Here is a 72,089-nt window from a genome sequence, read left to right on the forward strand (position 1 = left end):
AATGAATTATCAAAAGTATCATATACTTTCTCAAATAGCAAGAGATGTCTTAGCCATGCCAATTTCTACAGTTGCTTCTGAATCGGCATTTAGCACAAGTGGGCGTTTACTTAATCCATTTAGGAGTTCACTATCTCCAAAAATGGTGGAGGCTCTTATATGTGGCCAAGATTGGTTACGGTCCAAACCAATCCCAATTGATGTTCGAGAAACTATAGATGAAGTGGAAAAATATGAAGAAATTGCATTAGGTAATATTTGTTATCTTGTGAATAAACTTTATTTTATGATATTGTTTATAACTTATACAATTTTTTGGGTTACATACTAATATGTGTCTCTTTGTTTTAGAATTGTCAGGAACAACGGAACAAGTGTAATTAAGTGGTGATGATTGGTGTTTTCACTGTTTTGGTAAGACTTAATAATCTTTACAAATGTAATTATTTTTTTTACAATTTACAATTTTATTTTTCAAGTAATGTGGCAATCTAAAACAAACTTTTCTTGTTTGTTTTTTGAGAGTTGAGTCATTAGCATGGCCGCATTTCTTCTTCAAACATGAAGTTCCAAAGCCCATTAGGCCACCTTTTTGAATGGTTGCAAGCAACTTTGGATTAGTGATTAATGAACAACTTTTGTGATTAACTTTTCATTTAAATTTTATCATAGGAGATGGCTGAAATGATGTTCAATTTATGATTGTTTTTATTTCTTACTTGACACTTGTTTTACATGAAGAATTTATTGATTTTATTCTTTACTTGAATTAAATTTAGATTTATCTTGGACTCTTGAATATCAAATTATCAACTAATTCAGATTTTATTCGGCTTTGTGCAGGAGCAAAACCGAAACTGACCCAACCTGACTCAAACTGACCAGGTCGGTTTGGCCTATCAGTGGGTCGATTTCGGTTCCCACCTTAGGTAACCCGACCAGGTCGGGTCGGTTGGGAAAATCCCAATAAACTGACCCAACCCGACCCATGAACACCCCTAGCTGCAAGTTGGCATTCACTTAGACTGTGTTTGGCTTGACAAAAATAAGAGAAACGGACTTTCTATTCTTTAATATTTTTTATCAAACAAAAGATAGTCTTGGCATCCAACTATGTATTTTTGACAAAGCTGAACACTATTCAGATCAAATTTGGGAAAGGTGCCAACTGACCACTTGGTAAGGTCTTTGATGATTGTAGTGGAGACTTGGGATTGAATCCCGCATGCACTAGGGTTCTGGGAAGGGTTGGGTTTGGGGGATGGCTGCCCCTGTTGTGTAGCCCCGGGTGTCAGATTGAATTTGGATAGGGGTATATCTGAATCAAGTCGGATAAGAATTTGAAAGATCATAATTCCACTGGATACAACTTTTTTATATATCTATGTATTTAATTTGAATCCAATTTGACTAAAATATCAACAAATTAAATAAAGTTAAAATATATTTACAAAATTAAATATAAAGAAAATAAATATTATAAATGAAAAATAAATTTATATAAATCCCAATGCAAATTAATTACAAAAAAAAGGTAATGCTAAAAATAACATTTTATACATGTTAATATCTCAATTTGATCCATATCATAATAGATAAAATCTATAATGTCGGGGAAGGTAATAATGGAAGAGCCTTGACCAATCAAAACCTCCCATGAATTTGGATTAACACCACCCTGATTGGTTACCATTTTCATTATATATGTTGTGTTTTTAGACTAATTAATTACTAAATTGGTATCCAACGACAGAAAAGAAACGAATCAATATTCGAATTCAAATCGGACTTTCCTTTTTAACATCGTTTGAGAAGGCTGAAGTGCAGTGGCTTCTAGCCTTCTAAGGTGAGCCATATAAGGATAGCCACTAAGTTATATTTGGTGAAAAATCAATAATCCAAATTGGCTAATGAGCTACTTTAGGCTGTTTATTTCATCCTCTTTTAGATAACTTATGCAGAGTACCTCAAAGCAGCTGAACCAGCTTAACCAAACGTTCAGCTCAGCCATCCCAAATGGCCCCCTAAGTCATATTCCTAAAATTGTCTTTTGACAAAGAATTTTGGATTAAAATATTGATACGATAGGTGGTAGTGGATATAGGAGCATTGTTCCGTGCCAGTTGTGTGTATCACTATTATACGATACCGTATCAGTGCATATCACACCCGATATGGACCGTTACACGATACGCACTGCTACACACAATACACAAATACATGCAATTCGAACTCAAGTCTTTCTTGCAATTTAGGTGTTTAATGAATTAAGCCACTAAGCCACCTTTTACTTTGTAATGATAAATGAAATACAATAACTTTTCGTATCTGTATTGTAAACATACAATCTGAATAAATGTCATATCTTTATATTCAACAGTTCCAACTTAAAATTAAATAGAATAAAATTAAAATTTAATATTTATAAAAATAAATAGTCTACCAATTTTATAAGCTACCAATAATAGAATAAATATTTTAGTACTTAAAATTCATGCATTTATACTTAAATTCGTATATTATATATTTTTATAAATTATTAATTGATATTTTAATTATACTAAATAATATCATATTTATTATTTATAAAAATATTTTTTTTTACAAAATATTCAAGCATATAATATTATATTGAATCTATTAAATACTACACTAGCTTAAATTTATATAAAAATGATTTATTATTTCAGAAAAAAATATTGAAATAAAAGTGCTAATAATGGAATAATCATTTTAGTAATTAAAAATTATGAATTTGCAATATTATGTGCTTTTAAAAATTTTAATATATAGATATGAAATATTTTAAGTCAACATTATATATTTTATAAATTATCAATTGATATTTTGATTTATATTTTATAATAATATATTTATTATTTACAAAAATAAATATATTGTTTATCAAACATTTCAAAATTTAATATTTGGTTGACTTTTTTCTGTTAATGTTGAAAAGTAAAAATATTAAAATAGAAAATAATTGATATTATAATTAAAATATAATAGCATTTGTTTGTGTCTTGGAATTAAATAGAATATAACATAATAATGGTGTTATATATGTGTTAATTTGTAAAGATCTATATAATCTGGATCTTAGACTCGTGATTGATAGATTGTCAATAAAATTGTATGATATATATGAATTCCATAATATTAATTGTAATATATTCCTTTATATATGGTATTAAAATATATATTTCTTATGTATTTATATCTTTTTTAATTTGTGGCTATTTTGACCTTAAAACTAGTGTAATTGATGTATTTACAAAATTTGTATCTATTTTTTTTCATATCTTTCATTTGTATTCATATATTTTCAAAGTGTATACATATCCGTATCTGTATCTAAATTGTTCAATACAATATCTGATACCGATACTTTTAATCTTAGATTATAACAAATTGAAAAAATTAATGGATGACTTATTTATAAAAAATAAAAAATGTAGAATTATCATGGACCCCTCACTTTTTTTGACCGGCTACAGAAAGTCGAAGTTACAGAAGCGTTGAATGGAGTTGACCGGTTGTGGTGCTGCTGTGCCTCAGGCGCTCGTTGTTTTCCTCGTCTGGCTAAACCGGTACTGGCATGTTGCATCGCAAGGGTAAAATTATCATAATGCCCTTCCACACAATTGAATATAAACCCGCTATCCTTTTGATAAATGAAAACTTGAAAACCACTCGCCAAACAAAGAATACGCGGTGAGACTGACGGGCAAGTGGGAACTGGAAACAGAAATGTTAGAAGATACAGAAGACATATAACACCGATGCTTCCGCAATCTCCACCATTGGATTAAATAATAATCAATCATCTGAAACTTCTATTCAGGATCTAATAGATGAAATCGCTATAAACGGTATTGCATTTGTGTTGAGTTGTAAAGGACAGCTGGCTAGTTTGTCAGCGGTTAGTGAATGAATTGGAGCTTTATGAACAAAGCCTTTAAATCAATGTTTTAAAATACGACCCAAAATCGAAATCGCTTTGGCTACTGTTTTTTGGGTCAGTGGTTGATTATTCGATTCGAGCAAATGGTCTATTGTAATTTAAAGATAAAAAGTAAAAATAATTAAAATGAAAAACGACTAAAAACCATTATCAGATTGGTTGAACAGATTAACAGTTCAACCATATAAATCAACAAATCGTTAACTGAATCAACGGTTTTGACAAAAAAAGGGTTAAAGGTGAAATAGAACAAATTGACTTAACGATTTTTAAGCCGAATAGTCTGACCGTCCAGGTCAACAAGGGTTCAAAAAGCATGCTTTAAATTATTTATATAGAAAGCCCAAATTGATTGTCAAGTCAGTTATTATTTCATCATAGAAGCTTTCCAAACATTTAGATGACCTAGAGGTGTAAAATGGGTCATGCCAGCCTCCCCTAAGATAATTTGGGGGGTTGGCCCAGCACAACCCATGGCCCAAACCTGTGTGGGCCCATGCTGTACTGTGCCATGTCGCGGGCCAGGATGGTCTGTGGGCCAAGCCTTAGGCTAGGTTGGGTCGTGGATCGGGTCAAAGCTATTTATTTAAAAGAATTGAAAAAAACTTAAAATTTTAATTTTATATGAATTTTAATATATACAATTACTTATATATACAATAACTAAATAAATTAATATAATAAAATTGAAAACAATTATTTATTTTAATATATTATTATATAATTATAATCTATATAATACACAATATATTATATATAAATATATAAAATATATAGATATTATATATAATATAATATATATAAGTCATATTAAGGCAGCATAACCCACTTGGTCGTGCCATACCAACCCAACTCACAAACCTAAAACCTCATACCCAACATGACCCACACGATCATACCGGACCGTGTTAGGCCAGTACAAATTCGTGCCGGACCACGGCCCGATTTACCGTTAAGCTCAGCAGCCCTCCCAAGTGACTTATGGGTCTTCCAGAGATTCCATCATTCCAAGATTCAACCCTTGGTGTTGGTGGAGACATACGCAAAGTCAATCCACTTGGAAATTTGCAGTGGTTTAATAACTCGATTTGCTTGGGTTTTTTATTATTATTATTCATTATTTTCAAGGGTTATGAGCTTTATATCGGACGGTTCAGATGTTTTTGCTGTCAAGTGGAGAAGATTTCAAGTAAATATCTGAATTACGGTGAGAAGTCACGAACAACTTCCCAAATTCATTGTATCTTTCGAGTCGGGTTCATAAGAATTTTGACAAACCCCATGGTTAACAATCCAGTGCTCTTACTTATTGCCGCTTAACTTGTAAGTTTTTTCTATCCATTTTTTCATCCTTAAAATTTACTCTCCGTAAAAAAGGGCGGCCACCGTAAAATTTTATTAATTTTCAAACAAAAAAGGCTTAGCATCTGTAGGGATGTCCCCGCAAAGAACTTTCAATGTAAGAAAAGATAATTAAAAACCTTCCGTAGGGATTGTTTGTAACCTTGAATCCGAACCATCTTCACAGCAGATTTACAAGAGAAAGTAATTGTGTCGTTGTGTCAGGGGGTTAGTCGTTGGGGCCTATGTGACAGTCGAATGTGATGAGTAAGTTTAAGCAACAAGTAACAATACAAGAAAAAGTAATAAAAATGGCATATGAATTAGATAAAAAGCAAATTGTATTGCATTAATGGATGATAAGCATAAGCATATAGTTCAGTGTCGAGGGAATCTTGTGCTTAACCTTTATATGCTCTTTATTCACTCGACTACCTACCTCCCCTCAAAGAGTATATTAAGTTTTTGGGGGAATGACATAAAGATACATCAAAAGGATGAAAAATCATATTAGGTAATTATAATAATTCCATTGGCAATCCCTCCATACAAAAACACATGCATAGCCCACCAATGACACACACTTGAACACTGGAGTGGCGGCTGTAGGCACGATGGATGGCAATTGATGGCGGGGCGAAGATAACACTTGTGACAGTCTCCCCCACTCAATTCAATCTTCGTACTCGAAGACTGGCTATTGTCACAAGTGTTCTCTTTGCCGCGCCATCAAGTGCCATCCATAATGCCTACAGCCACCACTCTAATGTCCAAGTGTGTGTCATGGGTGGCTATACATGTATTTTTGTATGGAGGGATTGCCAATGGCATTATTGTAGCTACCTAGTATAATTTTTCATCCTTTTAATGTATCTTTATGTCATTCCCCCAAAAGCTTAATGCACTCTTTGAAGGGAGGTAGGTAGTCGAGTGAATCAAGAGCATGTAAAGGTTAAGCATGAGATCCCCTCGACACTAAACTGTGTGCTTATACTTGTCATCCACTAATGCAATACAATTTGCCTTTTGTCTAATTCGTGTGCCATCTTTGTTGCATTTTCTTGTGTTATTGCTTGTTGCTTAGACTTATTCGTCACATTCGAGTGCCGCACGGGGGAGTTTTTTACTTCATCATCAAAAGAAACACCCAACCTAGCCCAATTCCAATCACCAACCTCATCTAGTACCATGTTAATTGTAACGTCATCATCAACATCCCCCATTACAGTGTTTTTTAGGGATAAGTGGACTGCAATCCACCTAAGAAATCTGAAATTGCAGCCCCCTCTTAATCTATTAGTAGCCCCCTATAAACCACATTTTGCTCGTGAATTTGGCTCTTAATCTATTAGTAGCCCCCTCTTAACCTAGAAATTGAGGAAGAAGAAGACATCGAATAATCAACAAGGAACATAGAGAAAGGCTTATTGAGCAGAAGACTTAACTAAGCAAAAATAGATGGACAAGCTATGCCTTGACCTAGACACCAAAGAACACTTGAAGCAAATGATAGAGTCCTAGTCGCTTGGTCTCCTCTTTATGTAGTATCTCCAACGACCTAGATCAAATGAGGATCTACAACCTAGGTCATGTCTCCAACCTTCCAACAACCATGCATAGAAGTGACGCAACCCCTTGACAAGCACATTTAACCAATGCGTCATGAGTTTAGTGAAGGAAGGGGAAATCCATGATATGGATGGCCGAACCATGCTATATGGCTGAGCAAAATTTCAAAAATTTCTTATACCCTTCCGGGAATTGTATTCCCAGTTTTAGAAAAACTGTTTTTTCTAAGATCGTTCTTGCACTGAAATTGGACTAGATTTGAAACCAGCAAAAGGGAAAAGTATACCTGATACAGATTCCACAAATGTAGCTCACAAAGTGGTAGTTAACGCCCAAAGAGAGTACCAAAACCAGCTTCCACTAAAGATGGAGCATCTTGAATTGAAGTCGGTTCAGCAACACAGTTTTCAACAAAATTGTGATTCAACACCTTGGATCGAACAAGGGAGGTGAGCACGAATTTTCTCTGTATTTTTCTCGCAAAAATTAGAAAGGGAACTGATCAATATTAGTCCAAGAAGTGGAGGTCAAATTAGGGTTTCTAGGGTGACAAGAATAGAGAGAGAGAACTAAGAGCAGTATTATGTGGAGTAGTTCATCTTCTTCCTATTTATAAACTTTAAGGATCACCTCTCCTAATTTGATTAAGAGGTTCATAATCCAAATCTTTATTTGGATTTGAACTCTCTAAGTGGATAAGACTTATCCACTTATCCTAATGGGTGCTCCATACCCTTATCCAAACCCATATTCGCCCAAGTCACATGACTACTTAAGTTGTCATGTGACCACTTGATTAATCTAATTAATCATGGGTTTTAGGCCCATTAAGCAAGTGGCTCACGCCCCTAGGTAGTTGTTGGCTCATTTGTTTCACTGTGTATGGCGTGGAACCCCAACAATGACCTTACATAAGCCCATATGGATTCGGTCTAGTCTCTGTGAAAAGGACTGGACGAATTCACTGTCAAGCACAATGAACCCTTGAGTCCATCAGTATGGGCTCTTAATGGGCCCAACATTTGCATTAAATGATCCTTGAGTCCAACCATCCTATGAAGGCCCAAGAATAAATGGACTTAAGTAGGATATAGCCCATCAGGTAAACAGCCCTCTATGGTCTCTTACACTTAACCTCTCAACCCATAATGATCAAACACTGTCTGACAAGGAAGGACCTTTCCCCTGGCTGCAAGGTGCAATGTCGCACTTTCTGCTTGGATGGGTCCCAGGAATTAAAACCTTTTATAAACCTTTTTCTTAAAACATAATATATATATATATGTATATATATATATATATTATCATATAAATATATTTTGCAAAACAAATCTCAAACAAATTTGAAATCGACTGTCAGCAATTTTGGTTTCCATCAGAGAGAGTGCAGTCCTGATCATTCACTTTGTCCAACAAAGGGGCTGATCCTGTCACTATGATCACCCACTCGAATGAATTCTTAGACTGCCCTAACATACCCAGGTTTTGGCTCCCAAAGGATCTCACTGATTGACATATCAAAGACAGCCCAATCTGACACCTAGTGCAGTACCATAATCGAGTCTAGGGGTTCTGTGTAAGTTTCCAATTTTGCCCACCAATCTCCAAAGTTCAAGGCATAACTGGAAATTGGTCCGAGTTCAGTGTTTCGAACAAACACACACTGCATGTGCTTTGGGTCCAATCTTAGCAGTTGAGATAAGCTACCCCAACCTTCATGGCAGTACATCAGTGTCAGTCTTGGCAAGGTAAACTTTCCCAAGTCTATCTAACGGCTGAGAACATTTTAAACTAACATGAGTCTCATAAACTTCTAGTTTAATGGTAATTACACAGAAACACACCAATTATTACATGAAACAATTATGTACTTTTATTCATTTACAATAAATGTATGAGTACATTAATCTGATTGGAGCTAAGGGCATACATTGTCTAATAGCTCCCACTTGCACTTAGCTCCAATCTAGTACAAGCCTCAGTCTGATACTATCCACGTGTTTCTCAAACACTTTCTGTGTCAATGGCTTAGTCAATGGAACTACAACATTCTCCGTTGATGCTACCTTCTAAATCTAGACGTCCTCTCTACCAACTATCTCCCGTAGATCCAGTGTTGTCACACAACAGTGGAATGGGTGATATGGTAGGATTCCAAATTCCAAGATGAACAACTTCATCCATCAGGCAGCCTCACTTACGGCAATGTGCTTGGCCAAGGTTGTGGACTATTTTTTCTTACTACATAGGACCCCATCATAAAGATGTAACCAGATGTAGACTTTCTAACATCTAGGTATGACTGGAAATTGGCATCAATATACCCGATGATTTGTAGTGAACTACCATCAAAGACAAGACAAAACTCTTTTGTCCTCCGATGGTATTTGAGTATGTTTTTCATGGTAGTCCAGTGCTCTTGTCCTATGATTGATTGGTATCTACTTACTATACTCACAGCCTAAGTAATGTCTAGCTGAGTGCACAACATAACATACATGATGCTCCTTACAGTAGAGGCATAGGGAACCTCTCTCATGCCTTCAATTTCCTCAGGAATCTTGGGAGACATACCCTTGGAGAGAGTGACTCTGTGTCTAAAAGGGACAAATCCCTTCTTGGAGTTTTCTATGTTGTACCTGTTGACAATCTTGTCAATGTAAGTAGATTAGGATAATCCTATTATCTTCTTCGATCTATCTCTATAGAGTCGAAGTCCCAAGATGTAAGAGGCTTCTCCAAGATCTTTTATGGAGAATTGCTGCGAAAGTCATACCTTCACCATAGTCAACATTCCTACATCATTCCCAATGAGCAAAATGTCATCTACATACAGAGTAAGGAATGTAACCTTATCTCCTACTAATTTCTTGTAAACATGGGGTTCATCCGGATTCTGCTCAAAGTCAAACTGTTTGACCGTAAAGTCAAATTGGATGTTCCAACTTCTTGAATCTTGCTTTAATCCATAGATGAATATGTTCAATTTACACACCATGTGTTCCTGACCAGTAGCAATAATGCCTTGCAGCTGCTGCATATAGATACCTTTAGCAAAATCTCCATTCAGGAATGCGGTTTTGACATCCATATGCCAAATCTCGTAATCATAGTGTATTGCTACAGCTAGAAGGATCCGTATAAATTTAAGCATGGCCACAAGCGAAAATGTTTCCTTATAACCGACTCCCTCTTTTTGAGTGTACCCTTTCGCTACAAGATGAGCTTTATAGGTCTCAACCTTTCCATTAGGGCCTTTCTTCCTCTTGTAGACCCATTTGCATCCAATTGCTTTCACCCCAGGGGATGGGTCTACGAGAGTCTAGACTCTGTTGGTTTTCATTGAGTCCATCACGACTTTCATGGCATCTACCCATTTCAAGGAATCTATGTCTAATATAGCTTTTGCATAAGTCATGGGATCTTCCTCACTGATTGTGGCTTCTATCAAGTAACTTTCTTGATCAAAGCCGTAACGAACTAGAGTTCTAGAAACCTGGGCATATCTTCTAAGTTGGGCATTATCTAGAACCTGTGGGACATTTCCTACTACTCCTGAACTCTCCTCATCAAGAACAATTTCCTAATGAGGATCGTTCAAGATGTAATCTTCTTCCAAGAAATAGGAATTTCGACTATAAAACACTTTTTGCTCTCTTGGGTCATAAAAAATGTATCCTATAGAGCCCTTGGGATAGCCTACAAATAGGCAACGATTGGTCTTGGATTCCAATTTGTTAGCACTTGTTATTTTAACATGTGCTGGACACCCCCAAATATTCAAGTGTCTTATACTTGGTTTTTTACTGGTCCATAGCTTATAGGGAGTCTTAGGAACAGATTTGGTTGGAATCTAGTTTAGCACGTATATAGCAGTCTCCAATGTGTGTCCCCAAAAGGATATAGGTAGTTTTGAATGGACGAGAAGTGATCGGATCATATCTAATAGGGTCCGGTTTCTCCTCTCCGACACATCGTGTAATTGTAGTGTAACAGGAGAAGACAATTGTTGTACAATCCCATTATTCTTAAGGTAGTCCCTGATTTCGTCGGAGAGATATTCACCTCCTCAATCTGATTAACGAGTTTTGATGCATCTCCCCAACTGTTTCTCGACTTCTTGTCTAAACTCCTTCAACTTTTCAAAGGATTCAAACTTATGTCTCATTAGGTACACGTAACCATACCAAGAATAATCATTAGTGAAAGTTATGAAATAACAGTGCTGGTTGCGTGTCCTAACATTCATGGGACCACATACATCAGTATATATCAGGTCAAGTGTGCCTGTAGATTTTTCAAGCTTACCCGTAAATGAACGTCTAGTCGTCTTACCCTGAAGGCATGGCTCACAAGTTGGAAGATCTTCTACAGTTAGAAAATCCAAAGGGCCTTTACCAATCTTGTGATATGATTTATGTTGATATGACTAAGTCAGTAATGCCATAGGCATGTAGGATTAATCGCATCACGTGTTTTTTTCTTGGGGATAATTTCCAATATAGTTTTAGTTATATTCATTTCTAGAGAAGGATGGAAGACATAGAGATCATTCTCAAGTTCTCTATAAGTAAGGAATTTGTTATTCAATTATAATCTTATCACTAAATAAAACAGAATAACCATCCTTACACAATTTTGAAATTGAAATCAAATTTCTCCTAAGTAACGGTACATAAAGACAATCTTTAAGCATTACAATGCCTTCTCTGAAAATTAAATCTACAGTTCTTATAGCTATAACTGCAACTGTTGCAAAAGTCCCTAAGTAAAGAATCACCTTGTCATCATTCAGCCTTTTACTTTCTCTTAACCCCTGCAATGTATTACATGCATGAGTAGAAGCCCTGAAGTCAATACACCAGGATGCAGAAGTGACCAACAAATTGGTCTCTATGACAAGAGATTCGAAATTACCTTCTTTGTTCTTGGGTTCTAGATATTGAGGACAATTCCTCTTCCAGTGTCCGGTCTGTTTGCAAAAGTGATATTCATCCGATGACTTGTCTTTCTTCTGCCTTTTTGGCTTGCCCGCTTTCTTCTGAGGCCTCTTCTTGCCCTTCCTCTTTCTTTTGCTCGATTTTCCACTTTTAACAAACATGGCTATTGGTTTATCCTTCTTGATTAGTTCTTCAGCCCTTTGCAATATATTGTTGAGTTCCTGAAGGTTAACCTTTAATTTGTTCATGTTGTAATTCATGACAAACTGATTGAAGGAGGGAGGTAGAAAGTTTAGGACGACATTACTTTTGGTGTCATCATTGAGTTGTGATCAAAGAGCCTCCAGTTTGTTAATATACCCCATCATCCGCATGACGTGGTCATGGACTAGCTGGCTCTCAGTCATCCTCGTGGTTATCAACAGTTTGAGGACTTTCTATTGGGTAGAATGATTCTGCTCCTCATGCATAGTCTTTAGACTATCCAGAATGTCTTTGCAAACTTCGATCTTATTGAATTTTCTCTGGATTGTGTTATTTAAAAATGCTACAATGTAACATCGGGCAAGAGATTTAATCTCTTCCCATTCCTGATATTCCCTCCTACGTGCTTTAGAAGCTCTATCACCTGGATGTTCTAGAGTTGGATTCTTGGAAACCTTGTCCAATTTCTCGAACATGAGGACTATATTAAGGTTTCGGTACCAGGCAGCATAGTTAGGTCCCTCAAGTTTGTTGTCATCCAACAATTTGGCGAATTGTCTGTGTACTATTTCTAATAAAAGGCAACAGATATTAGTCCACGACCTAAAATTGTTTTATGTTATCTTACATAGAATGGTCTTTTATCTATGTTACATTTCCATTTATTCATCTCTGAGAATTTCCTCCTATCTTAGTGATGGGGACACAGTACACGTCCTTGGAAATGTGGGAAATCACATAGGTGCATGGAGCCAACTGTTTCACCTGCAAAACCCTACCACTTTCTATGAAGGATCATATCCACCCATCCAATGAACTTTCCCTTTGGCCTCCATCAAACAAGGTTCATTGCCATTTTAGGTTAAACCTTTCTGTCTGGTAAGTGTTGACCCGTTATATCGTGGACCCCAAGGTACTATGAAAGAGTCTTCCATTTTAGGATAGGCCTCTCCCACCTCATTCTATGACGTCCTTATCATCTCATGAAGCAATCCAACCAACTGAACCATCAAAATGGATAGCCCAATTTTATGGTGCATCTTCACCCACCGATTCAGCTCGCCTTCATGCTAATAATGGAAGGCCTTTAGAGATTCCATCATATGATATTCTCTATCTCTTGCACTTATATTAATCCGGGGGAACAAGCAAAAAGGTCCCTAGGTTTGATTTAGGTCATACCAAAGTGGCTTCCACGGACTTTCATAAAGTCAGATTCAAATGGGCCCAAAACGGGCTAGGGTTCCATGAGGTTCCTCTTGGGGAGGAAGCTAATCAAGGGCCCATTGAAAAGGGGAGATCATCCAATGATCTATGGGCACCATGGCAATGATATGCATTCAGCCATGGTATTTGTAGAGAGCCACATACGATCAAGCATGGGCCAAACACTTATGGCCCATGAATGAATCACATTCAGCACATCACAAGCACAAGTACAACCACAAATTGATCCAATCAATTAAAAGCTTGTAAAACCCTAATTAATTTAAGTTAATACACAATCAGCCCATTAAAGGCCCATGAATTATCCAATAATTACTTCTAAGTATATGGGCTAAATTGCAAAAAGCAATTCGACCCACATAACAGTTATGCTAAAATGGGCTGATGTTGCTTTAACTTAACATAAATTGGGTTTTCAAGGGAGGGCCGGATTGGTCCATGTGATGGGCCATCAAACCCTTGGCCCAAATCCGATTTTGAGCCACCTAAAATGTGACCCATGGGGCTGTGATCTGACCCCATCGAACCATTGGTTCAGCCCAAGGGTTTGTTGTCCAAAACATGCAACAATTCACAAGAATTTGATCCAAAATTTTTAATAGCTAAATATTGACAATCAATCATAAAAAAATAAATAAATAATCTAGGGCTGCAATTGTGATGGTTCAAATCTGATCCGGACGAACTGCAAACCTGCAAAAAATTGTTAGTCGCATATTGCAATTTTTCCGCAAAATCTTCCATCTCCTTCTTCGCGCGTTCTAGTAGGTCTTCCAATGTAAAAAAATGGAAAAAACTAATTTTCTATTAATTACATTAGAATAAATCCTAATACATTTTTTCTAAAAAAGAAAAAAAATATTTATAGACCAATGATCAAATAAATAATTCCCGGGTGCACAGATCTTGGCGCCAATAAAGAATTCGATTTCCATCACACAGACAACCCAAGAACCAAAGAAATAATAATAGAACAATTCTAAAATAATATCAAAATATAATAAAAATAATTTCAGATCAAATCACCCAAAATCTGAGAACCAATTTCTCAAAAAACTACTAACTGCACAAATCGGTCAGAACAATTCTGCCAATTCCAGATCTATTTTAGATCTGGTTGATTTCGGTTCAAGATTGAACCTGGCTCTGATACGACTGAAGGAAGAGGAAATCCATCATATGGATGGTTGAACCATACTAGATGGTTGGGCGAAATTTCAAAATTTCTTTTACCCTTTCGGGAATCATATTCCCAGTTTTAGAAAAATTGTTTTTTTCTAGCATCGTTCTTGCACTGAAACCGAACCAGATTTCAAATCAGCGAAAGGGAGAAGTATACATGATATGGATTCAACAAATGTAGCTCTCAAAGTGGTAGTTCATGCCCAAAGGGAGTACCAAAACCAGCTTCCATTGAAGATGGTGCAACTTGAATTGAAGCTAGTTTAGCAACACAGTTTTCAGCAAAACGGTGATCCAACACCTTGGATCAAACAAGGGATGTGAGCACAAATTTTCTATGTATTTTTCTATGTATCAGTCCATGAAGTGGAGGTCGAATTAGGGTTTTTGGGGCGGTAAGAACAGAGAGAGAACTGAGAGCAGTGTTATATGGAGCAATTCGCCTTCTCCCTATTTATAAACCTTAAAGAGCACTACTCCTAATCTGATTAGGAAGTTTCTAATCTAAATCTTTATTTGGATTTAGACTCTCTAAGTGGACAAGACTTATCCTCTTATTCTAATGGGTGCTCCATACCCTTATCCAAACCCATATTCACCCAAGTCACATGACTGCTTAAACTATCATCTGATCATTTGATTAATCTAATTAATCATGGACTTTAGGCCCATTAAGCAAGTAGCTCACGTCCCTTGGTAGTTGCTGGCCCATTTGGTTCACTTTGTATGGTGTGAAACCCTAACAATGGCCCTACATAAGCCCATATGGGTTCGGCCCAACCTCTTTGAAAAGGCCTAGCCGAATTCACTATCAAGTACAATGAACCCCTGAGTCAATTAGTATGGGCTTTTAATGGGTCCAACATTTACATTAAATGATCATTGAGTCCAGCCATCCTATGAAGACCCAAGGACAATGGACTTAAGTAGGATATAGCCCATCAGGTAAAACAACCCTCAATGATCTCTTACACTTAACCTCTCAACCCATAATGATCAAATACTGCCCGACAGGGAAGGACCTCTCCCCTGGCTGCAAGGTGCAATGTCGCATTCTCTGCTCTGATGGGTCATAGGAATTAAAACCTTTTGCAAACATTTTTCTTAATACATTATATATTTATATATATATATATATATATATATTATCATATAAATATATTTTGCAAAACAAATCTCAAACATGTTTGAAATCGACTGCTGACAGTTTTGGTTTCCATCAGAGAGAGTGCAATCCCGATCATTCGCTTTGTCCGACAAAGGGGCTGATCCTATCACTATGATCACCCACTCAAGTGAATTCTCAGACTGACCCAACATACCTAGGTATTGAACCCCAAATGATCTCACTGATTGGCATATCAAAGATAGCCCAATCCGACACCCAGTGCAGTACCATAATTAAGTCTAGGGGTTATGTGTAACTTTTCAGTTTTGCCTACCAGTCTCCAAGGTCTAGGGCATAACTGGAAATTAGTCTAGGTTCAGTGTTTCGAACAAACACACATTGCATGTGCTTTGGGTCCAACCTTGGCAGTTGAGACAGGCTGCCCCAACCTTTTTGGCAGCACATCTGTGTTAGCCTTGGCAGGATAAACTTCCCCAAGTCTATCCAACGGCTGAGAATATTCTAAATTAACATGAGTCTCATAAGTGTTCAGTTTAAGGGTAATTACACAGAAACACACCAATTATTATATGAAACAATTATGTACTTGTATTCATTTACAATAAATGTATTAGTACATCAATCTGATTGGAGCTAAGGACATACACTATCTAACATGAAGATCTCCAAAAACTCTCTCTCTAAAATGGCCATAAAAGATCCAAGGACCCAACTTGTGAAACAAAGTTACTTCTTTCATCGAAACCAACCTCGCACTATCTGACTAGGTATCCGTCACCTTGGACTCAGATGTGGGTAGATAGTGGAGTCCAATCAAAGGTTGCTATGTGGCTCCTAATAGAGGGGCATTTTGGAAAAGTCTCCATCAAACTAGTCCCTGCCAGTTTACATAGAATCAGTGTCCACGCTAGTGGGAAACCTTGCCAGGTCAACTATTGTGTCTATCATAGATTGGAGATCAAATAAAAGCACCCTTATGTGCAGATTTGTAGGGCTAGTTGGGAAATTTGCCTCCCTATGGGAGTTGGGCACCTTGTAAGTCATGACTGCCCCCTCCCCCCCTCTCTCTCTATAAGACATGTATTGTCATGCTTTCTTTGTGTTTTCGTGCTCACACCTTGCATAATGCTACCTCTATCGTTGCCCAAGCCTCCTCAGCTTGGTCCTGCCTTTTCATCATCCAATGATTGACTTGAGCATTGTAGGGTTTTCCCCTAGGGACACGCCTTGGGGACTTTGATGCTGTTTGTGGTTGTAGGCTTGGTTCACTCACAGTTCGGTTCGGTGGTTCTTCGATGCAACTCGGTTCAATGAACTATAAGAAACAAAATAAAAAATCGATGGGTTTATCAAATGGTGCCTAATTGTTTGCTCGATCACTAGTTATATCTTTGTTTCCCTGGGTGCTCAAAATAATTTTGTATAACCATGGTTGCAGCAAATGTAAATTTTAAAACTACTTTTCTAAAAGAGCTTTAGGGTTGAGTCATTTGTTGATAAGTCACATACATCGGGTTGCAAGTCAGTCTAAGTTAGGTTGGGTTGATGCCATCCCTAACCAAACCCGATTTTTTGAAAACTTTGGGTTGGGCTAAGATTGGATTAGGTTGAGGTTGATCTAGGGTTAGTCTCGGGTTAGTCCGATTTCTCTTCCTCCTTTTGCCCAAAGTACTTATTTCCTAGACTCCAAGGGTACATGTTAATTCAGCATTAGAATTAGTATGTATAAAAAAATATAATTATCATGATTTAGAAAAAAAATATCCTTCAAACTTGATATTTTTGACATACAATATACATGTATGAATAGATATATTCATTTATGGATGCAGAGTAGCATGTACATAGATATATACATAAAAGTTGGGTTGTAAATACCTCAAACTTAACCCAATCCAAAGTTTAGTCAGGTTTATACTTTTCAATCCTAACTTTAACCCGAACGTTGACCCTACCCAACCTAAAGTTAAGTCAGTTTGTAACCCTAACCGAAACTTTGACCCAACCCTACTTTTTTAGGGCTGAGTTTGGGGTAAATCGGCCCAGTTGCAGCCTTAAGGACATGGTATGACATGGCCAACTTTGTAGCCTCATAGCAGATTATTTTGATCAATTACCCTCATAACAGATTGGAACTATTTGGTGACTGAATACGCAATTTGCAAAATTTGGGTCCAAGTGGAAGTTTAAATGAAAATAAATAGTTGGGTACACATTGCTAACAGGGTGGGAGGATTACCAATAGGAATGGGTCTGTGGGACTTGATTTTTCGAGCTAGTGACTCCAATTTGCATATGGCCCAAGGTTTAAAATATCGATATATCTGATACGTTGGTAGGGGCGTAGGGTGAATCGATACTGCATTTTTATATGTTTTTTTTATTTTTTTCACAACCAATTCAGGGGGGGGGGGGCAGTTTAGGTCTCCTCCATCTCCTGAACCGGTCAGACTCATCACTTATGGCCTAGGGATGTTAGTGGATCGGGTTAAGTGGTAAACGGTAAATCTACACTCACCCAGCCCCACAGGGTTGGGTCCGTCTTAATTGGGTTTCATGTCAAGTTTGTTTGATATGAAACCCAATCAAAACTTATTGGCATTGCAGCATGAAACTCTGCTATAAACACCCTTCGTGGAGTGTGTGTGTGCTGCACAATGGATCGGGTCGGTTTCATATTCCATTCTTGTTCAGCCAGGTCAGGTCAGGTACTCAGGTTGGGGACATAGTTGCTTAGGGTTGAGCCAAACCTGTACCAAACTCAACCCATTGAAAGGGTAGGGCAGAGCAGGGTGCATGTGAGATCCACTTTCATTGCAGCATGAAACTCCCAGTTGGAAGTGTGCCAAGTGACCATCTTGACTATAAGATCATTGACGGGCAAACTGCTGATCATGATGTGATATCCTGTAAGCTACATTTGGAATATCTCCTTATGAATTTAACATACTTGTACTGGCGAGAGATATTCGTGATGCATGGCTGGATGTCATGTGTGCAGAGTTTTTGCTTGCAGGAGATCTGTGCTCCTGATGATGATGATTCTTTAATGGAATTATAGCCGATAAGAGTAATTTTTACCCGCTAATATCAATAAAAATAACTTTTTTAATAAAATTTTTAAAATATGGTATTTTTTTTAAATATCAAATAAGGACATGAGATATTGTTCATCTCTTGCCTACCTCTACCCACAACACACTACCCCCGTGAATTAGGAACATCTCCCCCTGCATAATACTATGTAGGAGGATGAGATGTTTTTCATGTGTGACTGCAATGTTGTGTGGGTAGTAGAAGTGGGCAGGAGATCCCGACGCCAAACAATGGTGGCAAATCTCCCCCACCTTCGGTCTCTCCCCTCCTTCAAGGAAAAAAAAATGTATTCATCATTGACCATGGCTTTTACAGAGGATAGCTATGCAGTGGTTCATTGCTGCCCGATCACCATTGCTGCCTCTAATGATCGAACAAACGTATGCTATTCAAACAGGGATTGAAGAGCCTATAAAAGAAAATAATCAAATAAACAAAAAAGAGTCATAGAGGAGAATATGATCTACTTGCAGTGGATTTCGGCCTGAATTTGTTCACTGTAACAGGGGATGAGAATATTTGACGTTCTTGGTTTCCTTCTTCAATCGATAATGGTGAGACATTTATAAATAGAAGCTCAGCAAGAAGAAACTACGCCTGGTCAGAGATTTGTCTGAAACCTAAAGAAGACAGCCGCAAGCTTTGGCTGTCACCGTGATTTCTACTTGACCAATGTAAAGGAGTGAGAATAGGGGTCCGTTAAATGTTTAGGAAACATTGTTGCTAAAAGATGTTCATCGCCAAAAGATACAAACAGGATCGAAGACCAGAGATGGAAGAAGAAGCGGAGGAAGGGTCAAAGAGAAAGAGAGAAAATGGAGGTCAGAGACGGAGGGATTGTTTTCGCCGCCCTGCTCTTGTCACGGGTTTGGAGACAATGAACAGTGTTTTTGCCCATTTTTTATATCCTTATTTTATATTTTATCAAAAAAGTTACGTGTTTTTAGAAATTATACTTAAAAGGTTATTTTTATTGATATTAAGGGCAAAAAAACCCTTCTTTAATTTCTTTTATCATTTTAGTTTTCTAATTAGTCAAAAAAAACAAAAAGACCAAATCATAAGAATCTAATTCTTTTCCTTATTTTTCTTTGATTTTTTCTGCGCAACCATCAAGACATAATCCATTTTTAAATCCAACTGAAAACACCCAACCCTTCTCACACTTTAAATGAAATCAAGACATAATCCATTGATTATGATAAATCAAAATGGGCCATTTAGCTCTATTTGTTTGCAGTGTAAATCTAAACTGAATACAAATTTTGCACCTGATTTAGTTTTCATCCTTTTCTTTATAACTAGTAAATGGTCACGCGCATTGCAAGTAAAATTTTCAACTTAACAATAACAATTATTACTGTTGTTGTTGTTGTTGTCACCATCGTTGTTGTCGACTATTATATCAAAAAGATCAAAAAGACATGATACCTGAAAAACTTACAATCAATCAACCAGTAACACAGAAGAGGTCAATCAGGTGTTATCAAAATTCAAGGAGGCGCTTTGATTGGTCAAAGTTCTTTGGATACCATGTCTTTCTCATATCATAGATTTTCCCTTAATTTCACTCATTTTATTTACTATAATGAATAAACTATATATAAGAGAATGGAGATGTGTTCAATATAGTCTTAAATTTTTATCATTTAATTATAATATCATGGGTTGGCTCAATTCACTTGGATGTTTAAACTCATTATACACCACCCCGATAGAAAAGTGGTTTTGTTTCTAGTCGATTTTAAATTTTTTATTCCATTTTCAGCATTAATAAAAAAAAAAGCAAGTTTTGTTTATTATGATAAAAATGATATTAGAGACATGCCCAAATTTTTATAACTTTTGTATTTCTATTCATTTTAATAATATTATTTTACTAGGACATCATGAATTGACTAACCCATTTAACCTCGATGATTGAACCATTGACCTACCTACCTCTTGAACAGGAAAACAATTTTGCTGCCTGACCTAGACAATTGACTAATTGGCTCATACCTAATTTCGCACATTTATATTTACAGTAACTTGTGGCAACAAAGACAAATAATTGAAACATGGTATTAGTGAGTGTATTGCCTTTCAACTTAAAGGCTTAGCCTTAATATTCTTATTTGTATTTTATATCAATGTTTTTTTAACTTGTGAACAAATAGTCGAATTGATTGACCTATCAACCATTCAAATCTAATCAAGAGCTTGTTTCAATCCAACCATTTCAAAAGCCATTTTCTTGGTTAATAATTAAATGACTTTATTGGTTGAACTACCGACCTATTTGACTAGGACAGTAGGATATGGATAAGACATTAATTCTTTTTTTTTTTTTTCTTGTATGTTTATCCATTTTCATCTCTAATAATAACATATCTCATTTTTCACACATATTTTGGTTTAATATGATGAATATATAATATTAAAGGCGTGCTCATTTTTTTATAAATTTTATTTGTTATATATTTATTGTTATTATTTAATTTATAAATCTTACATTAACTTATTACATTAAAATATGGTTTCAATTGATTTTTAGAACATTATTTCACTCATTGGCTGTAAAAGTTTTGTATCTCAAAAACTGATTTAAATTTTGCATAAACTTTTTCCTACCTCAATTCTCTAACCGAGGACCACCTCCTTAACTCACTCCAAAACAAATAACCACCCTCCTACCTCCATTCTATTTCATATAAGGTTGGGTCGGGGTTACATCAATTCTACTTCCTATATTTACTTCTCACAAAAACAAATAAAACAAAGTCAAATCCAAAGCAAACCAACTGAACCTTCAGCTCTGTGTGGAAAGAGTGCAAATACAAATATGCATGGATCATACACATAGCCTTCATTTATATTTGCACTGAACATATTTGCATTTGCACTCTTCCCAAATGGAGCCTGGGACATAAAACATTCTGCATCAAAAATCAGTATGGTTAGTGCACATCTCTTTATAAGATATGGGATTTCTTTTTATATTTAAAATGGATATTTACCTTGGATTCCAAACAAGTCATAAAAGTTACATCCAAATGTACAATATCATATATCGTTAATACTTATACACGTGCATAATACATGCTCCTAATACATTCCCGCCGTGCTGACTCAACCCGATAAAATTTCGGATTGAATTATAATGCAAAATGAGCTAACCAGGTTGATAGGAACACACAATAAAGTGAATCAAACTTGGAACTAGTTCTTAGTATTTTGATAATATTAAGTATTTATTCATCTCTTTAATACATTTAAATTTTGCAATCATTATATAATTTACTGATTCGCTGAATCAATTTGCAAGTATGAGTGGAGATGACTTCTTTGGGTTTTCACACAATGGTAAGGAATAAGGATAGGTGGGTCTGACTTTTCTTTACTCTTTCTTTTTCTTCTGTCAAACTTTAAAATTTAAAAAGGAAACCAAATTACGAATTCAAGCTTAAGGCTTCGTTTGTTGCAATGCAAATCCCAACTGGATACACCTGCTTCAGTTTTGCATCCATTTGTTTGTGACTACGATTTGCAATTTTACCTTATTGAAAATTTGTACTCTTCCATTTGTATCATTATCAGTGCAAATTTTGCATCTAAAAATCTGAAACAGAATTTGCAACAGTTCCTCCTACCTTAATTCTCTCTCATATATAAGTAGGCACTACATCAATTTGCTTCTTAACTCTTTCTCCCAAATAAATAACCTTCCTCCTGTCTCTTAACTCAGTCCATTTACATTCCTAATGTATTTGTTTTTTTTTTTTGATGAATTGCACTCCTATGCTTTTACACCAGCGCAAATAAAATTCATATTGCAACTAAATGGAACCTAAAGTAAACAGTTTATATGGAAGGAAATATGGGTGTCAATTGAACGGGATTTGGTCCAATCCCATCCAGTATGTGAGTCCATTATGAATGGACCAGGTCCTATCCAATGCAATGAATGTTTTGGACCAATTTGGACTGGACCAATTCAATGTCTGGACCATCCAATCTGTTCAAATTCATTTTGATTTAGATTGGTTTCAACCCAAACCCAGTCCATTGACATATATATTTTTATCTTATATTAGTGGACCAGATATTAGCTTAATCTAACCCAATCCAATATAAATTTGTTACGGACAGATCAGGTCCAATCCAATCTAATAAATATTTTGGACTGGATTGGTCCAATCCAATATATCATATTGGTTCATCCAATCCGTTCAAATTGATTTTTGACTGGACGGGATCCAATCCAAAACTGATCCATTGACAATCTTAGAAGGAAAATGACTTCTACCATCTCCTACACCTTTCTTATATAAATATAACCATTTAAGACGATACTGAAACTCCTATATATATAATAGGTTCTCCACAGTATGTAAACCTAAATTGGAATGATTAAATCATTTTGGAGCTGCAACATAAGATACAATTGTGAGGACAAACAATTGCATTATCCTCCCTGTTGATGCTTTCTTTTTGCTTCTATGCAAACAACCATGTAACTATTTTTTGTGATGTAAATGCATGACAATATCACTATTTTCAAGGATGCTGAGCAACTTCTTTATGCAGATGCCCCGATCCAATGCCACCAATACTGACCTGAATTTTCTATTTTCCACAGTCATCTCCAGATTGGCTTTCGCTGCCTGCACATGTCAATACATCAGATGGTGGGAACTATCGACATTTAGGCATGGTTTTTGAACCGCCGTGGACCTGGACGGTTGGATCATTTGGCCCGGAACCGTTTAGGTAATTGATTTCATTTTACCCTAAATTCGGTCTTTGGCTAAAAATCGTTGAATCGGTCAACATTCAACGACCCATTAACCTGGGTGGTTGAACTGTCGACCCATCGACCTATCCAACGGTTTTTTGCCATTTTTATTTTTAATTTTTATTATCAAAATAAATCATCCGTTCAAACCAAATGATCGACCCGTCAACATAAAAACCAGTGGTCATTCTGAATCGTTTTTTAAAACCATGCATTTAGGTAAGAATCTGATTGAATCCATTAATAATTTCAGGTTATAGTCATTGACCTCACCCATCAGTAGTTAAGTTTTCACTGTTTGGGTTGAAGTAAAAATCATGTAAACCACCAACTTGATTGCAATGATCAATCCATCATGTCAGCTTTCACCTGAGGTAAATTTCTAGCCCCAAAATAGGGCTTGATGTAGGGGTGATCATTTCTACCCTGACCTGCAAATTTCCAGGCTTGTGCCTCGGCTGTGTATAGGCCCAATACTTTAGCCCGAGCCCAGAATATATATATATATATATATAATACATATTATATATAATATATTTTATATTATATCAAGTATAATATTATAAATATATATGTAATATAAAATCCTATATATTAAATATAATATATTTAAATTGTGAATTGTAGGCCTTAAAACCCGCCCCGGGATAAGTCCAGATCTCCTGTTCACACAAACTCTGCCCATGTCTACCCACATAACATCACAGCCACACATGGAGAACATCTCATCCTCGTACATAGTATATTATGCAAGGGGAGATGTTCCCAATTCACAGGGGTAGTGTGTTGGAGGTTGACTTGGGCAGGTGATCCGGAGTCCCTCGGGACTCCCTTATAATAGGTGTGACACCCAACCCACCCAGCCCATGATCACCCCTATTTTGATGTGGTTTAGACAATAAGCCTATAATTACGCATTCAACAGGGAGAGATGTTAGGCTTTTAGATAGAAGAATCTTACCTTGCATTTTTCCCACCGAGTGTTAGACTAGCAGATTGTGATGGCACAACCTGAAATCATTTTATTAAAGATAGGTAAAAACCTCTGTCATTTATTCTGTTCATGAGAAAAATTAGGAAAAGAGAAAATGGAAAGAGAAACCAAAGCTGAACTTAGGAGACAGAGATCGGATTAGGACCTTCTTATGCTCTAACTTTGGAGCTTGAGCATGTGAGACACCATTAAGAACTAAGGAAGAAAACCTTGAACTGAATCCTATCCTATCCATTTCCTCTCTTCCCTAAAAATGAAACAGAGATGTCATTTTCTGATAATTAGAACCAAAGGATAAAAATCAACCAAACAGATATTTGTTCACTGCTAAAATCATAAGATGGTTATCAGATACAAATCCAACTATGAAATCAGACATCTCAAGATATGGACATTTCTCTGTAATTTTAAATGATATATACAAATGTTTTTATTATATAGATGAATGACTAGGCATGCAATACTAAATGATACTTAAAGTAATAGAATTACCACCATATTCTAATGGATCATATGAGTAATATCATAACCTTCATCAGTCAATTCAAATGATATTTCTTTTAAGTATAAAAGATGAAACTTCAACTAGACAATAGAAAACAAATTAAGGGTCCGTTTGGTTTGCAGCTAGAATCGGAATCGAAATGGTCTATTCCCATAGTCTGTTTGGTTCAGATAGGAATGGGAATGGAAATTAGAATCAGCTGGAATGAGATTTCATTCCCAAGGGAGGGGCAGGAAATAGCCATTCCCTCAAATGGGGGAATGCCATTCCAGCAGGAATGGGAATGGGATTCTAAATCCACTCAACCAAACAGTTGGAATCGAAATAGTCCATTCCAATTCCGATTCCAGACCTCTATTCCCGTGAACCAAACGGGCCTAAACATTTTAAGATTCTATGGAAAGTATTCTTAATTTGACAAGGGGAGTAATCACTACCATACACTTCAATCCAAAATGATCGGCCATAGGACTTACAATGCCCAACTTCTCTACAATGAATCTCACAACATTGAGGTGATCCTAACCTAGCTAGCATTTAAAATTCTTTTTTAGAAATTGATACTTTAGGTTTACATTAGAAATTGGTAAGGTCATCTAATTGACTTAGTGGTCAGGATTAATGTATAAATGGGTTATACTTGAGGTGGAAGCACACGTTTTAGCATGTTATACATGAAAAAGTCTATATCCACCAAAAAAACAAGAGAAAAGAGAAAACAAGACAAGTCTACCTAGAAAGCAATGTGATATTGAGATTTAATTTAGCAAAACAAAATTCCATAGTAGATTTATTGCTTTCCTTAGTCCATTTCAGTTTAAAGGGGGCCTGGTAACCAATGCACACATCAGTGTGAGGGTAATTGTGATGAGGGTAGATCCTACCAAAAATACTTGAAATAGCAATCACTCAAACTAAGTGAGGACTTATTCACATAGATGTTGGTAATTAAAAGTTAAAAAAAGACCATACTGCTGCTAGCTTTCTCTTCTTGAGAGTTCAAGTAAGGGTGTTAATGGACCAATTTTGGATTGGACCCTGTCCAGTCCAAAATTAATTTGGACGGATTGAACAGATCAACAAGATATATTGGATTGGGCCAATTCGTTCCAAAATATTTATTAGATTGGATTGGACCTGGTCCGTCCATAATAAATTTATATTGGATTGGGTTGGATTAAGCCAATATCTGATCCATTGATATAAGATAAGAATATAAGTGTCAATAGACTGAGTTTGGGTTGAAACCAATCTAAATCAAAACGAATTTGAACAGATTGGATGGTCCAGACATTAAATTGGACCGGTCCAAAATATTCATTGGATTGGATTGGACCTGGTCCATTCTAATGGACTCACATTGGACTGGATCGGATTGGACCAAATCCAGTCCAATTGACACCCCTAAGTTCAAGGTAGGGGAGGCACCCTACTTTTTGGTGGTAAGTCATTAGAGTGATTTACTTCCAAAGAGTCCATGGTGTTAATATTCCTTTGTGAACATACAGGGGCAAGGGCTCTGCAGGTGTTATAAACACTCACTCACATCCAAACCTCAGTGGATCCTTCTACAAATTGGCAGGTAGAGTACCTCTGCTAAAACCTAATCCTTAAGAGATGGAGACCCTAACAGATTTAACACCCCCTTTGGTGTTTAGCCCTCTTTATATATGATATTTCGGGAGTGCATTCAACAAGTCCTAAATAGCTAAACATAGGAAGCACTAGAATGCCAAATCAACCTCACTTTGAGATCTGATTTGCTATAGAAAGGAGGAAGAGGTGTGATGTCCATTGTAGTTCATCCATTTGTTGTTGGATCTCACATGCTAGAGGATTCTAATCTGATCTTCTGCTTAGAATGAGTACAACTTTGAAGAATAAAGTAAATTTTAAATAGAAATATAATTAAAACCAACAAATGATCCCCAACTAGATTCAGCCACATAAAGTCACTGGTGGATCTATATTGAAGTCAGTGTGGGCAATTGCCCGCATTGAGATGTTCCCAATGCACACTGAGATGTGTATGTGGGGTATCTGTTAGACAGTTGTATGCCCTTAGCTCCAATCAGAATGATGTACATTATGAATTTATTGTAAATGAATAAAGTACATATTTGATTCATGTTCCTGTGGTGTGTTTCTGTGTAATACCCTTAAACTAGACACTTATGAGACTCGTGTTAGTTTAGAATGTTCATAGCCGTTGGATAAGTCTGGAGAGATTTATCCTGCCAAGGCTAACACTAATGTGTTGCCAAATGTTGGGGGTGGCCTGTCTCAGCCGCCAGGGTGAGACCCAAAGCACAAGCAATGTAGGATTAACTAAATCTTTGAACCGGACCAGATTTCCAGTATTGCCCTGGACCTTGGAGATTGATGGGCAAAACTGGAAAGTTACACCTGACCCCTAGACTCGATTATGATACTGCACTAGGTGTTGGATTGGGCTGTCTTTGATATGCCAATCAGTAAGATCCTTAGCGGGGGTCAAAACCTGGGTATGTTGGGACAGTCTGAGAATTCATCGGAGTGGGTGATCATAGTGACAAGATCGGCCCTTTGTCGGACAAAGGTAATGATCAGATATATATATATATATATATATATATATATATATATATATATATATATATATATATATATTATGGTTTCCAAACGTTTGCAAAAGGTTTTAATTCCCGGGATCCATGTGAGTAGAGAGTGCAACACTGTTCCTTGCAGCCGAGGGAGAGGTCCTCTCTTGTCGGGCAGTGTTTGATCATTATGGGCTGAGAGGTTAAGTGTAAGACCATTGAGGGTAATACCTAATGGGCTAATCTTGCATCTGCCCACAGTCCCTAAGTGTTACAATGTGGCTTGGCCCAGGGACCACTTAGGGTAAGTGTTGGGCCCAAAGAGCCCATGTGATGGGTTTCAGGGGGTGCACTGTCCATAACTGTGTATTCGACTAGGCCTTATAACAAAGGTTGGGCTGAACCCATGTGGCTGATGTGTAGATCAATATTTGAGTCTCACGCCATACAAGGAAGCCCAACTGGACAGCAGTTTGGAAGGCTAAGTGAGCACATAACCTTATTGGGCCTAAAGCCCATTTCGAACTGGGCTGATTTGATCAGTTAAATAAGGGGCGAAATCTGAGATTAGATTAGCTGATTGGATGGTCTTAACCTATCCACTCAGAGAGTCCAGATCTGAATGTGATTCAGATCTGGTAATAGGATTAGGAGGAGGCTGATCTAATTTGCAGATAAGATAAGGGATTACCCTTATCACTTAAAGGGAATTCTTATCCAAATATTATTTGGATCAGCAACTCGTAATGGGATTAGGAGCTGATCCCTTTAAGCTTATAAAAGGAGGAGGGGGCAGCAGCCTTTAGAAGACATTCATATTCACATCCTCTTCAGAGCTGAAATCACAGAAGAGAGAATTCAGTATCACTGCGCTAAATCTCTCTTGTCGCCTCCTTCCTGTCGCCGCCATATCTGCCAGTTCGATCTCCTTTTGTCAGTAGGAGTGATCAAGATTGGATCTTGATACCAGTCCTTTGTGAAAGGGCTGATTGGAAGAAGTGCTCACGCGCCATCCAGCTGATACTTGCGAAGGATCTGGTTCTTTTGAAGAACACTACTGATTCTACTCCATCCTGCATTGCGCCATTTTCAGTGGGAGCAGTCTTTGGTTCCTTCCTTGGGCGTGAACACTTCCATTGGGAGATATTGTTTCTCCGTATCAGGTATATCCCTCTCCTACTATTTTGTTCAGATCTGGTTCGGTTCTTGGTTTAAGATTAATCCTTAAAAAATATGATTTTTCTAAAATAGGGAATACGATTCCCAGTAGGATGGAGAGAAATTTTTGAAATTCGCCCAACCTATTCCGTAAGATTCGGGTGTTCATACGATGGATATCTCATCCCTTCAGTGTCTGTGGGGCGAGCTCTGTGGGGCACAGATGTAAATTCAGGGCTAAGTGGTATATCAGTCTAAACATGGGTTGTATAGCATACTTGTACATATTCTTTATTTATTTATTTTCACTTAGCTGAGTTTGGAAGGAGTACAAATACAAATATGTAGAGTGCAAAACCTTGTATTTTGTATGTATTTGTACTGTACATATTTGTATTTGTACTCCTTCCAATCTGAGCCTTATTAATCAATAAAAGTTACTGTTGTTCATAAAAAGTAGTTTTCCCCTTCTTTACCCAGAATTTCAGTTTGTTTCTTCCATAAGGCCTTCTGGCCAATGAAGGGAATCAGCATAGTCTTGTCAATCCTTATCTAAACATGCTATCAGATATTTCTCCACTAATTATTTGTCTTTCAGAAAAAAATAGGAACAGCTGTAAATGAGGCCATTTGGAAATCAGAAAGGAAGATCAGGAGGTAAATATCTAGCATAACCAACCATTAATGTGAGCTGATGAATAATGGTTGTTGATATCTAGAAATAACAGGAATCCTTCAGAATGTATTCAAGATTGCAATATTTCTTCATAAAATCACAATATCACAGACATAGACTCTAAATTGAGACCATTGTATATGATAAAAACATAGATTGCATAATCCAATTGCAACGAAGGATTATAATTTGAGATTTACCATTTTCTCTTTCTCTTCACGGACACTACTTCTGGCACTAGGCTTGACTACATTGTTTTGAACTGTTTTAGTCTGTGCAGAATTGTTTGTAAACCTGGGTATACATATGCCAGAAGTTCTGTTTTCAGTTCTGAAAGGGTGAAAGATGCATTTAAAAAAAGAAAAAGCATGTTATAATGATGAAGCAGAAAAATTATCATGATCAGATGGGATGAAGAAAACGAAGAATTAAAACACAAAAAGCCTTACATGGTTTTAGGCCTCTGGTTATTAGTATTTCTTCCCTTTGGAATTACAGATTTGTTACCAATTCCTGATGACTTTACTCTAGCAGCTTTAGGTTCCCCGGAAAATATCCAAAGTAAGATTCCTATAATGTATAATCAGACTAAATCACAAGCATTTTATTCTAGAATCTGACCTGTTCTCTAAAGTCATATTTTGGACACCACTACCAGTCACAGCAATCTTCTTTGAGTTGCTCTGAAAAATTAGATGTCAGAGACAGTACCAAGCATAAAATTGAGACCAACTTTCCTTTTTTAAGTTCAGTAACAACAAAAAGTATAAGACAGCACATTAGACTGAAAAAGTAAGGCGGCGTTTGGAAACGATGCAAATATGTAGAGTGTAAAACGGTTCATATAAATTGCAAAGTTGGGTTAGTTTTGCACTGACAAATTTACCTTCTTACCAAACAGACTTTAGCTGTAATGGATACAAACATGAATTTGAATAAAACATATGCTTTTTTTTATCAAAAGCCCACTTGAATGCAAATTTACTTCTTTTTTTATTGATGTACTTTTACATCTTATTATCAATGTAAATATGCATTGGTCTGTCATTTGTCAATGCATAAATGTAATATTGCCAAACATAAGAAAAAGTGAACCAGAGTGCAAATTTACCCTGAACCGGGATTTACACTCCATTTGCATCGTTTCGAAACACAGCCAAAGGAGTATCATCATCAACCCAAAATTCTACCTGAGCACATGATGACCTTTGTGCATGAACTGAAGACTTTGATGGCAATTTTTCCTCTAAGGATTTTGAAATGAGATTACCACCACGAGTCCCATCTTTAACATTGGAAGGCGAAGAGTGTCCCCCTTTATCCATTCCAAGTGATCTGTGTGAAGGCACTGGGGCAGAGTCGTTGCTACTTGTAACCCTGGTATTATCTACTCTAGCAAGTGGTTTTTGTGAAGACATGGAGGTATTGTTGATGTTAACCCTAGCAGTTGCCACTTTGCTTGAAACGAGCTTTTTCTCAGCCTCCACACTAACTGCCTTGTGGAGAAGACTTCTGAGCCTGTCAAATGGTTTGTTTGCATTTGCCTTTGTGCTGCTGTCCAATTTTGTTTTTCTTCTTGCTGAAGCAGCAGTCTCCTTTATTAGAACATATAAAAAAACTAGTCAGTGTGGTTATTCATCTAATGCAAACTGACAATTAAGAAGCAAAATCATCTAGAAATTGAGGAATGAGGAAGCATAATGCACTAAGTGGACAGGGCACACATGGTTTTAGAATGACACAGTATGAAGAATCACACATTAGTGGATTTATAGGGGACAGACTAAGAGAAAATGTTGATGGTAATGAACAGATGCTTTTCTGGTCTATTTACATATTATTTGATAGATGCTTTTCTTTAGTTGCTAGTTGGTTCTCAAAACTCTGCATTTGTGCTATCATGGTTGACCTTTAAACTAACAACATTTTAATTTTTACCTGAAGATGTTTGTTTTAATCTTCATCTATCAAAGAAGATGATCTAGATAAATAATCCAAAAATACCAATGACATAAATAATCCAAACTCATTGTGTACCTTAGCTTTTGCTGCAGCTTTATGAACTTCTCCTTTCTTGAAATTTAGCTCCACATTGTTGGAGATAATGTTGTCTGAGCATGCATCTTCTAAGGACCACCTACTTGTTGACTCTGAATGTTCTGGTGCAACCTCTTGTGCAGATGCGCTAGGTTCTACAATAGATACAGAGGCCTCAAGGTTTCTCTCCGAGATCACATTGTGACCATCGTTTTCACAAGTCAAAGCTGATTCCCCCTCTAAGAAATGAGCCACGGGATCATTTCTGGGGTTCATTCCCTCTTCTTCTGTGGTAGAATCAACACTATTTTGTTGCCATTTGGGACCCTGTTCATCCTTCTGTTCAAGAAAAGCACCATTGCTGAAAGGATCAGCAGCAAGGTTTGTCTCTTGCTCAACCTGCAACTTCTTCAGTGTTCTTATTCTTCTGTAATATTCTTCAAAGTGGGCCTTCTTGCGGGCAACTAGACCAGGGGCCTTGAATTTTTCCAGCTCCTCCTGGCATTTGTTATGAGAGAACACTGACCATTTTTCCCATGCCAGTGACTCAACAGAATATCTTCCAAAAGAAATTGAACCATGATCCAACATTTCAGAGATTGATGCTTCCTTTTTTTTTTTTTTTTTTTAATTCATCATTAAAATGATATAACAGCAAAAATAGCAACAACATTAATAATCATTGATATCCCCTAAAACTATAGCTTTCTAAATTCTGAAGAAAGGTTTCTGAGTTCTACTAATGAGGGTGTCCATGTCTACCCCCCCCCCCCCCCCAACATACCCTCATCCTACGTTATTCTGTTCATCTTATGCTTAACATGATAGAAAAGAAATGAGCTCCGGAGAAAGAAATCCAATGTGTGCAATTACAATAGAAAAACCCAATGAAGATCAATGAAGCCGGCAAATTTATACCTGAGAATCGCTATCGCTCCGGTCGGCCGGCAGTTCTGAGCGAGACCAATCACAGTATGTTTGATCCATGTCGGTGGCCATTTCTTCTTAGCTGGGCTATATTATTTGTTCAGTGCACGTCACTGCAAGAAGATGCTCTTCTTCATTAAGTCATTGTTGTCATAATTTGAGAGTTCTTCGTCAACCCATAAAGACTTCTCTCTCTCTCTCTCTCTAGAATTTGAGACGTTGAAAATGGAGCCCACGTCAATCAAACGTTAGATGGCTAAGATTGGGTTGGGGTCCACCTAGGGAGCGAGACAACGTTATCCTATTGACCTTGAAATTTTACTTAAAACTCTTCGAAATCTCTGAAATTGACATGAACCAGATTGGCTAATGGCTACGGAGATCAACTGACTTTGAAGTAAGCATTCTCTTAAGTGGGACCCATCCAACCACTGGTTCTGATCTTCTGATACCTCCCACGTGTTAGGTCATGAGGGGCCTAGACTGAAGCTAGTGGTCCTGTGGTATATGATACATTCAAAAAGCATCAAGGTCCATTTATCTATTTTTCTTTCTGATAAGGCCCATTTAGCAATTTGGTAATAGTAAATTTCTTTCTGAGTTAAAGCCCAAACTCGGCCCATTTATTGATTATCAGGGAAAAAAATCGTAGGAACTTTCCGTGAACATTCTGTTTCTCTTATATTTTCTAATGAACCCAAAACAGCCCAAGTGTCAAATCATGCCTATACAACACTGTCAACACACAGACAGGTCAAAATAAAGCAATAATAGATCACGCTCAGGCTTGTATTGAGTGTATTATATTATTTATGTCATCAATAGGCTTTTTTATATAGAGTTTGAAGATTTCCATGTTTTCAGGATGTGACAGTCCACCCTTATCAATTTGTTAGGTAAAAGCAAAGTTTAACATTTTGATATCGTATTTTTTAAAAATGGATATAAGATATGTATGTAAATTGGACGTTTTGTTTTTTTTTTTTGTGTATCAAATCTATATCGGGAGAGTATTGGGGCATATTAGGGGTGTATGGGGGCATATCGAGGGTGTATCGAGGTATATCGGTAGCGTATCGATAAAAAAGATACGGTCAAAAACAAAGAAAAAATTAAAGGAAGAAAGTAAGTTTCTTTTCTCCAAAATAAGCCTTCTTTCACCCCAAATGACTCTAAAACTCTAAACTTCATTCCTAAAGTACTAGATTTGCAAAATTTTGCAAGAAACAAGCATGGATCGTTAATTTCTTTTAAAGATTTTTCAAATTTTGAAAAAAATATGGCAAAAATAGGTAAATTTTTTCAATCTCTTATAATATCTTGTGATTTCTTTTTTTTCTTAAATGCTTAAATTTATGTTGATCAACATTTCTTACATTCAAAATCACATTTTTTGTGCTATCAATATATTTAGGAAAATTTCATGAAAATATTTGGGGAAAATATAAATTAACAAAAAATTTGAAAGTGTAAGTTTTTTCTTTGCCTATAAAGACTAAATATGTTTTAGATCTATGGATTTATCTATCATATCCATAGAGCAATTGAAATTTCTTCTTTAATATTGATAGAGGTAGATTTGGCCCGACCCCTTGGCTGTGCGACACGTGGAAGAAGACGAGATGACCTGGCAGGAACGCCAGCTCGGCACGATGACTTAGCGCGGCTATCCAAGAGAGAGGCCCGAGCTCCCGAGCTCCTCAAAGAGAGGCCCGAGCTCCCCAAAAGGAAACCCGAACTCTCCCTAAAGGATCCCGAGGCTAACAGCAAAGCCCGCGAGGGGCAAGGCCGGGGCCAGCCCACCTCGAGCCAGTTCGGACCATGTGCCATCACTTCGGGACAGTAGGATCTACTCATCCGAACTCAAGACTTCACCTCACGCACCACTCCAACACCTCGGCTCCAAGTCGCACGACTGTAAAACCGTATCTGACATCTGTACTCTGAGGCAGCATACCTGGCTGGTCTGGGTCTGACAAACGGCAATCACGCCGTAACGGCCACCTGCCACCGCCATCTCAGTTGTGGCAGAGATGGCCCTGACAGAGAGGACAGTGGTGGTTATGCCTGCCCCCCACAGAGGCGGTTATACCTGACTTAGCAAAATTTTGGGAGTAAGTGCACCAAGTTGCTATAAGAGGCCTTCCTCCCCCAAGAGAAAGAGGTATGTGATCTTTGTGCTTTCTGGTCTTGAAGTCTCTTATTTCCCCTTGCCTTCTCAAGAGTGTTAACTTGAGCTTCGGAGTGTTCCAACCGGGTTCCTCCCCGGAAGTCTCCAGCTTCTTCCTTGTTTCAGGAACCTCCAACTCTGTTAGAGGCGAGGTAACCGACACCTAGGACCGACCGGATTGCGCATCATCATTTGGCGCCGTCTGTGGGAAGACTTCAAAAAGTCTCCCCTAACCTTTAACTCTCTCTCAAAGAAACCTTAGCATCCATGGCTTCCTCCAGCAGCAACAGGCACAACGCCTACTTGAATGCTGTAGGGGAACACCCTCAGCCCACCACTGTATGCATCGGACAGTTCACCGTCTCCCTCTCGACGGACGGAATCCCTAGCCCCAATATACCAAGCACGGTGGCACCTGTGAATGTTCCCCTTCCCCTCCCTATCGAGACAACCTTCACCGAACTAACCGTTGTCCCTCTGGCAACCAGCCAGAACCAACTTGAGGACTTGATGCAGTGCATGCGGGCAATGCAAGCCCAAATGCAGTAGTTCCAACAACATCAGCTCCATCAGCAGCAAGTACTACACCACATTTCTCAGTGTCAACCAACAGCAATTCCCCCAACTGCCTCTGAACCAACCTCAGCTCCCACCTTGACACCCTGCTGCCAAGCCGGTCAAGCCCTCCCCTCAGGGCGGGCGCCTTCACCAAGGGGAAGCTTCCTAGCTTCAGAACCCTTCCAGGAGCTAGGCCTCATCCCCGGGCAGGAGGGGAAGACTAATTACCCCTGCCTCGCAGCTCGCCGGCGGATCAAGAACCTCCCAGCCGATCAAGTCAGCACCTCGGCACTCTAAGTTCGAGCTCCCGCTCGCAGAGAACCAATTCGGCGTCCTGGCCGCGGACTACCAACAGTCCGGGCCTATCAAGCTCGGCAACACCGAGGCAAGCAGCGCTAATACTAGGCCTTCCAAGTAGCAGCGGAGGCGCCGACGAAGTCACCGAACTACCACCCGCGTCTTGCCTGAGCTCCGAGGTAAAGAAGAAGCAAGCTCGGATGAGTTAAAAGTTGCCCCTATTCTTTCAGTCCCTTCCCCCTGTCATCAGAACTCCTTGCGGTTCCCATGCCCAAAGATTTCAAACTCCCTCTTCTAGACAAGTATGATGGGTCCTTTGATCCCAATGACCACGTCGATGCTTTCTAGTCCCAAATGCACCTGGCAAGGGCCAACGAGTCCTACATGTGTGTGGCCTTCACTACCACCTTCAGGGGAGTGGCCCGCTCCTGGTACAGGAACCTGGCCCCCGGGTCGATAAGAAGCTGAACCTAGTTCGTGCAAGTCTTCACCGCGCACTTTGTTACCAGCAAGCGGTGCCCCCGAACCGAGGAGAGCCTCCTCGGAATAGTCTAGAGGGAAGGAGAGTCCATCTGGGGCTATGTCAAGCGGTTCAATGACGCGTGCTTGTAGATACCACGCCTAGACCCCGCAGTACAGCTCGCGGCAGCCAAGAGGGGTGTGACACACAAGGAGTTCAAGTGGCACATAGTAGTCAACCAGCCCGCGACCGTAGCTGAATTCCTCAATCTTGTGGACAAATTCATAAGGACAAAGGAGGAGATCAACCAAAGAACTGAAAGCGGGAACGAAAAAAGGAAGAGGGAAGGCGAACCCTCCAACCCAAATGATAGGAGAAAGAAAGTCCCAGCTCGGGGGACGAAGCCAAGCCAGCCGTTCCGAGCTCCCATAGCAGGTCGGATGGACTACACGCCCTTAAACGCGAAGCGGGCCGAGATCTTAATGACGATCAAAGACGCCCCATATGTGAAGTGGCCACCTCGTCTGAAGGGAAACCCGAATGAGAGGAATAAAAACTTGTACTGCAGTTTCCATAGAGACCACGGTCATAGCACCAAACATTGTAATAATCTCCGCAACGAGATAGAGGAACTTATCCGTCGCGGGTACCTAAGAAATTTTGTACAACATAATAATAATAACAATAATAGAAATAAGACAGGTCGGCAGGGGGAGCACAGTAGAGATGCTCCCGAGTCCAGCAGCCGGCCAGCAGAACAACCACAGAAGCAGCCCTCGAAGGAAAGACCAGTTCAGGGAACAATCCACGTGATCGTTGGAGGATCGATCGTAGCAGGATGCACCTCGGCAGCAGCTCGGGCATCAACCCGGGAGGTCTCCAGAGAAGAACAAAATCCTCCAAAGCAGCCTAGGACGGAAGACCCCATATTCTTCACCAAAGACGATGCGCGCGGGGTCCACTACCCCCACGACGATGCACTTGTCATAAAGGTAAAGATCAAAGACTACGAAGTTCGGTGCGTACTCGTTGACTCTGGCAGATCGGCAGACATCCTTTTTAAAGCGGCCTTCGACAAACTCCAGTTCCGAGAGAATGACTTGAAGCCCGCGAACACCCCGTTGGTCGGCTTCAGCGGAGAAGAGGTCAGACCCCTGGGAAAGGTCACAGTACCCGTGGATGTCGGCACGTGGCTTAGCACAGTAAGACTCAGGCATGATTTCTTGGTGGTCGCGACCCCCTCCCCCTACAATGCCATAGTAGGTCGGCCAATCACCCACGCTTTAAAGGTCGTGGTGTCTACTTACTATTTAGCCATGAAGTTCCCAACGGACTTCGGCATCGGGGTAGTGCGGGGCGACCAGCTCGAGTCCCACAAGTGCTACGTCGCCGCCCTCAAGGGAAAGGCCAAGGTAACCAGTGACCTCGAATTGGAGCGACCGGTGGAATAAAACGAGGAGCGAGCTGCACCAACGGAGGAAACTGTTCCCATCCCTGTCTCGGCAGAAGACCTGACCAGATCACTTCAAGTTAGTGCATCCCTGGAAGAACCCTTGCGATCCGAACTAGCCCATTAGATAGAAGAAACACAACTTAGCCCTAGAACGCTGGAGGGCGGTCGATGAGGAGGTCGAGAAGCTCCTCGCAGCAGACTTCATAAGGGAAGTTCATTACCCGAGCTGGGTAGCCAACCCCGTTCTGGTAAAAAAGGCGAACGACAAGTGGCGCATGTGTATCGACTACACCGACCTAAACTGAGCTTGCCCGAAAGATTGCTTCCCCTCCCCAGGATCGACCGCCTAGTGGACGCGACCTCGGGACACGAGTTGCTAAGCTTCCTGGATGCCTACTCAGGCTACAACCAAATCAGGATGGACCCAGTCAACGAGGAAAAAAACCGCCTTCATAATCGAGTTTGACCTGTATTGCTACAAGGTTATGCCCTTCAGACTTAAAAATGCTGGGGCAACCTTTCAAAGGCTTGTGAATAAGCTGTTTCAATCCTTAATTGACACAAAGATAGAATGTTATGTAGAAGACATGGTCGTCAAGACATAGTTTTCGCATGAATTAATACAAGATCTGCATTCTGTCTTTCAAATTCTGCGTCAATTTAACATGAAACTAAACCCAAATAAGTGTGTCTTCGGTGTCACCTCGGGTAAGTTTCTAGGGTACATCGTCAACAGACGCAGTATTGAGGCCAACCCGGACAAAATAAAGGCCATCCTAGATATGAGACCACCCCAAAAAGTGAAAGAGATTCAGAGGCTAAATGGCATAATAGCCACTCTGAGTCGTTTTATGTCTAAATCAGCAATCCATTGCCTGCCCTTCTTCAAGGCAATGAAAAGCAAAGGGTTCGAGTGGAACCCGGAATGCCAGCTCGCCCTTCTTCAAGGCAATCAAAAGATACCTCGCCAGTATCTCGGTATTGATCCGGCCTAAAGATGGCGATGTTTTAGAACTGTACCTCTGGGCAAGCGACGAAGTGGTCAGTTCGGTACTAATAAAGGAAGTAGATTGGGTTCAACAACCCATCTACTATGTTAGTGGAGTATTGCAGGGAGCAAAAACGAGATATCCAGAGATAAAAAAGCTAGCCTATGCGCTGGTCATTGCGGCCCGCAAACTCCGTCCGTATTTCCAAGCCCATACCATCATCGTCCTCACCAGCAAACCCTTGAAGGAAGTATTGCTCAGACCCGTGATCTCTGGTCGATTGACGAAGTGGGCCATCGAACTCAATGAGTACGACCTCCAGTACAAGCCACGAACCGCTATCAAAGCCCAAGCCTTGGCGGATTTTGTTGCAGAATGCACATTTAGCTCTGAGGTCCTTAGCTCGGTTGAGCACGAGGCTCCCAGTTTGGGTGAGCTCGGTGCTCCCAAGCCGGTTGAGTTCGAGCCCTGTGAGGTCACACCCAGTTCAGTATCTCTCCTGGTTAGGCCGAGCGCAAACTGGGATGAAGAACCCCGGATCCTTCACGTAGATAGCTCCTCAAATCAGTAGGGCAGTGGAGCCAGTGTAGTTCTTCAAGATCCAAGTGGCACGAAACTGGAGTACGCGCTATGCTTCGAGTTCGCGGCATCCAACAATGAGGCGGAATACGAGGCGTTGATAGCCGGGCTAGCCCTGGCACAAGAGGTGAAAGTCAAACACATAGTTATCTGCAGTGATTCCCAACTCGTGGTCAACCAAGTTACAGGCAAATACAAAACCCGCGAGCCAACTATGGTCGGCTACTTGACAAAGGTAAAAGAAGCTCTGCTCAACTTCTAGTCACACTTGATCAAGCAAATCCCGAGGTCAGAGAACGCTGAGGCCGATGCCCTGTCCCAGTTAGCCAGCACCAGTGACAACACCATGAGAACTGTGTACATAGAGGACTTACCTTGGCGTAGCATTCTCGGGGGGCAAAGGAGGTCGCTCCTGTCGCCTAAGCAGAGCCGAGCTTGATCAATCCACTCACGAGCTTCCTGCTACAAGAAACCCTCCCTGCAGACCGCAATGCCGCCAGAAGGGTAGAGCGCCAGGTAGCTAAATACGTCATAATAGACGGACGGCTGTACCGGAGATCCTACACGCTTCCCTACCTGCGTTGCTTGCGGCCTCCCGAAGCCGAGCTTGTACTCCACGACATTCATGAAGGTCTGTGTGGCGGACACCTTGGGGGTAGGGCCCTCGCTCAAAAAGCACTGCGACAAGGGTACTGCTGGCCAACAATGAAAGCAGATGCCGTTGGGTTGGTCAGGAAATGCGATAAGTGCTAGAAGCACGCCAATATTCACCATCAGCCTGCCGCCAACCTCAAGTATCTCACCAGCCCATGGCCCTTCGCACAGTGGGGCATCAATCTACTCGGACCATTCCTGCCAGCAACAGGTGGGAGAAAGTTCCTAGTGGTGGCAGTAGATTACATCATGAAGTGGGTTGAAGCTGAACCTCTCATAACAATCACAGCTCGAAATGTCCAGAACTTCTTCTAGAAGAACATAGTGTGCCGCTTCGGGCTACCTCGGGTACTGATCTCCGACAACGGCAAGCAGTTCGAAGACATCAAATTCCAAGAATGGTGCCAGGACATGGGGATCCGGTAAAACTTCACGTCGGTCGCGCATCCACAAGAAAACGGTCAGGCAGAAGTCACGAATAGAGCTATTCTTCGTGGACTGAAGGCCAGGCTAGACCGAGCTAAAGGGTTATGGGCGGACGAGCTGCCCAACGTTCTATGGGCATACCAAACTATAGAGAAAACCGCCACCAGAGAAACCCCCTTCAACCTCATCTATGGCACGAAGGCAGTCATCCCAGCCGATATCGAAATCTCCTCACTTCGGCTGGAAAAGTACAGCGACGATGCCAATAACGATGAGCTACATACCAACCACGACCTACTCGATGATGTGAGGGACCTTGCATACATCAGGACCACAGCATACCAGCAAAGGGTAGCTCGGTACTACAACGCCAGAGTCAAGAAGCGAAACTTCCGCATCGGCGACCTAGTTCTCCGCAAGGTCATGGTACCTGAACCCGACGTTGGCAAACTCGGGCCGAACTGGGAAGGACCCTACCGAATAAAGAAAGCACTCGGAGGAGCATACGAGCTCGTGACCCTAGAGGGTAGGTAAATACCCCGAGCTTGGAACATCGTCAACCTAAGGCGATATTACCTATAAGTTGCCGAACTGAGCGGACTTTAAGCCACTCCCGAGAGCCTAAGGGTCAGAATGCCGAAGTAACGAAAACCTTGACACCACAAGATCCGGCCACCTCTCTGGCATGGGCAAGAAACCTAGGAAAATATCCTGAGTTAAAGTGCCGAGCTAAGGATGACTTCGGGAACTCATTAGCGCAAGCTAAGTGTTAGTACCAAAGGAGTAGGCAGCACGGGTATGAAACCCGTGGTGTAAAGCTCACTCCAAGACAGACAGAGAACAGATCGGGCATATAGCCTTACTATGTCAGCCCGCCTCAAGGAATTCCCCCATCTCGAGGACCTAACTCTATGTAGTTCGGCAACATAATCACTTCGGCAAAAAAGAAATAGTTATGCAACACTTAAGCAGAAAAAGGTATTTCATTACTAATACTTGCTTTACAATGTTCACAAGAAAAGAAAGGAGAAATGAGCTCACAGGATCGACACATCACTTCGGGCTCGCAGGCCCAATATACATCACTTCGGGGCTACATCCCCTTTACCCTCAGAAGGGACCTCGGCAGCACTCGGGGGGTCGGCCTCGTCGTCAGAATCCAGATCTTCATCGGCCGCAGCAGCCATCTCCGGAGTAATGCACGAAGTGGAGATGGCACGAATGTCAAGTTCGGGGTAGGCGTGCCTTATCATCCACCGGCTCAGTTTGAAGCCCCTCTGGTATGAGCCCACCATTAGGTCATTGAAGCGCTCCGACACGATGTAATCATCGACGGCCTTCACCTTGGTATCCTCAAGGGCCTGGAAGAATATCTCGGATTTCTCCTTGATGTCGGCCTTGAGGTATTCCACCTTGTGCTCCAGGACACCTTTCAAAGTCGCGAGGTGCTTCACGACGAGCCTCTAAGCGCCATTCTCCCTTCGGAGTCTCTCCAGTTCGCTCATCTGAGCTGAAGCTTCACTCTCAAGGCGATGGACCCACTCCCGAACTGACCCCAGAGCCTCTTCGGCAGTCTGCGCCCACTCCTGAGCTGACCCCAAAGCTTCTTCGGTAGCTTGTGCCCGCTTCAGGTTCCTCTCTGCCTGAATTATCAGGGCGTGAATAGAGGAGTTCGCCTGCCAAGCAAAGAGTCAGTTCGGCAAGAAAATAAAAGAGAATGAAAAAAGCACAAAGGGAAGACTTCGACAACTTACCACCATGACGTGAGACGCTGCACGTGCGCCGATGTGGCTGACAGGGAGCTCGGACCAGGCCGCGACCTCGCTTGAGTAAACGGCCTTCTGGCTCTTGCGAAGAGCGCAGCTCGGAGTTAGCACATTGCCAACTCCCTCCTGGCTCCCCGAGCTGGAGAAAACAGTTGGGGTTCGAGAAGCCTCCGTAGTCTCAACTTCCCCAGCCTCTGCAGCGCCGGGCTCCGTTGCCATCTCGGGGATGGGACCTGCCGCCTCAGTTTCCCTAGGAGAGTCCAGGTTGATGATCGGAGGCTGGCTCGGGACTTCGGGCTCCATGGCCCGAGGAGACTCCACCCGAGCTCGCTTGCTGACCCACTTTCTTCTTTTCATCCCGTCGAGCAAGTTGGCACCTCGGGTCTTCTCTGCTTCCATGGTACCTGCAAAGGGAGCTCGGCATTAGTACCAAAAAAAAAACTAAGTAAAGAAGCCTACCCGGACTCAGATCGGTCTGAATAAGCTTGGCCTCCGTTAGGTATTCTCCGCACTAGAACCCGACCTGGGCCCAGGATTGAAAGGTTTTCGCCATGTCTTTATCTAACATGATGCTGGGATTAGGGACGACCGCCCTCCAATGAGTAGGAAACGACCACCCCGTAGCACTTCGGACCATGAAGTAGTCCCGCTTCCACGCCGGGACTTTGTTTGGGAGTTTGTGAAGGAGTTTGAATCCCGGGCGAGGTGACAGGTTGTAAGCCCGCCTGTGCTGGGGAAGGTAGCTCGCTTGTTTCTTAAGCATAAGAATAGCAGAAAAAATTTCTAAGTCTAAGGGGATGACGTACTCGCAACAGAGGGATATGGTCCTGACAATGTTGCGAGTAGAGTTCGGGTGAAGTTGACCGACCGAGACGCCGAAGTGGTTCAAGACTTCGATGATTAAAGGGTGAAGAGGAAGGCACAACCCGGCAATGAGCTGCTCCCGGAAAACCACGATCTCATCTGGACCGTGCTCCCAAGGGAAGTTGCTCGAAAGTAAGCTATATGCATACTCCCCAGGCAGGTTGAACTGACGAACAAGAGACCGAAGTCTCTCAGACGTCATAGTAGAAGGTCCGAACGTGTCCGGCATCCGGACCCGACGTGAAGTGGACTCTAGGCTACCCGGGGTGACCCGGGTTGAAGGCCCTACCTCGGGCATATCAAGAAGGCTGTCAAAGGAGTTAGCCCGACCCGAGGTCTCCGCCTTAGGCCCTTCTAGAAGGTTATCTAAGCTACTTGAGCTACTAGAACTAGACATCGCAAAAGGAAAAGGAAAGGAAATTGAAAAGGCTAAGGGGACTCACCAAAGGAAACGCTATCGAACTAAGGAGACTGACGCGAGATGGGGACCTTGGATGCGAGCTCAAGGAACGATCGTTGAAATTTGGCGAAGGAAAAGTGACCAGGGACCCCACTATTTATAGCCGCTGTATCCGTGCATCAACGGTCGAGATTGAAGCCATCCAACGACTCAGGAAAACCGGCTGCATGACCCCCGAGGTGAAATCAGTTTAGCATGAATTTTTTACGTCCGATAGTTGATAAATCGTTTGACATCCACGCGTGAGCTGTACGCAACCCGGGCTGACTCCGGTCGAGCCGCACTGTCCCTGGTTGAGCCAAGAACGTAAGCGGATCAGACCGGGGAATCTCCGAACTGGACTAAGCACGCCACGGAGCAAATCCACCCGTCAGTCCGTGAACTCCCCACACCGGGTCAAGACCCCGGGCATGGGGAGTGGGGGGCAATTGATAGAGGTAGATTTGGTCCGACCCCTTAGTTGTGCGACACGTGGAAGAAGACGAGATGACCTAGCAGGAACGCCAGCTCGACACGATGACTTAGCGTGGCCATATCCAAGAGAGAGGCCCGAGCTCCCGAGCTCCTCAAAGAGAGGCCCGAGCTCCCAAGCTCCCCAAAAGGAACCCCGAACTCTCCTTAAAGGATCCCGAGGCTAACAGCAAACCCCGCGAGGGGCAAGGCCAGGGCCAGCCCACCTCGAGCCAGTTCAGACCATGTGCCAGCACTTCGGGACAGTAGGATCTACTCATCCAAACTCAAGACTTCACCTCGCGCACCACTCCAGCACCTCGGCTCCAGGTCGCGCGACTGTGAAACCGGCATGACTCTGAGGCAGCATGCCTGACTGGTCTGGGTCTGACAAACGGAAATCACGCCGTAAAGGCCACTTGCCACCGCCATCTTAGTTGTGGCAGAGACGGCCCTGACAGAGAGGATAGTGGCGGTTATGCCTGCCCCCCACAGAGGCGGTTATACCTGACTTAGCAGAATTTTGGGAGTAAGTGCACCAGGTGGCCATAAGAGGCCTTCCTCCCCCAAGAGAAAGAGGTATGTGATTTTTGTGCTTTCTGGTCTTGAAGTCTCTTATTTCCCCTTGCCTTCTCAAGAGTGTTAACTTGAGCTTCGGAGTGTACCAACCGGGTTCCTCCCCGGAAATCTCCAGCTTCTTCCTTGTTTCAGGCACCTCCAGCTCTGTTAGAGGCGAGGTAACCGGCACGTAGGACCGACCGGATTGCGTATCATCAAATATAATTAATTATATTTTATCATTTGAACATAACAATTGAATATATTATAATTTTATGGATGATCTATCATATACATAGACCAATTGAAATTTCTTCTTTAATAATTATTTTTTTTATTTTTTTATAATTAAAAATTAATTAGTTAATTATACTTTATCATTTGATCATAATGATTGAATATATTATAATTCTATAGATGATCTATCATATCCACAATTGAAATTTCTTCTTTAATAACTATTGTTTGAATATATTATATAATGTTTATTTATTTTTTATATTTTTTTAAAATGAATAATAAATAATAATTATTTAAACAATAAATAATTATTAATTATATTTTCACATAAAAGTTGTGCCAATGCATGTTTTGTGGTTGGATAGGAGAGTTGGATTTTTCTCATTCCATAATACATTAAAATTTAAGAATTATAATTTATAAATTATAGTTAAGCATAGGATTTTTAATGAAATTATAATTAGTTATAATATATTTCTTCATAAAACCATCAAAATATATTAATTCAATGTATATACACCTCATGGATGTCTTATATTTAGTGTTATTGATGTATTTTTATGATTTATTAAAGTTTTTATAGTGTTTCCAAGCGTATCTTAGTTTTTCTCCGATATGCATGCGTATCCAAGGCATATCCCGATACGTATCTTAAAATTTCCCTTCCGATATACACTTGGCATTTCTAATACTTTGGACATTGGGTAAAAGAAAATGAAAAAAATAGTTTTGCTGAAATTAAACTCTCAAAATTTGTGTTCAATCTCCGATACTTTGAATCATGTGATTATGATAAGTGGAAAAAATTGCAAAGAATAGGATAAGAAATGAAATCATTTGAAGGAATGTAGAAATAGCTCCAATAGGTGATAAAATGAAATAAAATAGACTAAAATGATTTAGTCACATGCATAAAAAACATTTGAACATCCATTAGAAGAAGGAACCTATTGGCAATTAAAGGGGTTAGATGGGTTAAGGATAAATCAAAAAGGGCAAAGGTTGGAGTAGTAAGAAATGTTTTAAGTACTAATAATTCAACAATAAGTATGAAATTAAACAGAACAAAATGACAAAACATGATTCAGGTAGACATGTAGAGGACCCCATATAGTTGGGATAAGGCTTGAATGAACGGATAAATATGCTAGATTTAGGCTTAATTCTTGGGTGTTGAACTAATCTCTAGAAACCCTGATCCATCCCAAGTGAATTTTCGGTATGATATTTTTCAGATTAGCTAGTAGGGATGGCAATTCTCCCTATCCCCGATGGGTTCCTGACAATGAGATCCCTGCCTTCTCCCGATCCTAATATATATTAAATATTATTCATATTAAATATATTATTATATATATGACATTATTTATATATTAAAATACATTTTAAATATTATTTATATTTTAAATTTTTTATTTATTTTAAGTAAATTTATTTTTCTAAAAATACTGTTGACTAAAAAATTTTGGAGATTCGAGTCCCCGTGGAAAACCCATCCCCATCGGGGATTGGAGATAGAAGACAACTTTTATCTCCGATGGGAATCAGAATTGGAGACAAGGATTTATTACAAAATCAAGATGGAGGATGGAGAATATGATCCCAGCCTGGAACCTATCCCATTGTCATTACTAGATCATCTTTGCTTCATGTTTTGTGTCAAGGCCTTGAAGCCTAGCATAGTAAGGCTGAATGATGTCCATATTGAGCGAAGGCCAAGGATTTGAAAAGATGTTAGGTTTTATTTATCTATGTTCAAATTTATCATATCACCTTGGATAGGCCTATAACAAATTGGTATAGTCCAAGTTCCAGTTAGGTCCAAAACTTGATAATGAATTTAGTTTTGCTTCAAAAACGGTAAAACCCAAACTCAACCCCATTTAGCCAACTGAAGGGTTGTTGAGTTGGTATGTTAGCTGCGGAGTTCCAGTAGAAAGCGGAATCTAATCGTGCTACCACCAACTTTGGAGAAGAGGGGTTATGATTGGTGGTGTGCCCTATGCTGCATTTGGAAGCGATGTAAATCAATAACCGATATAAAATTTATATCAGTTCGGTTTTGTATGAGTTTGGAAGGAGCGTGTAATTATGACCGACGGAAAATTTCACTTCGGTTTAGATTTGTCGACATTTGAATGGAGTGGAATTTTACATCATGAATTGATGTAAAACCTCATCAAGCATAAGGTTTAACATCAATAATTTATAAAAAACTATATCGCTTTTATCAATGTAAAACTTTACACTTTTTTATATCAGTTTTCAAAATGTAATGGTCACCTATATATATGGTTTAGTGTAAAACATCATCAGTGTCCTTTTACACTGATGATGTTCTACACCAGACCCAAACGAAGCCTAGGGGATTCGGACATATCACCAAATACCAAAAAGAAAAAAAAAGGGTAAATTACAAAGACCCCCCTGTATTATGGGGTTTGTGACAAAGACCCCCTGTACTTTGTTTTGCGACAAAGACCCCCTTGTACTTTGATCGTGAGACAAAGACCCCCTTTGACCATTAAATCAGATAACAGAATGCGTTAAATTATCAAAATACCCCACTAAACTTTTTCTATTTTCTTTGTTTGCCCTTTTTCTCTTAAAACCTATTTAACTTATTGTTTTCCCTTTCTTCTCTTCTTTTCCCCTCCCTCACCATCCTCTCTCATTCTTTCTCTATCCCAATTCTCCAAAATTTTGTCTTCTCTTTTCGGTGGGGCACAAGTGATGATTTCATCAACTCTGAGTATCATCTCTACAGCTTCAGTTGCAAAAAGTAGCACAGCCTGTTTGACTTTGAATGGCCATGAGATTCCAAGTTTCTCCATGTCTCCTACTGCTCCTCAGAGGATGTTGATTCCAGCAGTACACCCGTCCTTGTGATGCTTTGCACGAAGCTGAGAAATCAATTCCGCACTGTCCAAACCTGCATTATCTGCAATAGTTGTAGGGATGGCCTATAAGGCCCGTGAGAATGCCTCAATTGCATGAGACTTCTTTCCTAGAGTCCTACGGGCCAATTCATCAACTTCCTTTGCCATCACCATCTCAGGTGCCACCCTCATCCAAGTAAAACTTTGCTGTCGACAATAGTTTGAGAGAGTACACATAGGGCATCATGTAGAGACCTTTCAGCCTCATCAAGCACATGAAAATTAGCACCTCTTAATACTATGGTGCAAGCTTGACCCATTTCAACCCCAAAGACATGAATTACTTTTGTCTTCTCCAATCATGATTTCCTCAATGAACTTATAGTGTCAAAGCTTAACCGACTCTGGATTATCAAAGGTCAATGCAATCTCACCACCAGTTACCAGAGCAAGACGCTCAATTCCATCAAAATCAGCATGCTCAATCGCCAAAATTCCCACATCTGCAAATAGTTCCTTAGGGAAATTGTAAATCAATCGTCTATTCACAAAGCAATTGATCCCATGTGCTATAATCTTCTCAACCTTATCTTTCATTTTCTCTTTTTCTGCCCCTTCAATCTGTGCAACCCGTGACATAGAATCAACACGGACATGTGCCCCATAGATCTTTACTTTGTCAGTGTCCATTGCAGTGTTTGCTACCAAAATCTTAGCAATTTCTATGCGCTTTGGTTGAAGGCATTATTTATGACTATAGTTTTAACAGGTTAGAAATGGAAAGTTATTGGGCAGCTCCAATTTATGGCGGGAAGGGAGCGTGTACGGGTTGAATGGGGTTGGGGGTAAATAGGGGTCAGGGGGAGGGTCAAAGGATCAGCAGATTCATGCCGAGTGGTGAGGAAGGGACCCCAGAGGCCCTATTGCATGCGATTGTCACAGGAACTTCCACCGGAAAGAGGTGAAGGGGGAGCCCCAATCGGGGGAAAACTGTTATTACTACCATAACAAGAACCACGATGGCAGTAGAAGTAGGATCTCACCTCCCCAACCCCAACTACCTCCTCCACCTCTTCAACAACACCAAAAATTCCAACCGGGGTTACCTACTAGTCCGTCATCGGGATCAATTCCTCCTATGATGATGGCCTTCGGAGGCGATGGTGGAATTGGTGGTGGAGCAACTGAGTAGTCAAGCGAGGACCTCAATGCGTACCAGTCCAATGCACCTCGGGGAGCAACACAACTTCCACAACCATTGTCTCTTTCAAAGAAGAAAGACAGGGTGTTGGAGAGGAACGGAAAACAATTACTCTCTCTCTTTCTCTCTCCATCTGCAAGGAACAAAAGACAGAGGAAATCAGGAAGAAGAAAGGAGAGGAGAGAAAGGGGAAGGGGAAGAAAAGAGACTAGGAGGGAGAGAAAGAGGACCACTGCAACAGCTACCGTTGCTACTGCTTGTATATCCTGAGGTTGGGGAAGATGAATAGTGTTTTTCTCCGAATAGGTATTACAAGGGTAGTATGGGGATTAAAAAATATTGTAATGTGGGATTTTAATGGAAGGCTAACGAAAGGGGGTCTTTGTCTCACGATCAAAGTACAACGGGGGTCTTTGTCTCCCCATCGTACATGGGAGGTTTTTCTAATTCTCAATGTCTCGCAACCAATGAACTTTCAAGGATCTTGTAGATCAAGCTGTACTGAGTGAGACACACATTTGAGTCAATGGCTGTACACCAAACTATGGGTGCAAGTTGGGAAAGTTGGGCTAAGCTAGGCTGGGTTTAATCTGAACCCATAAGAATGGCGCCTAAGACTCAAGCTTGAGTCAAGTCCGATCTATTCAATCCAGGCTTAGTCTACATTAAAATTTAATGCACTCGAGTACAATTCGGGCTCAGGCTAGGTTCAGGTTAGTCAATCAGCCCACACTAAAATTTGATATAAACGTATGTATTTATATATGGATGCATGTATGCATGTAAGTATATGTCTATATATGGATGTTGTATATGTAGAATTGGGTTGGGCTTGGGTAATAAGGCGTTATTGGGTTCGGGTAAGGTTTGGACTACTTAAGAGTTAGGTCTGAGCCCAACTCAAAAAATAAGAAAACCCAAAACTTTTTGGCCCATGCCTAGCCTGTCTAAAATCACGAGTTGGGCTGGGTTGGTTTCGGCTTGAGTTGTGTCCATCTAAGTTTCACTCCCACACAAAATCTGATTTGACAGAAAACATAAAATAAGGCATTCACACTTTAGTTGCTGAAGGTCTGAACTTTCATTTGCAACAAAATTCATCCTAAACATCCAGATTTCAACACATTGCCCCCTACCGTTAAATACAGAAAAGATTCTTATGTGATTATTATGTGCTAGTTTAAACATTTTTAAATTTCCAAAATACGCTTATAAAATTTGTAAGACCATTTCGCAAAACAATTGATAAAATGTAAAAAGTTATTATAGAAAATAGAATAAAGAAAAAGAAAAAGAGATGAATACACAAAAGCATATAAATATAAAAGAACATAGAAATATAATGTTAATAAGTATTTTCTTCTCACAGGTCTCAGCCCATCAAAGCTCCCAGATTAATAAGATAATGGCCATTTTACTCATAAAAATCCATCATTAAAGGGGTAATTTTGTCCTATCTAAGTATTGGCAACTTTCCCCTCAGATGAAAAAGTTATTTAGCGACCTAGAGATGGGTATGCTTATTGGGTATACGTAAATGATACCTAGAGAAAATAAATTTTCCGTGAACCCCACATAAATCTAAACAAAATAATATAGGTATCTTGGTCAATGAAAACTAAAATCACGTTGACCACCTTTCCCACTTCTCAAAATCTAAAAAAAATTAAAAAATAAACACCCCTACTCTCAAACTTATTAACTACACGGGACAAAGTGGTGGGAAAATTATTAAATTAAAATGAAATGAAAAAAAGAGCAAGAAATAACACACTAGCCATGTGCCGATGTGCATCTCTTAGGAATGGCAACGGGGCCGGTTTTGGGTGGGGATCATATTCCCCGTTCCCGATCCCCACTGGGATAAAATTTGTCCTCTATTCTTGATCCCCAACGGGGACCTAAATCCATGAATTTTTTTTAAATAACAGTATTTATTTGAAAAAATTACTGAAAATAAATAAAAAACAAATTATAAATAAAATTTTAAATATGTTTTGATATATATATATATATATATAATATAAATAATGTAATAATATATATATATACACACACACATAATTGGGGTCGGGTTGGGGTGGGGACCTCAATCCCCATCCCCGTCCCCGCCCCGCCAAAACAATCCCCATCCTTGATCCCATTGGGTTGGGGAAGTCGGGTACCTGTTGGGGGTTAATTTGTGGCCGATTCGTTGTAGTTACAAGGAACATAGTTGGGAGAAAGAGACATAAAGGGAGAGGTAGACGTCGATTTCAACGGGCGGATGCTTTTCCTAGACTTTAAGCCTCTGGATTTCATGGCAGCCACATGACAACTTGTTCATGGGCTGGGTGGGACGAGTTCACATCTCTTCCCCACAAGGGGCCACCCCATGGTCCCCCATAACACATCCCCATCGTGTATTGGGAACATCTCCCGATGATGATATCATTGATTCTGATATATCATCGAGAGATGTTCCCAATACATGGCGGGGATACGCTGTGGGGCGTTGTAGGGCGGCCCCTTGTGGGGAGGAGATGTAATTAACTTTACACTGTCTTGGGATCAGGATTCAAGTCAAACCCAATAGAATTTTGAAAAAAGCCAAGTTCGAAACAGGTTAACAGGTCTAATGACAATCAACGAGATAGCTTATGCTCAAGAGTATATCCAAATACTTTCTAATGTATAATTTTAACCCTATTATGGAATGAAAAACCACAGAAATGCCATTTGGATAAGAAATGAATTAGATTAGTCCCGATCCATATCCACTTTTAGCACATTTGAGTAATAAAATGTGGAAGAACTGTTGGGTGTGGGTCCAGCCCATATGGAGGGGCCCACCCCACCTTTATTTGCTCCCAAAAAGGAGCCGGATAGCGGAAGAAAGGCTTCCACCTTTCAGTTTTGAATTTGGCATCAAATTCGTAACCACCGAACAGAGAAGAACGAAGAAAAAAAACACTAAACCAAAAAGGTTTTTCTAGTTCTTTGAGTTTTGTGAAGAAGAGGAAAAAGCTGGCTCTTGTTCCATTCAAGATCAAGTTCGGAGGTGCCTTTCAAGCCTGTTCTTGATGATATTAAGTGCTAGAATTAAGAATCCCACTCCAATTCAGATTTGGTGATTCTTCTTCCTTTTCTCTACTTCCTAGTTCAAATTTATAGCAACTTGGTGAAATCTAAACTTATGTTTGTGTTGTATCCACCTTGCATTTGGTGATATTAATGTTGTTCTTGTGAACCAAGGATTATTTCCTTGATGTTTGTAAGACTCTAGTTGCAACTAGAGAAGACTATTGTATCCATTAATTTATGAATTAGTGGAAGACTTTTACAGACCATAGGTCCCGTGGTTTTTCCCTGATTTTGGGGTTTTCCACGTAAAAATTCTAGTGTGCTATTGTATGGTGATTGTTATCTATTTTTCTGTTACTTGGCTGAATTGTTTACTTGTTATCATTGTCGTTGGCAAACCCATTTTGACACACAAATTTGGGGGGAAAGGTTCTTGCTGTCCTAGGATTGGTTTTACATTCATTTTTTCTACTATAGTGCAACTTGCCCAACAGTGGTATCAGAGCCAAGTTGGCTGAAATTAATTGTTTGTGTTGGTACAAATGGAGGAATCCTCGGGTATTATGATAAAATTGACTTCATCGAATTATGCCATTTGGAAACACAGAATGGAGGACATTTTTTATTGCAAAGATTTGTACCTACCCATAAGAGGTGATGAAGTAAAGCCAAGTCACAAGTCAAGTGATGAATGGGGAATCATGCATAGAAAAATTATAGGCCAAATCCAACAGTGGATCGACCACAGCATTTTTCACCATGTTGTACAAGAAACTAGGGCTGATGTTTTATGGAAAAAATTAGAGTCTATGTATGAAAGGAAAATAGGTTTAAACAAGGCTGCCTTGATTAGAAAACTAGTACACTTGAGATATAAAGATGGGACTAATATGTATGAACATTTGAGTGATTTTCAAGCATTGATAAATCAATTGACTATTATGAAATTGAATCTGGATGATGAAGTGCAGGCCTTGTTGTTACTTAGTTCCTTGCCTGACAGTTGGGAAACCTTGGTGGTTTCAGTCAGTAATTCAGCTCCTAATGGTATAGTAACCATTGACACAGTCAAAGATGCTTTGTTGAATGAAGAGTCTAAGAGGAAAGAACAAGGGAATTATTCAGAATTTCAAGCTCTTGTAACAGAAAAGAAAGAAAAACAGGGAAGAAGTAAGAGCAGAGGTCCCCGTAACAAATATGATAAACTAGGTACAAGAAAAATATCATTTGTCATCACTGTAATAAACTAGGACATTACAAAAATGAATGCAGAGTCTGGAAAAGAGAACAAGCCAAAGGGAAAGGTGAAGGAAAGAAAGAAGAAAAAGATACTACAATTGTTGCAGCCGAGGGTGATGTTGTTATTGTTTGTGATGATAATTATGTCAACTTTGCATGCCCAGACAATGATTGGGTTATAGATTCAGGTGCTTCTTTTCATGTTACTCCCCATGGTGAAATTTTCACAACTTACACTACAGGTGATCTTGGACATGTTCATATGGGGAATGTTGGTATATCCAAGATTGTTGGCATGAGAGACATTTGTCTAGATAGCAATACTGGTTGCAAATTAATTTTGAAGAATGTTAGACATGTTCCTGATATTCGCCTAAATCTAATTTCCACTAGCAGGTTAGATGATGAAGGTTATGCAAATACCTTCAGTGATGGAAAATGGAAGCTCAGTCGGGGCTCACTCATTGTGGCAAAGGGAAAGAAGCACAATAAACCTTTATGTGATGCAAGCAAGGTTGAGCAAAGGAGAGGTGAATGCAGTTCATGATTCATCCATTGAGCTTTGGCACTGGAGGCTTGGACATTTGACTGAAAAAGGGCTTCAGATACTTTCTAGAGAAAATCTTCTTCCTGATGTGAAAGGTATGCCTCTTGAAACATGTGTACATTGCTTAGCTGGCAAACAGAGTAGAGATGCATTTCATAAATTTCCTCCATCTATAAAGCCCCATGTTTTAGATTTAGTTCACACTGATGTTTGTTACGTGAAAGATAGATCTCTTGGTGGTGCATTATATTTTATGACATTTATTGATGACCACTCTAGAAAAGTGTGGACATTTGCCTTGAAATCTAAGGATCAGGTGTTGGATGTTTTCAAGTATTTTCATGCCAAGGTTGAGAGAGAAATGGGGAATAAGTTGAAGTGCATCCGAGCTGATAATGGTGGTGAATATAGGGGTCATTTTGAAGAATATTGTAGGATCCATGGTATTAGGCTTGAGAAAAGTGTTCCTAAGACTCCTCAACACAATGGAGTAGCAGAGAATGAACAGAACAATTACTGGCAGAATCAGATGCATGCTCTCTCATGCTAAGTTACCTAAATCCTTTTGGGGTGAGGCTATGAGAACTGCAGTTGGCCTCATCAACATTTCTCCTTCAGTTCCTTTGAATGGAGATACTCCTGAAAGAGTTTGGATAGGGAAAGTCATATCATACAATCATTTGAAAGTGTTTGGCTGCAGGGCATTTGTTCATATTCCTAGAGATGAAAAATCTAAGCTTGATGACAAGGCTAAACAGTGCATCTTCTTAGGCTATGGGCACGAAGAGTTTGGGTACAGGTTATGGGATCCAGTGGACAAGAAAGTGATCAGAAGCAGAGATGTTGTATTTCTTGAGGATCAAACAATTGAAGATATAGAGAAAATTGAGAAGCCAAAATTCTCTGTTGATGTTCCAATTAACTTGGATCCAGTTTTCCCACCTATAGTTGATAGTGATCACGGGGGAGTTGTACCAAATGAACAGGATGATACAGTTAGTGATGAAACTCCTGTAAATGAAAATACAAAGGAAGTAACGAATGAATATGTATCTCCAATTCTTTCACCACAAGTTCAGCTTAGAAGATCAAGTAGAGAGAGAAGACCTTCCACTAGGTATCCTCTACATGAGCATGTGATGCTGACAGATGGGGGAGAGCTAGAGACTTATCAAGAAGCTCTGTCATATGACAAGAAAGATGAGTGGCTGAAAGCAATGCAAGAGGAATTAAAATCCTTGCATGAGAATCACACCTATGATTTGGTGAAATTACCAAAGGGGGAAAGGGCACTCAAAAACAAATGGGTTTATAAATTGAAATCTGATGAGAGTGGTTCACAACTAAAATACAAGGCAAGGCTGGTTGTGAAGGGTTTCAGTCAGAAAAAAGGGTGTTGATTTCGAAGAAATATTCTCTCCTGTGGTGAAAATGTCTTCTATTCGAGTTGTGCTTGGACTAGTTGCAAGTCTAAATTTGGAAATAGAACAGCTTGATGTGAAGACTGCCTTCCTTCATTGTGATTTGGAAGAAGAAAATGGAAAAGAACATTTGGTGTGTAGATTAAAGAAAAACTTGTATGGGTTGAAACAAGCACCAAGACTGTGGTACAACAAATTTGACTCCTTCATGATTAATCATGGGTATACTAAGACCACTTCAGATCATTGTGTATTTGTAAAGAAATTTTCTGATGGTGATTTCATTATTCTCTTTCTTTATGTTGATGATATGTTGATAGTTGGACATGATTCTAACAAGATTGATAGGTTGAAAAATGAGCTTAGCAAGTCTTTTGCAATGAAGGACTTGGGACCAACTAGACAGATTCTTGGTATGAAGAACTCTCGAGATAGACAGAATGAGAAGTTATGGTTATCTCAAGAAAAATATATTGAGAAGGTTATTGAGAGGTTCAACATGAGCGATGCAAAACCAGTGACTACTCCACTTGTAGGTCATTTCAAGCTCAACACTAAACAATGTCCTACAAGTGAGAAAGACAAAGCTGAAATGAAGAAAGTGTCATATGCCTCGGCAGTTGGCAGTTTAATGTATGCTATGGTGTGCACGAGGCCAGATATTGCTCATGTTGTTGGTATAGTTAGTTGATTTCTCTCGAACCCCGGCAAAGAACATTGGACAGTAGTAAAAGGGATATTCAGGTATCTCAGAGTTACTTCTCAGTGTTAGACAGTGTATGCCCTTAGCTCCAATCAGATTGATGTACATTATGGCATTTATTGTAAATGAATAAAGTACATATTTGATTCATGTTATAGTGGTGTGTTTCTGTGTATTACTCTTAAACTGGACACTTATAATAATCGTGTTAGTTTAAGAGTTCACAGCCATTGGATAAGTCTAGGGAGATTTATCCTGCTAAGGCTGACACTGGTGTGCCACCAAGTGTTGGGGTGGCCTGTCTAAGCTGCCAGGGTGAGACCCGAGGTACATGCAGTGTAGGTTTACTTGAAACCCTGAATTGGACTAGATTTCCATTATTGCCCTGGACCATGGTGATTAATGGGAAAAACTGGAAAGTTACACCTGACCCCTAGACTCGATTATGATACTGCACTAGCTGCCGGATTGAACTGTCTTTGATATGCCAATCAGTGAGATCCTTAGCGGGGGTCAAAACCTGGGTATGTTAGGACAGTCCGAGAATTCATCTGAGTGGGTGATCATAGTTACAGGATCAACCCCTTTGTTAGACAAAGGTAATGATCGGGGATGCACTCTCTCTGATGGAAACCAAGACTGTCGACAACTGATTTCAATCGTTGAAATTTGTTTTGCAAAATATATTTTATATACGGATATAAATATATATACTATGGTTTCAAAATGTTTGCAAAAAGGTTTTAATTCTCGGGATCCATGTGAGTAGAGAGTGCAGCACTGTTCCTTGCAGCCGAGGGAGAGGTCCTCTCTTGTCGGGCAGTGCATGATCATTATGGGCTGAGAGGTTAAGTGTAAGACCATTGAGGGTAATACCTGATGGGCTAATCTTGCATCTGCCCACAATCCCTAGGTTTTTATAAGGTGGCTTGGCCCAGGGACCACTTAGTGTAAGCGTTGGGCCTATTAGGAGCCCATATGATGGGCTCAAGGGGTGCACTATCCATAACAGTGTATTTGGACAAGCCTTGTAACAGAGGCTGGGATGAACCCATGTGGCTGATGTATAGATCAATGTTTGGGTCCCACGCCATACAAAGAAGCCCAACTGGGCAGCAGTTTGGAAGCATACTGAGCACTAAGACTTCATGGGCCTAAAGCCCATTTCGAACTGGGTTGATTTGATTAGTTAAATAAAGGGGGCGGATCTGAGATTAGATTAGCAGATAGGATAGGGTATTAACCCTATCCACTCAGAGAGTCCAGATTCAGATCTGGAAACCTCCTAATAAGATTAGGAGAGGGTTGATCTAATCTGCAAATAAGATAAGGGTCTATCCTTATCACTTAAAGGGAATTCAGATTCAAATATGATTTAGATTAGCAACTCTTAATGGGATTAGCAGCTGATCCCTTTGAGGTTATAAAAGGAGGAGGGGGCGGTAGCCCCTTGCAGTAGCACATCCTCACTCTTAGAGCAAGAGTTACAGAAGAGAGAACACAACTTCACTGCGCTACTCTCTCTCTGCCGCCGCCTTCACACTGCCAGTTTGATCTCTTTCAAGTAGGAACGATCAAGATTGGATCTTGATATCAACCTTTGGAGAAAAGATTGATTTGAAGTTGTGCTCATAGCTTCCAGCAAATTCTTGTGAAGGGTTCGGTTCGTAGGACGAACACTACTGATTCTGCTCCAACATTCACTGTGTCATCTTCAGTGGGAGCAGTCTTTGGAGTCTTTCTTTGGGTGTGAACACCTTCATTGAGAGATACTATTTCTCCGTATAAGGTATATCCCTCTCATGCTTCTGGTTTTAGATCTAGTTCGATTTAGGGTTCAAGATTGATCATTGAAAATGTAGATTTTCTAAAACAGGGAATGTGATTCCCAGATGAGGGGAGAGGAAATTTTTGAAATTTCGCCCAACCTTCCTACAGGGTTCAGCCATCCATATGATGGATCTCTCATTCCTTCAGTGGTATCAGAGCTATGGTTCAAGTCTTGAACCGAATTAAACCAGATCTGAACCTGCACAAATGGGCAGAAGGCATTCTACCCGATGAGCGCAAATTAGGGTTTTTTCTGGAAAATTGTTTCCCAGATAAAGGGCGATTGATTTGAAATTAATTTTTACAAATCTGAAATTTTATTTAGAATTTTTCTTTATAATTTCTTGATTTATGGGTTGTTCGTACTAGTGGAGATCGAAATCTTTTTCTGGCTCGTGACAATCTGCGATTTGCAGTTTCTTGATTTCTTTATTACATTTGGTCTGTAAAATATATTTTTTTTATTATTGAATGTATAGGATTCGGTCTGATGTAATTTTAATAGAAAATTTTAGGATTTCTATTTTATTATTTTTGGATCGAAGATGGCGGCACAAGAAGGAGATTTCACAGATAGGAAAATTGTTATCTACGATTTGCAGTTTGTGAAATTGCATACTATGATCTAACCTCTGTTTTGCATGATGGAATGTGCGACCAACCCTCTTTGACTGATTCTTGTTTTTTTTTAATTAGTATTTAATTTCAGATCAGTTTCTTGGATTAAATGTTTAAATAAAGATCAAACCCTAGACCCATTCGAACCAGATTGGTCCAAACTGGTTGGACCGAATCTAGGGTTCGATCAAGGCTGATGTCAGCCCTAATTTCCCATTGATGGGCCTAAGGATTGATATTTAATTAAGAGTTTAATTCGGCCCAACCTGTAAGGCCCAGTTTTAAATTGTTAAAACTGCTAAAAGCCCACAATTGCAGACAAGTTATATGGGTCGAACTACTTAACCCTAATTCGGACCATATACCTAGATAATTTTAATTGTTAATATTATTGATCAAAATGGACTTTATTTATGGGCTTTACAAATATTTAATTGATTGGATCAATTTATCCCTGCATGTGATGTATGGATGTGTGATGTGCAACGTTCATGGGCCATAGGAGGAAAATCTCAGAGATGAACAAATGAGAATGGAACACAAATTAAAAGCCTTATCTATGTAGATAACATGAATCGAATTAGGTTGTGGACTGATGTTTGCTCTTTTATCAGAAAATGGCAAACGGACAATTTGCAAAGCTTCTTGATGACAACAACCTTAAGGGCCCAAACTATGCCGATTGATACTGTAACCTTATGCTGGTCTTAACCTCTGAGAAACTAGATAAGGTGGTCAAGAATCCTGCCCTAGAACGTCCGGGAGATAGGGCTTCTAAGGCACGAAGAAGGGACTATCAGGAATGGGAGGAGAAAAACTCCCTCGCCCGGTGTTACATCATTACCTCCCTGGACAATCCGATACAGAGGCAGTTCAATCAGATCGAACTAGCCAAGGACATATTGGATAGTTTAAAGACAATGTATGAAGAGCAGAATCGTTCTACTCGACAGAAGGTCTTGAAACAGTTCATGATCGCACAGATGTCCAAGGGGCAACAAGTTCATGACCATTGTCTTCGGATGGTGGGTTACATTAATGAACTTGAGGCTCTTGGATCCGGGCTAGAACACACGACCCAGATAGACGCCATTCTCAAATCTTTGCCTCCATCCTTCAATCCATTTATAATGAACTATAATATGAATAAGCTGAATGTCAGTGTTCAGGAACTTAGCAATATGTTGCAGAGGGTTGAAGAACTGATTAAGAAGGATGAGCCCCAAGCCATGCTTGTTGAACCTGGCAAGAAGGGCAAGAAGAGGAGGGCAAAGAGAAAGCCCTAGAAGAAGGCCACCAAACCCAAGAAGCAGAAGAAAGACAGGGCATCTGATGCGTGTCACTTCTGCAAACAGACTGACCATTGGAAGAGGAATTGTCCTCAATACTTGGAATCCAAGAAAGGTAATTTCGAATGTTGTGTCATATAAACCAATTTATTAGTAGCTTCTGTGTCCTGGTGTATTGACTCCGGGGCTTCAACTCATGCGTGTAACTCATTGCAAGGGTTCAAGGTAAGCAGAATGCTGAGTGAAGGAAAAGTAACGCTTTACTTGGGGACTTTTGCAAGTATTGCAGCTATGGGCATAGGAACCGTAGAATTAATTTTTAGAGAATGATCTATTGTACTTAAAGGTTGTCTTTTTGTACAGAATTTAAGAAGAAATTTGATTTCTGTCTCAAAACTGTGTGCGGATGGTTATTATGTCTTCTTTAGTAATACGAGTACTATTAAAAGAAACAACAAATTCGTCGCATACGGGGAACTGGAGAACGGTCTCTCTGTTCTACATCCTTCTCTAGAAACTAACATAGCCGAAACTATGTCGGCTGATATCCCCAAGAAAAGGATCCGTGATACAGTTAATCCCACGTGCCTGTGGAATTACCGACTTGGCCATATCAGTATGGATCGTATCACAAGGTTGGTAAAGGATGGTCCTTTGGATTTTCTAACTGTAGAAGATCTTCCCACTTGTGAGCCTTGCCTTTAGGGTAAGATGATGAAATGACCATTTAACGGTAAGCCAAAAAGATGTATGGGCACGCTTGATCTTATACATACTGATGTATGTGGTCCCTCGAGTGTTAGGACTCGTAATCAGCATGTGTATTTCATTACATTTACTGATGATTATTCTCGGTATGATTACGTATACCTAATGAGACACAAGTCCAAATCCTTTGAAAAGTTTAAAGAGTTCAGACAAGAGGTCGAGAAACAGTTAGGGAGAGAAATTAAGGCCCTTCGATCGGATCGAGGTGGCGAGTATCTCTCTGACGAATTCAGGGACTACTTGAAGGTCAACGGGATAGTGTTACAGTTGGCTCCTCTTACTACACCATAGCTTAACGGTGTTTCAGAGAGGAGGTATAGGACCTTATTGGATATGGTCTGGTCACTTCACCTACACTTAGAATTACCCACATCCTTTTGAGGTTATGCATTAGAGACTGCAATACACATGCTAAATCGGATTCCAACCAAATCGGTTCCGAATACTCCATATGAACTTTGGACCGGAAAGAAACCAAGTGTCAAACACTTGAAGATTTGGTGTTGCCTATTCATACGCTACCCAAAAGGCTTTATGGGTTACCTTTTCTATGACCCAAGTGAGTAGAAGGTGCTATGTAGTCGAAATGCATAGTTCTTGGAAAATGATTATATCCTAAACAACCATCTTCAAGAAATAGTTCTTGATGAGGAGAGCTCAGGAGTAGTGGGAGGTGTCCCACAGGTTCCAGGTATTGACCAACCTAGAAAATCTACCCGAGTATCCAGGCCATCAGTCTGTTTTGGCTAGGACCAGGATAGTTACCTAGCGAAAGCCTTGACTAGTGAGGAGGATCCTGTGACTTATGCGAAAGCTATGTTGGACATATATTCCCTGAAGTGGGTAGATGCCATGAGAGCTGAGATGGACTCAATAGAGACCAATGGAGTCTAGACTCTAGTAGATCCGCCCCCCGGGGTAAAAGCAATTGGTTGCAAATGGATCTATTAGAGGAAGAAGGGCCCCGATGGTAGGGTTGATACCTACAAAGCTCGTCTGGTAGTGAAAGGGTATACTCAGAAAGAGGGCATCGATTATGAGGAAACCGTTTTGCCCGTGGCCAAGCTTAAATCCATTAGGATCCTGCTAGCTGTAGCAGTATTCCATGACTACGAGATTTGGCAAATGGATGTCAAAACTGCTTTCTTGAATGGAGATCTTACTAAAGATATCTATATGCAGCAACTGCAAGGTTTCATAGCTGCAGGTCAAGAACACATGGTATGTAAATTAAATAGATCCATATATGGACTTAAGCAAGTTTCTAGGAGTTGGAACATCTAGTTTGACTCTATCGTCAAAAAGTTTGACTTTGAGCAGAACCCGGATGAGCCCTGTATTTACAAGAAGTCCAGTGGGGACAAGGTTACATTTCTGGTTCTGTATGCAGACGAAATTCTACTCATTGGGAATTATGTAGTCAAAAAGTTTGACTACGGTGAAAGTATGGCTTTCACAGCAATTCTCCATGAAAGATCTTAGAGAAGCCTCCTATATACTGGGTCTTCGACTATATAGAGATAGATCGAAGTGGATAATAGGATTATCCCAATCTGCTTACTTTAACAAAATTGTCAAGAGATACAACATGGAGAATTCCAAGAAAGGAAATCTTCCTTTCAAGCACGGAGTCACTCTCTCCAAGAAGATGTCTCCCAAGACTTCTGAGGAGATTAAGGGCATGAAGGACGTTCCCTATGACACAGCCATAGGGAGCATCATGCATGCCATGCTGTGCACTCGTCCTGACATTGCTTAGACAGTGAGTGTGGTAAGCAGATTCCAGGCCAACCCAGGGCAGAAGCATTGGACTGCTATGAAAAATATACTTAAGTACCTTCGTAGGACAAAAGAGTTTTGTCTGGTATTCGATGATATCTCACTACAGATCCAGGGGTATACTGATGCCGATTTCCATTCGGATCCAGATGATAGAAAGTCTACATCTAGATATGTTTCCACGATAGGATAGTGTGTTGTTTGCTGGGGAAGCAGCAAACAGGGGTCCATGGTAGACTCCACAACCGGAGCCAAATACATTGCCGCAAGTGAAGCTGCTAAAGAAGCCGTGTGGATAAAAAAGTTCATTCACGAATTGAGAGTAGTTCCACCCAGCACATCACCCATTCTGTTGTTGTGTAACAACAATGGAGCTATTGCTTAGGCAAAGGAGCCATGAGCCCACTCGAAGTCGAAGCACATCGAGAGGAAGTACTACGTGCTGCGGGAGATTGTTGGTAGAGGGGACGTCCTGATTCAGAATGTAGCGCCAATAGAGAATATAGTAGGTCCATTGACTAAGCCACTCACACAGAAAGTGATTAAGAAACACGTGGAAAGTCTGGGACTCCGGCTTATACCAGATTGGACCTAAGTGCAACTGGGAGCTGTTAGACAATGTATGCCCTTAGCTCCAATCAGATTGATGTACATTAGGATATTTATTGTAAATGAATAAAGTACATATTTGATTCATGTTATAGTGGTGTGTTTCTGTGTAATACCCTTAAACTGGATACTTATGAGACTCGTGTTAGTTTAGAATGTTCCTAGCCGGTGGATAAGTCTGGGGAGATTTATCCTACTAAGGTTGACACTGGAGTGCCGCCAAGTGCTGGGGTGGCCTGTCTCAGCTGTTAGGGTGAGACCCGAGGTACATGTAGTGTAGGTTTACTTGAAACCCTGAACCGGACCAGATTTCTAGTATTGCCCTAGACTTTGGTGATTAGTGGGCAAAACTAGAAAGTTACACCTGACCCCTAGACTCGATTATGATACTGCACTAGGTGTTGGAGTGGGCTGTCTTTGATATGCCAATCAGTGAGATCCTTAGTGGGGGTCAAAACTTCGGTATGTTGGGACAGTCCGAGAATTCATCTGAGTGGGTGATCATAGTGACAGGATCAGCCCCTTTGTTGGACAAAGGTAATGATCGGTGATGCACTCTCTCTAATGGAAACAAAGATTGTCGGCAACCAATTTCAATCGTTGAAATTTGTTTTGCAAAATATATTTTATATACGGATATAAATATATATACTATGGTTTCAAAATGTTTACAAAAAGGTTTTAATTCACAGGATCCATGTGAGTAGAGAGTGCAACGCTGTTCTTTGCAGCCAAGGGAGAGGTCCTCTCTTGTCGGGTAGTGCATGATCATTATGGGCTAAGAGGTTAAGTGTAAGACCATTGATGGTAATACCTGATGGGCTAATCTTGCATATGCCCATAGTCCTTGGGCTTTTATAAGGTGGTTTTGCCCAAGGACCACTTAGTGTAAGCGTTGGGCCCATTAGGAGCTCATGTGATGGGCTTAAGGGGTGCGCTGTCCATAACAGTGTATTTGGCCAGGCCTTGTAACAGAGGCTGGGCTGAACCCATGTGGCTGATGTGTAGATCAATGTTTGGGTCGCATGCCATACAAAGAAGCCCAACTGGGCAGCAGTTTGGAAGCATACTGAGCATTAAGACTTCATGGGCCTAAAGCCCATTTCGAACTGGGCTAATTTGATCAGTTAAATAAAGGGGGGGGGGGATCTGAGATTAGATTAGCGGATAGGATAAGGTCTTAACCCTATCCACTCATAGAGTCCAAATCTGAATACAGATTCAGATCTGGAAACCTCCTAATAAGATTAGGAGAGGGTAGATCTAATCTGCAAATAAGATAAGGGTCTATCCTTATCGCTTAAAGGGAATTCAGATCCAAATATGATTTGGATCAGCAACTCCTAATGGGATTACGAGTTGATCCCTTTAAAGTTATAAAAGGAGGAGGGGGCGGCAGTCCCTTGCATTAGCACATCCTCACTCTCAGAGCAAGAGTTACAGAAGAAAGAACACAGCTTCACTGTGCTACTCTCTCTCTACTGCCTCCCTCCTGCCGCCGCCGCCACACTGCAAGTTCGATCTCCTCTTTCAAGCAAGAACGATCAAGATTGGATCTTGATATCAACCTTTGGAGAAAGGCTGATTTGGAGTTGTGCTCATAGCCTCTAGCGAATTATTGTGATGGGTTCGGTTCGTTGGACGAACACTGCTGATTCTGCTCCAACATTCTCTGTGTCATCTTTAGTGGGACTGCTCTTTGGAGTCTTTCTTTGGGCATGAACACCTTTGTTGGGAGATACTATTTCTTCGTATCAGGTATATGTCTCTCCTACTTCTGGTTTCATATCTGGTTCAATTTAGGGTTCAAGATTGATTTTTGAAAATGCAGATTTTCTAAAACAGGGAATGTGATTCCTAGATGAGGGCAGAGGAAATTTTTGAAACTTCTTGTAGGGTTCGGCCATCCATATGATGGATCCTTCATTCCTTCACTCAGATATGATTTTGCTTCGGGAATGGTAAAGTCATGTTGGATGGGTACACTGATGCAGACATGGCTGGTGATGTTGATTCCCGAAAGTCCACTTCAGGATATTTAATGACTTTTGTAGGGGGAGCAATTTTATGGCTATCCAAACTTCAAAAATGTGTTGCATTGTCTACTACAGAGGCTGAATACATTGCAACTACAGAAGCCTGTAAGGAGATCCTATGGTTGAAGAAGTTCTTACAAGAATTGAGCATAAAGCAAGAAAGATATGCTCTCTATTGTGACAGTCAAAGTGCTATCCATCTCTCTAAAAATCCAACTTTCCACTCAAGATCCAAACACATTGATGTAAGGTACCACTGGATTCGGGATGTGTTGGATATGAAGTTGTTGAACATTGAGAAGGTTCATACTGATGAGAATGGTGCAGACATGTTAACAAAGTCATTGCCTAGAGACAATTTTGAATTCTGCAAAGAAGTTGCGGGCTTGGTGAAGCCCTCCATATGAACTGGAGGGGGAGAATTGTTGGGTATGGGTCCAGCCCATATGGAGGGGCCCACCCCACCTTTATTTGCTCCCAAAAAGGAGCTGGATAGTGGAAGAAAGGGTTCCACCTTTCAGTTTTGAATTTGGCATCAAATTTGTAACCCCCGAAAAGAGAAGAACAAAGAAAAAAAACACAGAACCAAAAAGGTTTTTCTAGTTCTTTGAGTTTTGTGAAGAGGAAAAATCTGGCTCTTGTTCCATTCAAGATCAAGTTCAGAGGTGCCTTTCAAGCCCGTTCTTGATGATATTAAGTGCTGGAATTAAGAATCCCACTCCAGTTTAGATTTGGTGATTCTTCTTCTTTTTCTCTACTTCTCAGTTTAGATTTACAGCAACTTGGTGAGATCTAAACTTATGTTTGTGTTGTTTCCACCTTGCATTTGGTGATGTTAATGCTATTCTTGTGAGCCAAGGATTATTTCTTTGATGTTTGTAAGCCTCTACTTGCAATTAGAGAAGACTATTGTACCCATTAATTTCTGAATTAGTGGAAGACTTTTACGGACCATAGGTCCCATGGTTTTTCCCCGATTTTGGGGTTTTCCACGTAAAAATTCTTGTGTGCTATTGTGTGGTGATTGTTATCTGTTTTTCTGTTACTTGGCTGAATTGTTTACTTGTTATTATTGTTGTTGGCAAACCCATTTTGACACACAAATTTAGGGGAAAAGTTCTTGTTATCCTGGGATTGGTTTTACATTCATTTCTGCTACTATAGTGTAACTTGCCCAACAAGAACCATGCTACTAAACCAGTTTATTCAGTTCTTTGGTCCTTCTTCCCTTAACAGGTGGGATTCATGGAAAGATATATTTCCTCACTTTTTTTTTTCTTTTCTTCTCTCTTTTTTTTTTCTATGGGGCTAACAATGGTGGTATACTGGTCCACCACCAGTGTTTGATGTAAATATTATAAATTGAGAAAAAGAAAGGTTTGGATATATAATGCAATAATACAATTATTCATTGTTGTTTAATGTACATAAGCGCCATGGGTGTCACATGGGATACTTAAGGTGAAAATACCTCCTTTAGGAATTATGTTTTCATTTAAATTGTTTGGTTTGAAGGAAAAGGTAGGGAAAGGTTTGTATGGGTTTCACTACTTTTTCCTTTAAACCTATTAAGAATATGCAATAAAATGAAAGAGCTTTTTAGGTTTTATTTCCTCTTTGTATTTGGGCACCCAAGTAAGGGCAAACTTGATCTTTTGAAAAAGTAAGGACGAATTTGTACTTTTAGCAAAATTATAAAGGCTTTGTCTCTGGTGTGAATAGTAACCTGAGGCACACTTTCGTAACTCTCTTCTTCTCCTTTATCTCCTCTCTTCTCTTCTTCTTTCTTTCTTATTTGGCTTGATCTTAAACAACTAAACCAAACACAACATTAGTGACTTTCACATAACTTAAAGATAAAGAGTAGTACAAATAATTGTTTTGAATCAATCCCACCAAACGAGATTTTGATTTGGTAAAGTCACGACACCTATGTGGTGCTTATGTGGCAGTGATGGCAAAATAGTCTTTGCAAAACTAGGATACAAAACACCCATTTGTACATTTATAAATAAAGCTACATTTGGAGTGTAAATCCTGGTTCAGGGTAAATTTGCACTCTGGTTCACTTTTGCCTGTGTTTAGCAACATTAGACAAATGACGGAAAACACATCAAGATGTAAAAGTAAATCAATAAATGAGAAGTAAATTTGCATTCAAGTGGGCTTTTGATAAAAAAAGACATGCTATATTGGAATTTGTGTTTGCATCCATTACAACTAAAAATCTGTTTGGTAAGAAGATAAATTTGTTAATGCAAAACTAACCCAACTTTGCAATTTATATGAACCGTTTTATACTTTACATATTTGCATCCACACTTATTTGTACCGTTTCCAAACACAGCCTAAGGTGAAAAATCCAACAGTTACATGGTATTGTTAGGTCCCTCAAATGGGAAATGAAGTTGATCTGAAATAACAAGGAAAGACTTTGAATTAATGGTTGCTTCATGATCCCAACATTCATAGGGTAAAATTCCACGAATTGCAAATGTGGATTTTCTCTTCACACCAACTTCACATCACTTTCAATTGTGTATTGGGAACATCTTCCATTCTTGTACGGAGTCATTGATGGAGACCCATCACAAGGCCCATCTCACCCCTAGGGGCGGCAGCTCCTAGGATAAGGTTTTGATAAGAAGAACTTTCAAGATTATCAAGATAAAGCAAGACTCTTCCAAGATTACCAAGATAAAGCAAGACTCTTCCAAGATTATCAAGAAATCAAGATTAGAATTCCAACAAGACTCCAAGAAGCATCAAGATTAGCAAGATAATCCAAGATTCATGCATCTAGGGAGATCGGATGGTGGAGATCAAACCAAGAGGAGTTCGATCCTATCAGATTAGATATTTGGATCTATCCTAGTTGTTATTCTCTAGTTCTTTTACAATTTCCAAATGTATTATAAATATTGCTATTTTCCCAGAATTATTCATCAATTCATACTTCATATTTTCAGAATTTCTTCAAACTCTCTTCTTTGAGTTTCACCACCTTTTCTCTCTCCTAGAGAAATCGGTGTTAATCGCTAGGAATTAGCGAACGCCCGGTGCTTGCATAGCCAGCTCCGGTGTCCATTGCTTCCACGCTGCGTCAGTCATTCATAAGGAGATGTTCTCAATGCACAGCTGCAATGTGCTATGAGATTGGTGTGAGGAGCAAATCCTGTTTCAAGAATTGCATGGCCATTGTGCCATCCTCGAGAGAAATGATATGGATCAGAGATAATGAGGAAATAATTTACTTAAAGCCCGTTTTATAACAGCTGAATTGGCTGAACTCAATGGTTTCTCACTGCCTTTAGGCTGTGTTTGGTTTGATATAAAATAAAAGAGAAACAAAAAAAAGAGGAAAAGTTCTCAAGAAATTTTACAAAATTTTATAACTAAGTCATTCATTCTATACTGAAAAAACTGAACTCGGGGTTGGGATGGCATCTTGGACCCATAGTGTTCATGGTTAGGGATGCAATTTCGATGGGCTTGGCTTGGAGAATTACTAAAACTTCAATGGACCCAGGCTGAAAGCCCAGGTGTGATGCAGTACAAATTCTTCAAACCAATTATCTGACTTGTGCCTCTTCATCATCTAAGAATAGGTCAAGTAACATTGTATTTGCTACATTTTTGTCCATATGCGTGTCAAATTCAAATTATAATGCTGAAAAAATATCCATGCATTGTATCATAGTTTTCGAACCGTGATTGACTCATATGGTCGGATCGTTCGGCCTAGAAACCGTTCAGGCAATCGGTTCCATTTTACCCCAAACCGGTTTCTGGTTAAAAATCATTGAATTGGTTAATGATTCGTTGACCCAAGTGGTTGAATTGTCGATCCGTCCAACAGTTTTTTGGTTATTTTTTATTTTTAATTATTTTTTTTTTAATTTTTGTTATCAAAATGGGCCATCCATTTGAACCAAACGGTCGAACCATCAACCCGAAAACCAATGGCCAGAACGATTCCATTTCCGGGCCATTTTTAAAACCATGCAATATTAAAAAGCCATTTAGGGTCAGTTTCATAACAGATAAAATGCCTGAATTGAAATGCTTATTGCTTTGTCTTAATTGTCTTTAATGAATAAGATTTGAAAGGAGGTTGTGGGTTTTTTAATGGATGAATTTGAAGTTTGGTAGATCACTATGCCTAGGGGTGTCCACGGTTCGGTTAACCGAACCATGGCCCCTTTTTGTAAACTGAACCGGTAGTACCAATTTTTTCATTTTGCCAAACCGAAACTGAGTTGGTACTACCGGTTAATTGGTTCGTCGGTTTCAGTTTTTGACCGGTTCGGTTCTTCAGCTTTTAAGTTTTTTAAATTTATAATATATATTATATAAATATATGTATAATATTGTATTATAAATAATAAATGAAATATAATATATTATAAATATTTTATAAATATATAATATGTTTGTAAATAGATCATTATAAATATAACATAAGTATATATTCATATATAATGAATATATATTTATATAAAATACATAGAAAATATGTGACATATATTAAAAGTATTTATAAAATATACATATAAATATATATATCGGTCGATTTGGTTACCGTCGATTTTTTATAGGTTAACTGAAAACCAAGCTGGTCCTTCAATTTTTCAAAAATTCCGAACTGAAACCGAACCAACCAATTTGATTAACTGCATTTTGTGGTTCGATTTTTTGGTTTTTCATGAACACCCCTAACTATGCCCTTGATTCTTTTATTATTTAATTATTTTATTCATTAAAAGAGAAAACAATAAGTTTTTCAGTTCAGCAACTTCAGCTCTTATCAAACAGCCCTTTGTACGGAAATAAGCAAAAAATACATACATGCTTTGGGCTCATTCAAATATCATGTTGGATGCGGATTCATATATTGTGTTAATTTGGATTTTTACTCCAAATATTCGATTATATTGTCCCCACGGAAATGACCCATTTAAAGGGTTATACTTATACATGTCCACTTTTGGTCTTGGGCATTGCAAAAAGAATTTACTGGATCTAGCCTCGTGGTTTTCGATGTCCAAAATTACAAACAAAATTAGTGAGAATCTATTGTGATGCATGGGTTTTATTAAGCGAACGTGAATTAATAGAAACCAACAACCATTATGAGGAAGGAAGACAATGTTGCTTTTTGGTAATTTTTTAATAAAAATAATTAATTACTGTTAATTACTTAATAAAAATAATTATTTTTTCATATTATCTATTAGTATTTTATTTTATTAATGATTAAATATAATTTTTAAATATTACTTAAATATCAGTGAATATTTAAAATTAGGTTGTAACAATAAATATATATAATGGTTATCGATTTCCATTGAAGTAATAGTGATAGGCTCGGCCTTAAAATTGCAAGTCTGACGTAGGTCCAAGCCCAACAACCTAAATACAAAACTTAGGCCAAAGCCCGGAATTTCCAAAGCCAAACTTGTCCTGGCCTTACTGTGTGAAATGGTCACCCCTAAAGCCCTAGTAGTGAGAGTTTCCAATTTCTTATTTCTTTATACTCTACTTTGTTTAATTTTAACTTAAAATTTTGTCAATTTTATTGTTGTTTACTAATTTCTATTAAATCTTAATAGAGTTTAAATTCAAATTAATAAAAGCAAAGTTTTTTTTTGTTTATTTTTTGGTTATTTTTTAAATTGAACTTGGATGGACTTTTTATAATTAATTATTAAACCTTGTTGATACGGATTTTATGAAACCCATTTAAACTCTATTAAGAGTTTACAAACATGGAATACGGGTTCTTACAAACCCGAATCATTCCAAAGCGGCTCTTTCAACGTTTTCAACCTCAAGCTGCACATGAATTATATTCAAGCATTTTTCTACTAATTAAATCTAATCAAGAACAAATGAAAATTAAAAAAAAAAAAATACAATTGAATAATATTGTTCCTTTTTCGTTATGTTGGCCATGTAACTCCATATCATGATATGATTAGCTGGAGCAAATTAACATGCGTTATAACTCCACCGCCTGATTGATGATTGAATCAGTCACGAATTGAAGGCCACATTATGAAAAGATGCGTTGTAATGATGATAAATCAAAATCGCATCAGGCTGTAGATTTGGCATCGATCAACGTCAGATTCATCCTACCTGAACGGTGGGCTTAGATTTCTAGGGTGGACTGCACTATAAATACCCGGGAGAATGACGGTTCAGTTCACCATCAAAATTGATGCTAGGGACTGTTCACAGGTCGGGTTAGGTCGGTTTATTGGCATTTTTTCAACCGATCTGACTTGGTCGGTTTATCTAGAAATGAAATCGAAACCGACCTATTATTAAGTAAAAAGGACCTGATCGGTTTGGCTTGGTTTGGGTCAGTTTTGTGAATGATTCTCTCGATGTGAACGGTAAGAATTCAAGTCTAACAAAGCAAAGGCTGGATACTTGAAGATTAAAAATGATTTGATGGATTAAAACTAATATTTTATATATAAAAAATTTTATATATTTCTGAAATAAAGCTGAAATATATATATTTCCACAAATATATATTGTAAAACTGAAATATATCATATATATATATATATAATATCTGAAATATATTATATATATAATATGTATCTAAGTCGGTTCGGTTTCAGTTTTCATACCGAACCGAACTATCGGTTTATATTTTTTTGTAACCCAAAATCGACCGATACTGAAGAAAAACCGACCAACTCGGATTGGATCGGACCGGGTTGGTCGGTTTGATCGGTTTGGGTCTTATTATGAACAGCCATTTGATGTCAATTCACAGGTTGATGTATAAGGTGGGGGTATTTGACATTTTAAAATTTTATGTTTGCAATAAAATTCAGAATTCTATAATGAACTGCAGCATACTTTTCCTTAAAATCTCTTATTTATGGATAAATAGTCCATTTTAGAAATCTAAAATTACAACCCCTCTTAATCTACTAATAACCCTTCTTATAAACCGCATCTTAGCCATGGATTTGGTCAGAATTCGTCCGACCTGTAAGGTGGGTTTCAGATTTATACTTGACGTGTCCCCTTGTCTATGGAATGTAATTGAAATCATGAATAAAATTAATATTGAGTTATTTTCCTTTTCTATGACTCTGTTAACTTCTTCGACTATGAGTAATGGTTCCTCCACTATAACTCGAGGCCGGTGTCTTCGGGGTATTAGAGCCGAGTGAGGCTGACGACGATGATAGAAACATGGCCGGAGTGGAAGAACGTCTTACAGCTTTGGAGAGAAACTAAAACAAAGCCAATCTTGCTGATGAGATTCTGGAAATTAAAAGCTCAACTCTCTGAGAGCTACGTACAAGTAGATGATGGCCATTGAACAACATGACCAGGACTCGAGATTTCGGATCCAATGGACAATACAGGGGGTGATCAGAACCATGCTAAACATTATTTTCTGTTTTGCTGAAACAATAACTATATATAAAAAAAAAAAAAAAAAAAAAATTACCTCCTCTAGAAGCCATGACCACGAGTTTGATCTCTTGGTGGGTGATAAAACCAATGTAAATCGTTGAGGTTCCCTTATTCTGATAAAGACTGTAATCATTTTGCAATCACGCCCTTAAGCAATGGTTGTCTGGAACCATTGGAGCTATTCTTGCAAGACCAATGTGCCAGGACCAAGTTTCCTCCTTTTTCTCTTGACTGTTCACTATTTTTTTTCTCCTCTCAAGCTAATCCCTCTCTTGGAGCACTCTCACGTTCAAGGAGAATGATAGGGGTTCTCTTGAATGTTTTCTCTTTGAGTTGTCTCATTGGGATTGACTCAAGGAGAAAATTAAAATCCTATTAATTCTCTCCACCTCCTAATTAGTCCCTCCTATCAAGGAATTTCCCTATTTT

At 39.5% G+C, this 72,089-nt stretch overlaps 1 protein-coding gene and 1 pseudogene across 2 annotated transcripts; both read right to left on the minus strand.

The window, feature by feature from the left end:
• Nucleotides 1-22,978: 22,978 nt before the first annotated feature.
• On the minus strand, nt 22,979-32,460 carry LOC104589186 (uncharacterized). Of its 2 annotated transcripts, none has more exons than XM_019196289.2 (9): nt 32,297-32,460; nt 31,379-31,987; nt 30,532-30,936; nt 29,963-30,024; nt 29,791-29,868; nt 29,542-29,635; nt 24,569-24,670; nt 24,391-24,440; nt 22,979-23,298 (listed from the first exon to the last, which is right to left on the minus strand). In XM_019196289.2, exons 1-9 carry the CDS (start codon nt 32,375-32,377, stop codon nt 23,274-23,276), a joined length of 1,506 nt encoding a protein of 501 aa, XP_019051834.1. In that variant the 5' UTR covers nt 32,378-32,460; the 3' UTR covers nt 22,979-23,273. The 2 variants fall into 2 exon arrangements, with proteins under 2 accessions (XP_019051834.1, XP_088743149.1); XM_088887023.1 differs by having other exon boundaries at nt 29,542-29,671; nt 29,791-29,885; nt 29,962-30,024.
• Nucleotides 32,461-34,733: 2,273 nt separating this feature from the next.
• On the minus strand, nt 34,734-47,852 carry LOC104589192 (T-complex protein 1 subunit beta pseudogene; annotated as a pseudogene).
• Nucleotides 47,853-72,089: the final 24,237 nt, after the last annotated feature.

The sequence above is a fragment of the Nelumbo nucifera genome, chromosome 5 (genome assembly GCF_055504915.1).
Source record: "Nelumbo nucifera cultivar China Antique chromosome 5, China Antique-T2T, whole genome shotgun sequence".
NCBI lineage: Eukaryota > Viridiplantae > Streptophyta > Magnoliopsida > Proteales > Nelumbonaceae > Nelumbo > Nelumbo nucifera.

Coding starts and splice junctions, on each gene's coding strand:
- LOC104589186 (XM_088887023.1), bottom strand. CDS start 32,377: ATGGCCACCGACATGGATCAAACATACTGTGATTGGTCTCGCTCAGAA. Junction 30,025..30,531: donor AAAGGTCATCATGTGCTCAG/GTAGAATTTTGG, acceptor CTAATTTTTCAG/AGCAACTCAAAGAAGATTGC. Junction 23,299..24,390: donor CTCGGTGGGAAAAATGCAAG/GTAAGATTCTTC, acceptor TGACATGTGCAG/GCAGCGAAAGCCAATCTGGA.